This window comes from Heptranchias perlo, chromosome 39 (genome assembly GCF_035084215.1).
Source record: "Heptranchias perlo isolate sHepPer1 chromosome 39, sHepPer1.hap1, whole genome shotgun sequence".
Taxonomy (NCBI): Eukaryota; Metazoa; Chordata; class Chondrichthyes; order Hexanchiformes; family Hexanchidae; genus Heptranchias; species Heptranchias perlo.
The window spans coordinates 9,542,580-9,614,668 of record NC_090363.1 but is presented as its reverse complement, the minus strand read 5'-3'; the positions used below and the strand labels follow the sequence as shown (position 1 = coordinate 9,614,668).

Here is a 72,089-nt window from a genome sequence, read left to right as displayed (position 1 = left end):
ATTAACACCATCACTGATATTAGGAGCACCATCACCACCAGTATTACCAGCACCACCAGTATTACCAGCACCATCATCACCAGTATTACCAGCACTACCACCACCAGTATTACCAGCACTATCACCACTGGTATTACCAGCACTATCATCACCGGTATTACCAGCACTATCACCACTGGTATTACCAGCACTATCGCCACCAGTATTACCAGCACTATCACCACCAGTATTACCAGGACCATCACCACCAATATTACCAGCACCTTCACCACCAGTATTACCAGGACCATCACCACCAGTATTACCAGCACCATCACTACCAGTATTACTACCAACTCCAGTATTACGATCATCATCACCACCAGTATTACCAGCACTACCACCACTAGTATTAACAGCATAACCACCATCAGTATTATTAGTATTACCATCATCACCAGTATTACCATCAACACAACCACCAGTATTACCACCACCGCCAGTATTAACATCATCACCAGTATTGCCAGCACCATCACCACCACAATTACCAGTGGCATCACCAGTAGTACCAGCACCATCGCCACCAGTATTACCACCACCACCAGTATTACCACCACCACCAGTATTACCATCACCACCAGTATTACCACCACCACCAGTATTACCAACAGAGTGCTGAGGGAGTTGGAATTTCTGTAGGGTGGAGCCTAAGAGAATTGAAACCCTTAGATGATCAAGGATGGGGAGGAGACAGGACTATTGGTGGATAATGTTAGAGAGGCGGTGGTTGCTGACAGAGTGGATCAAACAGGTCACGGAAGTTGTAGACGATTTTCAGTAACCTGTGAGCTCATTCTTCTGAGACAAGTGTTTTCGCCTTCTAACCACTGCTTCGTATTAACCTTAGCCTTAATCTCTCTCTCACACACACACACACACACACGCAAACACCCAGAGAAGCAAAGTGCAATTTTCTACCAAACTCCAGGGGGAGCTGGAACTGTAAATTCCTGAGCATAAAAACTATGCGACTTATGTTTCATTCAGTAAGAAGTTCCCTGTTGGTCCAGAGAATATCCACTTGTTCCCGCTGGTGCTCGATTTTCCCAGGTGAGGTTTGGCCAGCTCTTGTGCTGGGATTCCAGAAATTTGTAGATATGGGGTTTGTTCTGCTTAATTTGCGCTGTCGCCGGGACCGTCACTGTCTCAGGAGCAGCCGCCTCTTCAGGTGCTCCTGGGATCCCAAGAGATGGTGAGAGCAGCTCAGCATTCTACATCATCCCTCAAACCGTGCCCGGGATACCCGCAGGGGAAAGTCTCGTACCCCCCGGCCGGCTGTGAACCCGCCCCTGCGCCAACCTTGGGACTCCCGTCTCTTCTACACTAAAGTTTAAAGGCAGCTTTGACCAGCGTTGCCCTTCCATGCACGGGGCAGCTCCGGCGTCTGGAGTGTCTGGTCCCTCGGTAATTATCGGGATCGGAGAGATCTCTGGAATAATTATCAACAAATAGCGAAACACTGCCGGCGCCGTGCGATAGGTCTGGAGGTATTGACGACTTTATGAATTGATCGCGGTATGTCTGTGGTCTGACTATTACTGGCGAATTACTGGTATTACACAGAGAGGGGGTGAGATTGTACCTTAAAACATAAAAAGGGCATTTATTTGCTTGTGTGTGTTGCAATGTAATTCGCTTTGTTGGAGTGTTATTCATGCAGTTTTTTTGATGAACTGGCTGAGGAATTCCCACGGCCTCTAGTCTGATATTTAACTTTAATAACTTTACACATTAACTACTTTCTTTATGGCAAGAGGTGCTGGCGATTTGGGACGGGAGCGTCAGCATTTCTGGGAGGGGGGGAGGGAAGACCTAGGGTGAGGACCCTCCATCATAAGGCCACGCTGGCAGGAGACCCTGCACCCAGTCTTGGCTTATTGCGTCTTCTGCTCAGGCTGTTGGATTCTGTTCTGCTTTGCCAACATCTGTCTCCATTTCAGGCCAGCCTCACCCCTCACCACCTCAACTGTTGTAACCTTCTCCATGTCTCCTAAATGCCTTTAATTCCATCCATTAGACTTTCTCCCATCATTTCCTGTTATTATCATGTCTGATATCTAACCATCTCCTTTCATGCATTTAGATATAATTTTACCAATACTTCCTCTCCTCTGTGTTTGTGTATGTTTGTGAGTGTGTGTATATGTCAGTGTGTGTGAGCGTATTTGTGTGTTTATGTGAGCATATTTGCAAATGTGTGCATATGTGAGTGTGTATGAATGTGTGTGTATTTGTGTGTTTGTATATGTGTGTATATGAGTGTGTGTATATGTTAGCATATTTGTGCGTTTGCATATGTGCATATGTAAATGTGTATCAATGTGTGTGTGTTTGTATATGTGTGTATTTATGTTTATGCCTATTTGTAAGAACATAAGAATGCAAGAAATAGAGGCAGGAGTAGGCCATACGGCCCCTCGAGCCTGCTCCACCATTCAATCAGATCATGGCTGATCTTCAACCTCAACTCCACTTTCCCGCCCGATCCCCATATCCCTTGATTCCCTTAGAGTCCAAAAATCTATCGATCTCAGCCTTGAATATACTAAACGACTGAGCATCCACAGCCCTCTGGGGTAGAGAATTCCAAAGATTCACAACCCTCTGAGTGAAGAAATTCCTCCTCATCTCAGTCTTAAATGGCCGACCCCTTATGCAGAGACTATGCCCTCTAGTTTTAGACTTTCCAGCCAGAAGAAACAGCTTCTCAGCATCTACCCTATCAAGCCCTCTTAGAATCTTATATGTTTCAATGAGATCACCTCTCATTCTTCTAAACTCCCTGAGAGTACAGGCCCATTCTACTCAATCTCTCCTCATAGGACGACCCTCTCATCCCAAGAATTAATCTAGTGAACCTTCGTTGCACTGCCTCTAGAGCAAGTATATCCTTCCTTAGATAAGGAGACCATAATTGCACACAGTACTCCAGGTGTAGGTTCACCAGAGCCCTGTACAATTGCAGCAAGACTTCCTTACTCTTGTACTCCAACCCCTTGCATTAAAGGCCAACTTACCATTTGCCTTCCTAATTGCTTGCTGTACCTGCATGTGTTTGTATGTATGTATCCGACCGTGTTTGTGTGTGTATGTTCGTATGTATGTGTGTTTGTCAGTGAGTTTGTGTGTGTGTGTATGTCTGTGTGTTTGTGTGTGTGTGTATATATGTGTGTTTGTTTTTGTTTTTTGACTAAAACTAAAATCTGGTTCAGGCTTATTTCTACCTTGGGTCCACTGTGAGCTCAGATTGTTATTTAAAGTTTATCCCTTCTATCCATTTATTCTCATTTCCTTCTCCATATCTGTCCGACATCTTTCAGACATATCCCCGGAAGGACTGATGCAACGAGCTACCAAACTCTAGGCGGGGAGACGTTTTTTAATGAAACTCTCTCGGCCCAATTCAGGACCGCCTTTCATTGTGGAAAGAATTGAAACGACACAGCGGAAACTAACTCTGATCTGAGACATGTGACTCGTTTCATTCAGTAAGAAGTTCCCTGTTGGTCCAGAGAATATCCACTTGTTCCCGCTGGTGCTCGCTTTTCCCAGGTGAGGTTTGGTCAGTTCCTGTGCTGGGATTCCAGAAATTTGTAGATATGGGGTTTGTTCTGCTTAATTGGCGCTGTCGCCGGGACCGTCACTGTCTCAGGAGCAGCCGCCTCTTCAGGTGCTCCTGGGATCCCAAGAGATGGTGAGAGCAGCTCAGCATTCTACATCATCCCTCAAACCGTGCCCGGGATACCCGCAGGGGAAAGTCTCGTACCCCCCGGCCCGCTGTGAACCCGCCCCTGTGCCAGCCTTGGGACTCCCGTCTCTTCTACACTAAAGTTTAAAGGCAGCTTTGACTAGCGTTGCCCTTCCATGCACGGGGCAGCTCCGGCGTCTGGAGTGTCTGGTCCCTCGGTAATTATCGGGATCGGAGAGATCTCTGGAATAATTATCAACAAATAGCGAAACACTGCCGGCGCCGTGCGATAGGTCTGGAGGTATTGACGGGTTTACAAATTGATCGCGGTATGTCTGTGGTCTGACAATGACTGGTGAATTACTGTGATGTGGAGACGCCGGTGATGGACGGGGGTGGACAAATGTAAGGTGTCTTACAACACCAGGTTATAGTCCAACAGTTTTATTTAAAATCACAAGCTTTCGGAGGCTTCCTCCTTGGTCATGTGAGTGTGGGGTTCCATGAAAGTTACCCCATATATAGTCAGAGAACAATGCCTGGTGATTACAGATAATCTTTCCAACTTCCCGTTATCAAGGCAATCAAAGGAGTTGAATAGTGTTCAGACAGAGAGACATTACATACAAGACTACTGAATACACAAACGGTCAGAACCCAAAGACAGAGAGAGAGAGAAACATCCGAAAGGAAGAGAAAGAGAGAGAATGACCAGTTGTATTAAAAACAGATAACTTTTTTTCGCTGGTGGGATTACTGGTATTACACAGAGAGGGTGAGATTGTTTCATCCGAATTAGATATTTGTACCTTAAAACATAGAAAGTGCTTTTAAACAATAACATTTATTTGTTTGTGTGTGTTGCAATGTAATTCGCTTTGTTGGAGTGTTATTCATGCAGTTTTTTGATGAACGGGCTGAGGAATACCCACGGTCTCTACTCTGATATTTAACTTTAATAACTTTACACATTAACTACTTTCTTTATGGCAAGAGGTGCTGGCGATTTGGGACGGGAGCATCAGCATATCTGGGAGGGGGGAGGGAAGACCTAGGGTGAGGACCCTCCATCATAAGGCCACGCTGGCAGGAGACCCTGCACCCAGTCTTGGCTTATTGATTCTTCTGCTCAGGCTGTTGGATTCTGTTCTGCTTTGCCAACATCTGTCTCCATTTCAGGCCAGCCTCACCCTTCACCATCTCAACTGTTCTCACCTTCTCCATGTCTCCTAAATGCCTTTAATTTCTTCCATTAGACTTTCTCCCATCATTTCCTGTTATTATCATGTCTGATATTTAACCATCTCCTTTCATGCATTTACATATAATTTTACCCATACTTCCTCTCTCCTCTGAGTTTGTGTATGTTTGTGAGTGTGTGTATATGTGAAGGTGTGAGTGTGTGTGTGAGCGTATTTGTGTGTTTATGTGAGCATATTTGCATATGTGTGCATATGTGAGTGTGTATGAATGTGTGTGTATTTGTGTGTTTGTATATGTGTGTATTTATGTGTATGCCTATTTGTAAGAACATAAGAATGCAAGATATAGAGGCAGGGGTAGGCCATACGGCCCCTCGAGCCTGCTCCACCATTCAATCAGATCATGGCTGATCTTCAACCTCAACTCCACTTTCCCGCCCGATCCCCATATCCCTTGATTCCCTTAGAGTCCAAAAATCTATCGATCTCAGCCTTGAATATACTAAACGACTGAGCATCCACAGCCCTCTGGGGTAGAGAATTCCAAAGATTCACAACCCTCTGAGTGAAGAAATTCCTCCTCATCTCAGTCCTAAATGGCCGACCCCTTATCCTGAGACTATGCCCCCTAGTTTTAGACTTTCCAGCCAGGGGAAACAGCCTCTCAGCATCTACCCTATCAAGCCCTCTTAGAATCTTATATGTTTCAATGAGATCACCTCTCGTTCTTCTAAACTCCCTGAGAGTACAGGCCCATTCTACTCAATCTCTCCTCATAGGACGACCTTCTCATCCCAGGAATTAATCTAGTGAACCTTCGTTGCACTGCCTCTAGAGCAAGTATATCCTTCCTTAGATAAGGAGACCAAAATTGCACACAGTACTCCAGGTGTAGGTTCACCAGAGCCCTGTACAATTGCAGCAAGACTTCCTTACTCTTGTACTCCAACCCCTTGCATTAAAGGCCAACTTACCATTTGCCTTCCTAATTGCTTGCTGTACCTGCATGTGTTTGTATGTATGTATCTGACCGTGTTTGTGTGTGTATGTTCGTATGTATGTGTGTTTGTCAGTGAGTTTGTGTGTGTGTGTGTCTGTGTTTGTGTGTGTGCATATATGTGTGTTTGTTTTTGTTTTTTTGACTAAAACTAAAATCTGGTTCAGGCTTATTTCTACCTTGGGTCCACTGTGAGCTCAGATTGTTATTTAAAGTTTATCCCTTCTATCCATTTATTCTCATTTCCTTCTCCATATCTGTCCGACATCTTTCAGACATATCCCCGGAAGGACTGATGCAACGAGCTACCAAACTCTAGGCGGGGAGACGTTTTTTAATGAAACTCTCTCGGCCCAATTCAGGACCGCCTTTCATTGTGGAAAGAATTGAAACGACACAGCGGAAACTAACTCTGATCTGAGACATGTGACTCGTTTCATTCAGTAAGAAGTTCCCTGTTGGTGCAGAGAATATCCACTTGTTCCCGCTGGTGCTCGCTTTTCCCAGGTGAGGTTTGGCCAGCTCTTGTGCTGGGATTCCAGAAATTTGTAGATATGGGGTTTGTTCTGCTTAATTGGCGCTGTCGCCGGGACCGTCACTGTCTCAGGAGCAGCCGCCTCTTCAGGTGCTCCTGGAATCACAAGAGATGGTGAGAGCAGCTCAGCATTCTACATCATCCCTCAAACCGTGCCCGGGATACCCGCAGGGGAAAGTCTCGTACTCCCCGGCCCGCTGTGAACCCGCCCCTGTGCCAGCCTTGGGACTCCCGTCTCTTCTACACTAAAGTTTAAAGGCAGCTTTGACCAGCGTTGCCCTTCCATGCACGGGGCAGCTCCGGCGTCTGGAGTGTCTGGTCCCTCGGTAATTATCGGGATCGGAGAGATCTCTGGAATAATTATCAACAAATAGCGAAACACTGCCGGCGCCGTGCGATAGGTCTGGAGGTATTGACGGGTTTACAAATTGATCGCGGTATGTCTGTGGTCTGACAATGACTGGTGAATTACTGTGATGTGGAGACGCCGGTGATGGACGGGGGTGGACAAATGTAAGGAATCTTACAACACCAGGTTATAGTCCAACAGTTTTATTTAAAATCACAAGCTTTCGGAGGCTTCCTCCTTGGTCATGTGAGTGTGGGGTTCCATGAAAGTTACCCCATATATAGTCAGAGAACAATGCCTGGTGATTACAGATAATCTTTCCAACTTCCCGTTATCAAGGCAATCAAAGGAGTTGAATAGTGTTCAGACAGAGAGACATTACATACAAGACTATTGAATACACAAACGGTCAGAACCCAAAGACAGAGAGAGAGAGAGAAACATCCGAAAGGAAGAGAAAGAGAGAGAATGACCAGTTGTATTAAAAACAGATAACTCTTTTTCGCTGGTGGGATTATTGGTATTACACAGAGAGGGTGAGATTGTTTCATCCGAATTAGATATTTGTACCTTAAAACATAGAAAGTGCTTTTAAACAATAACATTTATTTGTTTGTGTGTGTTGCAATGTAATTCGCTTTGTTGGAGTGTTATTCATGCAGTTTTTTGATGAACGGGCTGAGGAATTCCCACGGTCTCTAGTCTGATATTTAACTTTAATAACTTTACACATTAACTACTTTCTTTATGGCAAGAGGTGCTGGCGATTTGGGACGGGAGCGTCAGCATTTCTGGGAGCGGGGGAGGGAAGACCTAGGGTGAGGACCCTCCATCATAAGGCCACGCTGGCAGGAGACCCTGCACCCAGTCTTGGCTTATTGCATCTTCTGCTCAGGCTGTTGGATTCTGTTCTGCTTTGCCAACATCTGTCTCCATTTCAGGCCAGCCTCACCCCTCACCACCTCAACTGTTCTCACCTTCTCCATGTCTCCTAAATGCCTTTAATTTCTTCCATTAGACTTTCTCCCATCATTTCCTGTTATTATCATGTCTGATATTTAACCATCTCCTTTCATGCATTTACATATAATTTTACCCATACTTCCTCTCTCCTCTGAGTTTGTGTATGTTTGTGAGTGTGTGTATATGTGAAGGTGTGAGTGTGTGTGTGAGCGTATTTGTGTGTTTATGTGAGCATATTTGCATATGTGTGCATATGTGAGTGTGTATGAATGTGTGTGTATTTGTGTGTTTGTATATGTGCATATGTAAATGTGTATCAATGTGTGTGTGTTTGTATATGTGTGTATTTATGTGTATGCCTATTTGTAAGAACATAAGAATGCAAGAAATAGAGCCAGGAGTAGACCATACGGCCCCTCGAGCCTGCTCCACCATTCAATCAGATCATGGCTGATCTTCAACCTCAACTCCACTTTCCCGCCCGATCCCCATATCCCTTGATTCCCTTAGAGTCCAAAAATCTATCGATCTCAGCCTTGAATATACTCAGCGACTGAGCATCCACAGCCCTCTGGGGTAGAGAATTCCAAAGATTCACAACCCTCTGAGTGAAGAAATTCCTCCTCATCTCAGTCTTAAATGGCCGACCCCTTATGCAGAGACTATGCCCCCTAGTTTTAGACTTTCCAGCCAGAAGAAACAGCTTCTCAGCATCTACCCTATCAAGCCCTCTTAGAATCTTATATGTTTCAATGAGATCACCTCTCATTCTTCTAAACTCCCTGAGAGTAGAGGCCCATTCTACTCAATCTCTCCTCATAGGACGACCCTCTCATCCCAAGAATTAATCTAGTGAACCTTCGTTGCACTGCCTCTAGAGCAAGTATATCCTTCCTTAGATAAGGAGACCAAAATTGCACACAGTACTCCAGGTGTAGGTTCACCAGAGCCCTGTACAATTGCAGCAAGACTTCCTTACTCTTGTACTCCAACCCCTTGCATTAAAGGCCAACTTACCATTTGCCTTCCTAATTGCTTGCTGTACCTGCATGTGTTTGTATGTATGTATCTGACTGTGTTTGTGTGTGTATGTTCGTATGTATGTTTGTTTGTCAGTGAGTTTGTGTGTGTATGTCTGTGTGTTTGTGTGTGTGTATTTTTGTGTGTTTGTTTTTGTTTTTTGACTAAAACTAAAATCTGGTTCAGGCTTATTTCTACCTTGGGTCCACTGTGAGCTCAGATTGTTATTTAAAGTTTATCCCTTCTATCCATTTATTCTCATTTCCTTCTCCATATCTGTCCGACATCTTTCAGACATATCCCCGGAAGGACTGATGCAATGAGCTACCAAACTCTAGGCGGGGAGACGTTTTTTTATGAAACTCTCTCGGCCCAATTCAGGACCGCCTTTCATTGTGGAAAGAATTGAAACGACACAGCGGAAACTAACTCTGATCTGAGACATGTGACTCGTTTCATTCAGTAAGAAGTTCCCTGTTGGTCCAGAGAATATCCACTTGTTCCCGCTGGTGCTCGCTTTTCCCAGGTGAGGTTTGGCCACTTCCTGTGCTGGGATTCCAGAAATTTGTAGATATGGGGTTTGTTCTGCTTAATTGGCGCTGTCGCCGGGACCGTCACTGTCTCAGGAGCAGCCGCCTCTTCAGGTGCTCCTGGGATCACAAGAGATGGTGAGAGCAGCTCAGCATTCTACATCATCCCTCAAACCGTCCCTGGGATACCCTCAGGGGAAAGTCTCGTACTCCCCGGCCCGCTGTGAACCCGCCCCTGTGCCAGCCTTGGGACTCCCGTCTCTTCTACACTAAAGTTTAAATGTAAGGAATCTTACAACACCAGGTTATAGTCCAACAAATTTATTTTAAAATCACAAGCTTTCGGAGATTATCTCCTTCGTTCATTCATCTGACGAAGGAGATAATCTCCGAAAGCTTGTGATTTTAAAATAAATTTGTTGGACTATAACCTGGTGTTGTAAGATTCCTTACATTTGTCCACCCCAGTCCATCACCGGCATCTCCACATCATGGCTACTAAAGTTTAAAGGCAGCTTTGACCAGCGTTGCCCTTCCATGCACGGGGCAGCTCCGGCGTCTGGAGTGTCTGGTCCCTCGGTAATTATCGGGATCGGAGAGATCTCTGGAATAATTATCAACAAATAGCGAAACACTGCCGACGCCGCCTGGAGGTATGAAAGAGCCTGTGAATTGATGACGGTATGTTTGTGGGCTATCACTGGGGAATTACCGGTATCACATAGATAGGGGGTGACATTGTTTCATCAGATTAAAATATTTGGATCTTAAAACAAAGCAACTGCTTTTGAATTCTGATATTTATTTGTTTCTGACCGCTCCAGTGTCCTTTGCTTTATTAAGGCGAGGTTCCAGAAAAATGTTTTTTGCTGAAGTTGCTACATAATATAAAGATTTTAATGACTCATGACCGGATGCTGATAACATCTTTGCAGAAAATAAACTTGCGAGAGATATTAAGGTTAACACAAAAAGTTTTTACAATTATATTAGAACAAAAAGCGTAGTTAAGGGTAATATGGGCCCTTCAAAAACAGATGCTGTTAATATTGCAAATGATAAGAAGGAAATGGCAGATTTATTGAATAATTACTTTGCGTCTGTCTTCACAATACAGGAAGAGGATAATATACCTGACATTCCAGGGGAACTGATAATGAATCAATTATTGAAACTCACTAAAGTTAACGTAAACAAGAAAACAGTATCAGAAAAAATAATGGCGCTAAAGACTGACAAATCCTCAGGATCTGATGGATTTCACCCTAAGATTTTAAAGGAAGTAGGTGAGGAAATTGCAGATGCTTTAGCCATAATCTTCCAAAGCTCTCTCGATTTAGGAATTGCTCTTTTAGATTAGAAGATTGCAAATGTAACTGCATTATTTTAAAAAATTGAGAGGAAGTTATAGACCTGTCAGTCTAACATCCAATGTGGGGAAGTTACTGGAATCTATAATTAAGGACAGTGTGACTGAGCACTTAGAGAAATTTGAGCTGATTAGGGAGAGCGAACATGGATTTGTAAAGGATAGGTCATGCCTAATGAACCTAATTGAATTTTTTGAGGAAGTAACTCAAGTAGTGGACAGGGGAATGTCTACGGATGTAGTTTATATGGACTTCCAGAAGGCATTCGATAAGGTTCCACATAAGAGACTGTTAGCTAAAATTAAAGCTCATGGAATTGAAGGCAAATTATTGACTTGGTTTGGAGATTGGTTGGGTGGTGGAAGACAGAGAATAGAACAGAGAAATGGTTATGTACTGAAATTGGAAGGAAGTGACTAGTGGTGTCCCACGAGGCTCTATGCTGGGGCCTCAACGATTCAGTATATTTATTAATGACATAGATAACACAATAGAGGGCCAATGAAACGAAGATTGGTGGCATAGTAAGTAGTGTAAATGGGAGCATAAAATTACAAAAAAATATGTTGATAGATTAGTGAATGGGCAAAACTATGGCAGATAGATTTCAACGCAGGTAAGTGTGAGGTCATCCATTTTGGACCAAAAAAAGGATAGGTCCAAGCATTTTTTAAATGGTGAAAAGCTAGAAACAGTGGAGGTCCAAAGAGACTTAGGGGGTCCATGTACATAGATCACTAAAATATAGTGATCAGGTTTAAAAAATAATCAGAAAGGCTAATGGAATATTAGCATTTATATCTCAAGGGCTAGAATATAAAGGGGAGGAAGTTTTGCTACAGCTATACAAAGCCCTGGTTAGACCACATCTGGAGTACTGTGTACAGTTCTGAGCACTGCACTTTAGAAAGGATATATTGGCCTTGGAAGGAGTGCAGCGCAGATTCACCAGAATGTTGCCAGGGCTCCAAGGGTTAAATTATGAGGAGAGATTACATAAACTAAGCTTGTATTCCTTGGAATATAGAAGGTTAAGGGGTGACTTGATTGAGGTTTTTGGGATTTTGAAAGGAATTGATGGGGTATAGAGAGAGAAACTTTTTCCCCTGGTAGAGGAGTCTGGAACAAGGGGACATAACCTTACAATCAGAACCAGGCCATTCAGGAGAGATGCTTGGAAACACTTCTTCACAAAAAGGGTGGTAGAACTCCCTCCAACAAAAAAGCATTAGATGCTTGCTCAATTAAGGGATATGGAGCCAAGGCGGGTGGATGGAGTTAGGACACAAATGGCGGAACGGGCTCGAGGGGCTGAATGGCCTACGCCTATTCTTATGTTCCTATTGTAACACAGAGTAAAACAGCCAAGGGAAATACAGCAAAGGAATTATCAGATTCAGAATCTCACTAAACCATGAAGTCGAAGAATGTCAATTTCACAGAAATATTTTGCAAAAGTCCCTCGTCCACTTTGATGCTAGTTACAGGCAGATACATTGCCAGTCACTTCTGCTTTTTTATGTTATTAATTATAAACAATTTTACAACACCAAGTTATAGTCCAACAAATTTATTTTAAATTTCACAAGCTTTCGGAGGCTTCCTCCTTCCTCAGGTGAATGTTGTGGAAATGAAATCTTCGAATCCTACGCATTTATAAATCACAGAACAATGCGTGGTGATTACTGCCCGTTGCCAAGGCAATCACAGTGAGCAGACAGAGAGGTGTCACCTACAAGGCCACCGAATATACAAAAAAAAAGAGAGAGATAGGCAGAGACATAGAGACATCTGGAAGGAAGACAGCAAATGACCCGTTATATTAAAAACAGATAACATTTGTTCGCTGGTGGGGTTACGTGTAGCGTGACATGAACCCAAGATCCCGGTTGAGGCCGTCCTCATGGGTGCGGAACTTGGCTATCAATTTCTGCTCGATGATTTTGCGTTGTCGTGTGTCTCGAAGGCTGCCTTGGAGTATGCTTACCGGAAGGTCGGTGGCTGAATGTCCTTGACTGCTGAAGTGTTCCCCGACTGGGAGAGAACCCTCCTGTCTGGCGATTGTTGCGCGGTGTCCGTTCATCCGTTGTCACAGCGTCTGCATGGTCTCGCCAATGTACCATGCTCTGGGGCATCCTTTCCTGCAACGTATGAGGTAGACAACGTTGGCCGAGTCACAGGAGTATGAACCGTGCACCTGGTGGGTGTTGTCCTCTTGTGTGATGGTGGTATCTGTGTCGATGATCTGGCATGTCTTGCAGAGGTTACCGTGGCAGGGTTGTGTGGTGTCGTGGACGCTGTTCTCCTGAAGGCTGGGTAATTTGCTGCGAACGATGGTTTGTTTGAGGTTGGGTGGCTGTTTAAAGGTGAGTAGTGGAGGTGTGGGGATGGCCATAGCGAGGTGTTCATCGTCATTGATGACATGTTGAAGGCTGCGGAGAACATGGCGTAGTTTCTCCGCTCCGGGGAAGTACTGGACGACAAAGGGTACTCTGTTGGTTGTGTCCCGTGTTAGTCTTCTGAGGAGGTCTACGCGATTTTTCGCTGTGGCCCGTCGGAACTGTCGATCGATGAGTCGAGCGTCATATCCCGTTCTTACTAGGGCGTCTTTCAGCGTCTGTAGGTGTCCATCGCGTTCCTCCTCGTCTGAGCAGACCCTGTGTATTCGCAGGGCCTGTCCATAGGGGATGGCCTCTTTGACGTGGTTAGGGTGGAAGCTGGAAAAGTGGAGCATCGTGAGGTTGTCCGTGGGCTTGCGGTAGAGTGAGGTGCTGAGGTGCCCATCTTTGATGGAGATTCGTGTGTCCAAGAAAGAAACTGATTCTGAGGAGTAGTCCATGGTGAGCTTGATGGTTGGATGGAACTTGTTGATGTTATCTTGTAGTCTCTTTAGTGATTCCTCACCGTGGGTCCATAGAAAGAAAATGTCGTCGATGTATCTGGTGTATAGTGTTGGTTGGAGGTCCTGTGCAGTGAAGAAGTCCTGCTCGAACTTGTGCATGAAAATGTTGGCATATTGGGGTGCGAATTTGGTCCCCATGGCTGTTCCGTGTGTTTGGGTAAAGAACTGGTTATCGAAGGTGAAGACATTGTGATCCAGGATGAAGCGGATGAGTTGTAGGATGGCGTCTGGAGATTGGCTGTTGTTGGTGTTGAGTATTGATGCTGTTGCAGCGATGCCGTCATCGTGGGGGATACTGGTGTAGAGTGCCGAGACGTCCATCGTGGTGAGAAGTGTTCCTGGTTCAACAGGTCCGTGGGTACTGAGTTTTTGTAGAAAGTCTGTAGTGTCGCGACAGAAGCTGGGGGTTCCCTGTACAATGGGTTTCAGGATGCCCTCGATGTATCCAGAGAGGTTCTCACACAGGGTTCCGTTGCCTGATACAATAGGACCTCCGGGTGTGTTGGCTTTGTGTATCTTTGGGAGGCAGTAGAAGCCTCCCACGCGGGGAGTACGTGGGATGAGAGTGCGTAGGATGCTTTGAAGATTCTTTTATGTTATTAGTTCTACTAGTTCGTAATCCAATGGTTTAAGTGATCCCAATTCAACTAGCAATCACTACAACCTCATTAAAAACAAATAAGAGGACAGGAGTATTTGTGTTTTAATTATTTTCATAAGCTTAGCTTTAATGCCTATACAAGAGTGTCATATTCTTCGCGGTAGGGCGCGCTAATAATATGCAGGAGAGATACTATTTATGTCACGTTTTTTCTATATTGTTGTTTCACCATAAAATCGTGAATGGGATACGGCCGCAGCTTAAATTGAATAATAAATATTTACAGGAGTATTAATCTGGGTAACAAGGAGTGTGTTACTAAAAGATGAACATAATCAAACAGCAGGGGGAGTTAAAAGTGGTCTGAGACTGAAGGTGCTGCCGCAGCGTGACTGTGTTCTCGGGGGGCGGAAGGTGTGAATGCAGAAGCCCAGGAACGGGGACGGACCCACTCGAGGATTCTGTCTACTACAGTGCAGGAGAATCCTCGGCTGAGGACAAAGCTGGTGGGAGAAGAGGTGAGACCATAGGGGAAAGAAGGAAAGATTTTGCATGCAGCTTCTTTCAAGACCAAGTGCGCTGTTGACAACCAATTGCTTTTGCAGGGTCATTAACACATTGCCGTGTGTGGGATCTTGCTGTGCGTAAATTGGCTGCCGCGTTTCCTACATTACAGCAGTGACTACACTTCAAAAAAGTACATCATTGTCTCGATATAGTTTTGGGAAAGGCCCAATATAAATGCAAGTTCGTTAGGTTAACCCTCAAAATTCCAGTGATACAATCAGAACCACCAGGTGCTGACAGAGGAGACACAGCACGGGAATAACCTCAACCGCTTTGTGGCGTCTCCTGGCATCGGCCACACCCCGAGCAGCTCAGTAAGGGTCACCGCCACAACATACCGTGTGTCCACAAGTAAATCATCCAGTGGACCGTGAATGGAAAGTGTGTCTGTGCATTGTAAAGAATCAGTAATTGTAACAAGACAATCAATGAAGGTATTAGGAATGAACAGGAAGAGCCGAGTCTGTTTACATGTATTTAGAGCTGAACGGGCCCTGGGGATGTTGGATGGAACTGAATCTAACAAACAGATTCAACTGTGGAATTTGCAAGACTGAGATTGATGGATTTTTATTGGGTATCATGGGATATGGAGCAAAGGCGGGTAAATGGAGTTGAGGTACAGATCAGCCAGGATCTAATTGTATGGAGGAACAGGCTGGAGGGGCTGAATGGCCTAACGTTCTATGTTTTATGTGATCTCAGACACCCACAACAACTGTAATTACAGCGGGGCAGGCAATGAGTTGCTAAGTGGAGTTAATAAACTGTGCGAGTCAGACCGGTTCCTCTGATTACTTTCCCTTCCTTGTGGGAGGCGCCGAGTGGTCCAACTCTATAAAAGTTGTAGCCGCGATTGTTCATCTCGTCCCACAGCGGCTCAGCTCAGCTTCACTGGTGAGTAATTTTGTCTTCACAAACACTGAATATTAACGCCAGATCTGTGAGCTGGAGGTTCCGTCAAAGACTGAACCAACCTTTAGCTCCGTGTAACCGCGGTAACCGGCGGGACTAACGGAGTTTAATGATATTACAGTCAAAATACTTGACTGTAATGTTGTGTAACCCTCGACCGGTGTTTCATTACAGTCAGGCGATGGTCCGATTACACAGAACTGCGAGACTCATTTCACTTAGTTTCAAACCGTTAAATAAATGTGCCACATGACTGAATGTATTTTACTGTTTTATTTACAGAGAGTCGAGAGACAAATTTTTGGACGTCAATTGTACGATCTCATTTAAAAAAAGGTAAATCAAATAATTTTTGTGTAAGGGATTCCCTGTCCGTTCTGTACGAGAGGGAGCAGGGCGGGGCCACCGGGATTCTGATTCTGGTCAGGTTATGGGACCGGGAATCTTCTGATTGGAAAAGTGACCAAACTCTGAGAGGATTGGTCAAGTTGGTCCAAACAAGCTTCTCCCGCTGGGAAAGGTTCTAAGGACAGAATTTAATAATTAGGAATAAATAAGGAATTTGTCAATTGTTTCTCACAAAGCACATCTTGTCTGTATCCAGCTATCATTTTACTGAGATGTCCTCCATAACCTGAGCCAGAGAGAGAAAGAGAGAGAAAGTCATAGAATCGTTACAGCGCAGAAAGAGGCCATTCGGCCCATCGAGCCCCTGCCCGCTCTTTGTAAGAGCAATCCAGTTAGTCCCATCCCCCCGCTCTTTCCCCATAGCCCTGCAATTTTTTTCCCTCCAAATATTTATCCAATCCCTTTTTGAAAGCCAAGATTGGATCTGCTTTCACCACCCCTTCAGGCAGTGCATTCCAGATCGTAACGACTTGCTGCGTAAAAAAGTTTTTCCTCATGTCGCCCCAAGTTAGAGAGAGAACGTCTGAGAAAGAGAGAGACGAAGAGGGAGGGAGAAAGTCAGAGAGAGGGGGAATGGGAATGTCACAGAGAGAGGGGGAATGGGAATGTCACAGAGAGAGGGGGAATGGGAATGTCACAGAGAGAGGGGGAATGGGAATGTCACAGAGAGAGGGGGAATGGGAATGTCACAGAGAGAGGGGGAATGGGAATGTCACAGAGAGAGGGGGAATGGGAATGTCACAGAGAGAGGGGGAATGGGAATGTCACAGAGAGAGGGGGAATGGGAATGTCACAGAGAGAGGGGGAATGGGAATGTCACAGAGAGAGGGGGAATGGGAATGTCACAGAGAGAGGGGGAATGGGAATGTCACAGAGAGAGGGGGAATGGGAATGTCACAGAGAGAGGGGGAATGGGAATGTCACAGAGAGAGGGGGAATGGGAATGTCACAGAGAGAGGGGGAATGGGAATGTCACAGAGAGAGGGGGAATGGGAATGTCACAGAGAGAGGGGGAATGGGAATGTCACAGAGAGAGGGGGAATGGGAATGTCACAGAGAGAGGGGGAATGGGAATGTCACAGAGAGAGGGGGAATGGGAATGTCACAGAGAGAGGGGGAATGGGAATGTCACAGAGAGAGGGGGAATGGGAATGTCACAGAGAGAGGGGGAATGGGAATGTCACAGAGAGAGGGGGAATGGGAATGTCACAGAGAGAGGGGGAATGGGAATGTCACAGAGAGAGGGGGAATGGGAATGTCACAGAGAGAGGGGGAATGGGAATGTCACAGAGAGAGGGGGAATGGGAATGTCACAGAGAGAGGGGGAATGGGAATGTCACAGAGAGAGGGGGAATGGGAATGTCACAGAGAGAGGGGGAATGGGAATGTCACAGAGAGAGGGGGAATGGGAATGTCACAGAGAGAGGGGGAATGGGAATGTCACAGAGAGAGGGGGAATGGGAATGTCACAGAGAGAGGGGGAATGGGAATGTCACAGAGAGAGGGGGAATGGGAATGTCACAGAGAGAGGGGGAATGGGAATGTCACAGAGAGAGGGGGAATGGGAATGTCACAGAGAGAGGGGGAATGGGAATGTCACAGAGAGAGGGGGAATGTCAGAGAGAGAGGGGGAATGTCAGAGAGAGAGGGGGAATGTCAGAGAGAGAGGGGGAATGTCAGAGAGAGAGGGGGAATGGGAATGTCAGAGAGAGAGGGGGAATGGGAATGTCAGAGAGAGAGGGGGAATGGGAATGTCAGAGAGAGAGGGGGAATGGGAATGTCAGAGAGAGAGGGGGAATGGGAATGTCAGAGAGAGAGAGGGGGAATGGGAATGTCAGAGAGAGAGAGGGGGAATGGGAATGTCAGAGAGAGAGAGGGGGAATGGGAATGTCAGAGAGAGAGAGGGGGAATGGGAATGTCAGAGAGAGAGAGGGGGAATGGGAATGTCAGAGAGAGAGAGGGGGAATGGGAATGTCAGAGAGAGAGGGGGAATGGGAATGTCAGAGAGAGAGGGGGAATGGGAATGTCAGAGAGAGAGGGGGAATGGGAATGTCAGAGAGAGAGGGGGAATGGGAATGTCAGAGAGAGGGAGAGAGGGGGGGAATGGGAACGTCACAGAGAGAGAGAGAGGGGGAATGGGAACGTCACAGAGAGAGAGAGAGGGAATGAGAACGTCACAGAGAGAGAGAGAGAGGGAATGAGAGAGGCATCCAGGAAGAGCCAGCATGTCAGAGAGGGAGAGAGTCGAATTTCATGAAGAGAAAGTGCCAGAGCCCCACAGGACACATCCTAGGATGGTGAAGAAGAGGGAAAATATTTCACAGTCCCTAGAAATGATGGGAGTAATTTGAACCTAACCCGCTCAACATGAAACTGACTGGATCAGCTCAGCCACTCACTTTACATCTCCATTGACTTTAAACAGATTGGGCAGGGGGTAAAACGGGTGGCTGATTGGATCCCGTCAGTTTCCCGACAGGCGGGGGTTATGTTAAAATTACCCCCATATATTTCAGCACTCCACTGAGTGAAAGTGTGTGCCAGAGGACTGGAAAGTTAACAAAAATGTCGGACCCATTTTTAAAAAGTGGAACAAAGACAGGTTATGATTCTGTGGTCGGGTAATCTTTAGAGTCTTTAATTAAGAATGAAATGGCCGCATGTCTCGATGAAGAGACAATAGTTAGAGATAATCAGCACAGATTTCAAGAGGGATGATTGTGCTTGGCAAACCTCATAGAATTCTTTGAGGAGGTAACAGACACGGTAGATGGGGGAAATGCAGTGGATGTTGTGTACATGGACTTTAAGTACACGTTTGACAAGAAGGAAAGACTTGCATTTATATAGCACTTTTCATGACCCCAAGACATCCTAAAGTGCTTTACAGCCAATTGAGTACTTTTGAAGCGAAGTCACTGTTGTAATGTAGGAAACGCGGCAGCCGATTTGTGCACAGCAAGATCCCACAAACAGCAATGTGATAATGATCAGATAATTTTTTTTACGTGATTTTGGTTGAGGGATAAATATCGATCAGGAGACCGGGAAGAACTTCCCTGCTCTTCTTCAATATAGTGCCATTGGATCTTTTACGTCTACCTGAGAGGGCAGACGGGGCCTCGGTTTAACGTCTCATTCAAAAGACAGAACCTGCGACAGTGCAGCACTCCCTCAGGACTGCACTGGGAGTGCCAGCCTGGTTAATGTGTTCAAGTCTCTTGAGTGGGACTTGAACTCACAACCTTCTGACTCAGAGGCGAGAGAGCTACCCACTGAGCCACAGCTGACGTAGGAGGGACTTTGCGCTCCGGATTTGGCCTGCAAGTCTGCAGGTTTCCCGGCACGGCCTACGGACTAGGTCTGTCAGCTTTCCCCAGTTCCCTTCTTGCCAAGTCGGACAAATCTGCAGTTCAACCCCCCCCCCCCCCCCAATACATTGGCCCTAGCTCCGCCAATGGTCTCTGACAAAAAAAACATTAATACAGCGACTGCGCTGTAAGAAGTACAAAAACCCACATTGTCTCTCCATGTGGAAATGTCCTTGTGAAGCTGGATTGTGAAACTTTCATTAACTGTTAAGACACCAAGTGATGTACACAAGTTTTCTCCACAGCAAAGTGACTGATAGTGTTGACCGTTCTCTGTGTGTTTGTACATTGATAAATGGACAAAGCTGTCTTGCGGCCACTCACTCAGGGTCCGTACTGACCGTTTGGAGCACAAAATCCAGGCTGACACGCCCAGTGTAGTACTGAGGGAGTGCTACATTGTTGGAGGTGTCGTCGTTCAGATAAGTCGTTAAACCTAGGCTCTGGCTGCCCTCTCAGGTGTACGTAAAAGACCCCATGGAGGTGATTTTAACCCCCAAGAGCAGGTGGGTTGGGGGCGGGTGGGAGTTAAAAATAGTTGTTTTTTGGGTTGCGACCGCAACCCGGCTTTATTTCCCACCGGGAATGCTTCCCAGCGGGAATGCAAAGTCCGAAAATTTTGCAGTTGTGACCCAAAAAAACCAACTATTTTCAACTCCCACCCGCCCCCAACGCGCCCGTTCTTGGGGGTTAAAATTACCCCCCATGGTACTATATTGAAGAAGAGCAGGGGAGTTCTCCCCGGTGTCCTGGCCAATATTTATCCCTCAACCAACATCAGTAAAGAACATTATCTGGTCATTATCTCGTTGCTGATTGTGGTACCTTGCTGTGGGCAAATTGGCTGCGCATTTCCTGCATTACAACAGTGACGACACTTCAAAAGAACTTCATTGACTATGGGATGGCCTGGATTCATGAACGGCATTAAATGCAAGTCTTTGTTTTTACATCTCTCCGCAGTCTCTAACGTCTAATTTTACACACAGTGAACGGAACCTATCTGCAACTTATCCTTGACTGACAGTCCCCCGGACAGAATGTGCAACTTTGTCACGGTGTACCTTGCACTGAGTGCCTTCATACAACTTATTACAGGTAAGTAGTGGTTCCTGTGGTAAAAGAGTACGTTTTCAGTTGTAAGTGTTATTTAGAGCTCTGCAGCTTTGTTCTCCCAAACTTTTCCCTCTGTACTGAGGTGGTGCTTACAGAAATATTGAATTAAAATAATATTTTAAAAATTCATTCTCGGAATATGGGCATCGTTGGAAAGGCCGCCATTTATTGCCCATCCCTAATTGCCCTTGAGAAGGTGGTGGTGAGCCGCCTTCTTGAACCGCTGCAGTCCGTGTGGTGAAGGTTCTCCCACAGTGCTGTTAGGGAGAGAGTTCTAGGATTTTAACCCAGCGACAATGAAGGAACGGCGATATATTTCCAAGTCGGGGATGGTGTGTGTGAATCGGAGGGGAATTTGGAGGTGATGGTGCTCCCATGCACCTGCTGCCCTTGTCCTTCCAGGTGGTGGAGGTCGCGAGTTTGGGAGGGGCTGCCAACGAATCCTTGGTGAGTTGCTGCAGTGCATCTTGTAGATGGTACACACTGCAGCCACTGTGCACCGGTGGTGAAGGGAGTGAATGTTTAGGGTGGTGGATGGGGTGCCAATCAAGCGGGCTGCTTTGTCCTGGATGGTGTCGTGCTTCTCGAGTGTTGTTGCAGCTGCACTCATCCAGGCAAGTGGAGAGTATTCCATCACACTCCTGACTTGTTTCTTGTAAAATGATACATCACTTTTTACGCTGCTAACTCCGTAATGAGATATCTCACCGTATTTGGCTCAAACGGTCTGTGGAATAAGTGAGGTTAAATTTCTACCGGTGTTGTTTCTGTATTTGCTGACCTCAGTCAATGTGGGGATGTGTTGTACATCTCTGCCAGTACCTGTCCGTGAATCACTCCTGGTCTTACACACCATTGGACCAGCTGTAAAAGTGAGCACACGAGCCCCCCCTGGCTGCTTACATTGGTGTCGAAGGTACTGATCGGGCTGGGACCCTCAGTCAGACCCAGCGCTTCAGCTGCTGTATCTGGGACACCGGCTAAACAACACAGGGCAAGTGTGAAGCCCCTTGTACTTTCCAGCGAGGCTCCAGAATGGCACCACCAGAAGCCACAGAGCTGTTTGACTGGGGTATGAAGAGTGAGAAAAGATTAACTTTGGGGACAGTTGTATCGCAATTCCTTAAAGTTGCATCGTTACAAAGTGATGATCAACAGTGCGGCTTTAAGCATGTTATAGTACAAAAGCAAGGAAGTTATGGTAAACCTTTATATATCACTGGTTAGCTCAGCTGCAGTACTGCATCTAATTCTGGGCACCACACTTTAGGAAGGATGTCAAGGCTTTGGAGAGGGTGCAGAGGAGATTTACCAGAATGATACCAGGAATGAGGGACTTCAGTTATGTGGAGAGACTGGAGAAGCTGGGATTGTTCTCCTTAGAGCAGACAAGGTTAAGGGGAGATTTAATAGAGGTGCTCAAAATTATGAGGCGTTTTAAGAGAGTAGAAAGGAAGAAGCTGTTTCCACTGGCAGTAGGCCTGGTAATCAGAGAACACAGATATAAGACAATTGATAAAAAATATTATGATCTGGAATGCACTGCCTGAAAGGGCGGTGGAAGCAGATTCAATAAAAACCTTTAAAAGGGAATTGGAGAAATACTTGAAAAGGAAAAAATTGCAGGGCTGTGGGGAAAGATCGGATGAGTGGGACTAATTGGATAGCTTTTTCAAAGAGCCGGCATAGGCACAATGGGCCGAATGGCCTCCTTCTGTGCTGTGTGATTCTGTGATTTATCACCTTGCCAACTTCAGGTTTACACTTTTATCATCTCCAAGTGTCAATCCAGGTGAGGTCAGGGGTTAAAACAAATTACCACAATGACAGTAGACGCAGAGTGCTAGGTAAGTAACCCAGCCACATTCGGAAAATGATGACGGCTTTAGGCCGACGAGTGCCGAGGGAGGAGAAAGGGAGTGGGACCTTGGATGGAGGAAACGCTGTCAGAAGGTGGACAAGCTAATCTCTGAATCAGTCAACGGTGTCCACAACCTGCGACGCGTGACACAGCCGCAGTACAGAGCAAGGCATTGAAAGAGCAAAATCTCCGACTGTAGTCCGTCAATGATGATGAGTGTTAAATACTGTTGAGTTAAAGGTTATCAACACATGACAGAAACTGACATCAATAAAGAGAGAGACGTAGGGGGAGAAAGAGGGAGGGAGGGAGGGAGGGAGGGAATGAGGGAGGGAGGGAATGAGGGAGGGAGGGAGGGAGGGAGGGAATGAGGGAGGGAGGGAGGGAGAGAGGGAGGGAGGGAGGGAGGGAGGGAGGGAGGGAAAGAGGGAGGGAGGGAGGGAGGGAAAGAGGGAGGGAGGGAAAGAGGGAGGGAAAGCCACACCCAAAAAGAGAGACTGAAACCCTCCCAGGTAAGGTATCATAAAGAAAGAAAGAATTTACATTAATACAACTCCTTTCACGACCTTGTCTATCGGATGAGACGTTAAACCGTCTGCCCTCTCAGGTGGATGTGAAAGATTCCACAGCACTATTTCTAAGACGAGCAGGGGAATTCTCCCCAGTGTCCTGGCCAATATTTATCCCAAACCAACATCTCTGAAAACAGAATATCTAATCATTATTACATTACTGTTTGTGGGATCTTGCTGTGCACATATTGGCCGCTGCGTTTCTTACATTACAACAATGACTGCATTTCAAAAGTATGTAATTGGCTGTAAATCTCAGCTTTTCCCCTTAAAGCTGAGATCACTCTGCACCAACACTAAACTTGCAGTGTGAACGAACTCTGAGAGCGCCTCAGGTTTAAACATGGAATAAGGTTTGCGGGTTGAATTTCCGCAGGCCCCACGCTATTTCTTGGGCCTCGCGCGCAGCGGGCGGCTTAGCGGAAAACCACGGGTGGACTGCCTGTGATTTTCCGTCCACTGACAGTAATTGATGGGAAATCATGGGATCTGCACCCAGGATTTTCCAATCACCTGCCCACTGTATGTGAGGCCTCACCCCGGTGACTCAGGGCCTGGGAAAAGTGCACCTTGTGAAAGGTTATGGATGGGAAATAAATGTTGGCCTTGCTGGCGACGCCCACATGCCATGAACGAATAAAAACAAACTCAGCCCATTTCGCAGTCGGAAGGTGCACACGTGGGTGTTACACTCCCGTCGTTGCCATAGCAACCAATCCAGCTCCAATATTGGCAGCAAACTGGTGATGATTCAAAAGAGGAAGTCTTGCTCTCAGCACATGTAACAACACTAAACACTCACTGTACACTGCTGGTATAATCACTGCCTTTATTATATCTTGTAGGGCAAGGGGATACAGTCGAAATGGAAGTTTACGCCCAGCTCGGGACCTCTGTGCAGTTCTATGGAGTGAGTGAGGATCAAAGGGGCACGGCAGAGGTTTTTCTATGGGAAATGATCAGTGGAAATGCAGAGAATGGCACCAAAATGGGAGTGCTGAAGTTTCACGCAGGGGCTAGAGAACATTCCTTAACAAACAAGTACATCGGGCGCCTCGACTTCGCATTGAATGGATCATTTATCCTTCATAATTTAACTCCGAAAGACGAGGGGCTTTACATACTTACCATCAATCTATCAAAAGTTCAATCTGTTCGGCTACGGATAATAGGTACGTTTGCCTCACCGGGTTTAAGCGTCAATGGTTTGTATTACAGCAAAATAAATGACCCCCATCCTGCTGGTTTTAGTGGTTGAATGGGCCTCAGCTGTGGAAGTTCCCAATCGGCAGTCCCGGTTTGTGCCAGGAGGGATGAAGAGGGGAATCCTGGCGGTGGAGTGTCAATTGGCTGTCACGACCCAAATTGAACTGACTGCAAAACAAAGTGGGGTGAGGGTCCGTCTTTCACTCCAGCGTCAGGTTCGGCCCTGACTTCGGACTCAGACTGTATTTATAATATAGCTGCAGTACCAGTGCAAAGCAGTTCACCCTTGACGCTAGAGTTGCAGTGTAAATGGACCTTAAAGACACTGAATTTATATGTGCTGTACCATAAATGAGAGCACTTTGTGCCAACTCTCATACGCAATATTGTTCTCCCAATAAAGGGCAAATTAGTGAATCAGTCAGGGTGATAACAGTAATTATACATTAATGCGTCAGTCTGATATCAGTAATTATACATTAATGCGTCAGTCTGATATCAGTGACAATATATCAATGCGTTAGTACAAAATCAATCTGTTATGTCAATAAACAGTTTAACCCTTTAAAATACAATGGCTTAACCCCTTTGTTAAATTAGCGGATGAAAGAATTTCATGCAAACAGATAGTGCTGAAGACTTATGCTCCAGAACTAGCCACGTCTCGAGCCAAACTGTTCCAGTACAGCTACAACACTGGCATCTACCCAACAAAGTGGAAAATTGCCCAGGCATGTCCTGTCCACAAAAAGCAGGACAAATCCAATCCGGACAATTACCGCCCCATCAGTCCACTCTCAATCATCAGCAAAGTGATGGAAGGTGTCGTCGACAGTGCTATCAAGCGGCACTTACTCACCAATTACCTGCTCACCGATGCTCAGTTTGGGTTCCGCCAGGACCACTCGGCTACAGACCTCATTACAGCCTTGGTCCAAACATGGACAAAAGAGCTGAATTCCAGAGGTGAGGTGAGAGTGACTGCCCTTGACATTAAGGCAGTATTTGACCGAGTGTGGCACCAAGGAGCCCGAGTAAAATTGAAGTCAATGGGAATCAGGGGGAAAACTCTCCAGTGGCTGGACTCATACCTAGCACAAAGGAAGATGGTAGTGGTTGTTTGGAGGCCAATCATTTCAGCCCCAGGACATTGCTGCAGGAGTTCCTCAGGGCAGTGTCCTAGGCCCAACCATCTTCAGCTGCTTCATCAATGACCTTCCCTCCATCATAAGGTCAGAAATGGGGATGTTCGCTGATGATTGCACAGTGTTCAGTTCCATTCGCAACCCCTCAGATAATGAAGCAGTCCGAGCCCGCATGCAGCGAGACCTGGACAACATCCAGGTTTGGGCTGATAAGTGGCAAGTAACATTCGCGCCAGATAAGTGCCAGGCAATGACCATCTCCAACAAGAGAGAGTCTAACCACCTCCATTGACATTCAGTGGCATTACCATCGCCAAATCCCCCACCATCAAAATCCTGGGGGTCACCAATGACCTGAAACTTAACTGGACCAGCCATATAAATACTGTGGCTACAAGAGCAGGCCAGAGGCTGGGTACTCTGCGGCGAGTGACTCACCTCCTGACTCCCCAAAGCCTTTTCACCACGTACAAGGCACAAGTCAGGAGTGTGATGGAATACTCTCCACTTGCCTGGATGAGTGCAGCTCCAACACCTAGAAGGACAAGGGCAGCAGGCACATGGGAACAACACCACCTGCACACTCCCCTTCAAGTCACACACCATCCCGACTTGGAAATATATCGCCGTTCCTTCATCGTCACTGGGTCAAAATCCTGGAATTGCCTTCCTAACAGCACTGTGGGAGAACCTTCACCACACGGACTGCAGCGGTTCAAGAAGGCGGCTCACCACCACCTTCTCAAGGACAATTCGGGATGGGCAATAAAGGCTGGCCTTGCCAGCGACGCCCACATCCCACGAACGAATAAAAAAAAAATCGGAAAACCTGAACACCTAATCTAGTGACACTCCAGTGCAATACTGAGGGAGTGCTGCATTGTCGAAGGTCCCACCTCTCGGGTGAGTCATTAAACTGAGGCCGCGTTTGCCCGCTCCAGTGGTTCAGATCCCGTCACACTTTTCAGAGAAGAGTGGGAAATGCTCCTGTTGTCAATATCCTTCCAACACCCTTAAAACCCCATTAACTGGTCATTCTTCCCATTCCCGTTTGTGAAGTAGCTACAGTCAAATTCAAGGCCACATAACAACTGTAATTTCAAAATAAACTCCTTGGGTGTGAAACACTTTGGGATGTCCTGCGGATGGAATAAGTATAAATGCAAGTCCTTTCTTCACATGTTTGCTGCTACATCGCACGGTGAGATTTCATTGTAAATGACGATTGTAATCTCACAGTTTATTGATCGGTATCTTTCCCCCTTCAGATGCGTTGTCAAAAGCTTCCATATTATTCAACTCCAGCTCCCTCCATTCCACCATTCAGCTCACCTGTGATGTCTTTGGAAATCCTCATGTGTATCAATGGCAGAAAGGTGGAGGGGAAATCTCGCAGAATCACCGGCTAATAAATGGGAACAGAAGCCTCATTATCCCAGATGCTACAAAGGACGACTGTGGAACGTTTACCTGCGTTGCAATCAATCCCATCAGCTCCATCCAGGCAAATTACACCTTAACTTTTCCTGGTAAGGTTGATTTATGGATGACACCTTGAGGGTAAATTTGGCGACGCCTTTTGCCATTGGTAGCCCCTCGAGTGCAGCCTGTGCAAATCAGCACTGCAGCAGAGAAGGCTAAGAGGAGGCTTAATGGGGTTTTAAAAATAAATTATAAAGGGTTTTGATGGAGTGAAGAAGGAAAGACTGTTTCCTCTGGCTGGGGAGTCAGTGAGAAGGGATCACCAATTGTCGCTCAGAGCGTGGGGAAGAGTGGTTGGGAGAAATTCCTTTACACAGAGGGTTATTGGGGCACGGAATGCTTTGTCACAAGGAGAGGTTGTAGCAGAGACCATCGCATCTTTTAAGGGCGATCCAATTGATTTACTATGTCGCAATTTCTAAATATTTACACGTTGCAGTCCATTGACGTTCCAAGTCACGCTCCGAGAGCTCCCACCTACAGATCCTTTTCCTTTCTCTAGTGTCCTCTCCTCTCCTGAGAACACTGACCCATGTGAGCTACAGTTCCATGGGACTTGATCTAATGGCTTCTAAACGTGGGAGCCTCGACAGTGAGTGTCAGCAGGGTATTTGGAGTTGGATGGCATTGTAGTCACCGCTAACTGACATCAATACGCGGGCAGTGCTCCAGCGGTGCTCGCTTGATAGTGATCGGGAGTGAGAAACCTGACTGCTTTTCCACTCCCTCGCCCAGGGCCACTGAGACCAATTATCACATCTTGACCACCGCTGTGGCTGAGATCGGCCGACTGTACGCAGGCTCTCCACCTCTGGTCAAATAGCCTGCCAGAATCTACTGCCCAGGGTCGTACATTAAAAACGGCAACTTGGACAAACTGCCCGGTGCCCTGTCCCCTTCAAACTGTTCCCAACAGGGAGTCAGTCCCTACAGAGGAAGAGAATGGGCAGGGAAAAGAGTTATCAATACTTGGGGGTGCGAAAAGGAATTTATACCATGTTCTCACCCCCGAGGTATTTGCGTGATGGAACATGCGTCACATTAAACCATTAAAGAAAGAGACATCAAGGGAGATTTACCGCTTTGGTGCACTTGGTGCATCCTGAGAGGACATAACGGATTAAAATTAATGGTGAAAATGGTCTTCGACGGGAGCACAAATCGGGCGATGGCATATGAACCTCCCGTTTTACACTCCAGCTGACTTTCTTTTCCATCGACTGAAATGGAATCATGGGAATGCCTGCAACAAATCTGGGCTTGATATCACTGCTCACGTCAACTCCTTCCTTAGATGTCAGACGTGGCTCAGTGGTGGGACTCTTGCCTCAGACCCAAAAGGCTCAAGTCCCACTCAAGACTTGAGGAGGTAATCCGGGCAGACACTTCAGTGCATTACTGAGGGAGTGCTGCCCTGTCGGAGGTGCCGACTTTCGGATGAGATGTTAAACTGAGGCCCCATCCGCCCTCTCAGGTGGACGTAAAAGATCCCATGGCCACTATTTCGAAGAAGAGCAGGGGAGTTCTCCCCGGTGTCCTGACCAATATTTATCCCTCAACCAACAACATTAAAACAGATGATCTGGTCATTATCGCAGTGATGTTTGTGGGAGCTTGCTGTGCGCAAATTGGCTGCTGCGTTTGTTATATTGCAATGACTACACTTCAAAAGTAGTGGCTGTAAAGTACTTTGGGACATCCTGAGGTCATGAGAGGCACTATATAAATGGAAGTTCTTTCTTTAGGTAAATTCACCGAGGCCTTCTCATGGTAACATGAATTGACTGAATTTTTATATTTCTGTGGGCGACACTGACAAAGGCCGCATATGTTGGCCATTCTTAGCTATCAGTGGCTTGCTAGGCCACTTCAGGGGGCATGAAGATTCAACCACATAGTCTGGGCCTAGAGCCACATGTAGGACAGACCGGGTGGGGTTGAGACATTCCCTTCCCTGAAGGGCGTTAGTGAAACAGTTGAGCTCTTACGACAATCAGCAGCTTTGATGGTCATTTTTTCTGGTGCCCTGTTATATATTCTGTTGTTTGAAATGTCTTTTTTTAATTGCAGGCATTCCACAGGAGGAGATTGTAATCCTTGATGCATCGATCGTAGGACTGATTTTTTCTGCAATTTCTTTCATCGGTTTAATCCTTCTGTGCTGCTTAGCGAAAGAATCCAACCAAGGTCTCTGTCATAAGTCTAATTTACACTTAAATATTAATTCAGAAATATAGGCACCTCTTTTAGTTAATGTTGACTAATTTCAAACTTTTAACAAAAACATGTGCTTTATGTAAAGTGTTCGGAAAGAAACAAGAACTAACCAACATCACCCCCTCTCTTCGTCCTGTAGGGTGACGTCCAGCTACATTTCTGCATCATTGTGAAGTGGACTCCACCTCACAGTGACACAGAAGAGCTGGTATGATTCTGGAGTCACCTCTGACCTGACTTCAAAGGGACTTTCGGGAGACACGCCCTTCAGAGGGGCCGCTCCCACTTCACTTGTGTTTGACACTGCATGCAGTCTAACTCCAGTGTACTCCCAAAGTGGGTTTATAAAGTGGTTGGGGGTTGGGGGACGGGCCTCCCTTGGACCACTTGGAGGGGGGGCCTTCCATGGACCAGGTGGAGGGGGGGCTTCCCTTGGCCCTGGTTGGGGAGGAAGGGGCTTCCCTTGGACCAGGTAGGGGGGGGGAACCTCCCTTGGACCAGGTTCGGGGACCTCCCTTGGACCAGATAGAGGGAGGCATCCCTTGGACCAGGGTTGGGGGGAGGGCACCTCCCTTGGACCGGGTGGAGGGGGGCTTCCCTTGGACCAGGTAGAGGGGGGAGTGCCTCCCTTGGACCGGGTGGAGGGGGGGGGCCTCCCTTTGACTGGGTGGAGGGGGGGCCTCCCTTAGACCTGGTGCAGGGGGGTTTCCCTTGGATCTGATGTGTGGTTTCCCTTATACCTGGTGGTAGAGGGCTCCCTTGGACCTACTGTGGGGGTTTTCCTTGGACCTGGTGGTAGGGGCTTCCTTGGACCTTGTTCAAGGGTTACCATTGGACCTCCTGGGCACCCTCTACCCTTATCCAAGATGTATGTTTTATGTTCTGAGCATTTGGACAGTTCTGCCTGCACCCTCAGAGCATTGAAAGGTTTCCCTCCAGGAGCAGACCTGTGCCCAATGCCCGTAAGCACCCGGGCACAGAGTTCTGCCCTTGTCCTCGCCATCAGAACAGACTTCACAGCCAAGCAGTATAACTTGGATACTGCAGCTGAGAATCAGTACTATAGCTACTGGCCTCACATTGGTTGCAACAAAGTCCTCGAGATCATTAGAGTGATATAGCAGGGCTGTTTTTACAGTGCACAATGCCAGAGGGGAGCCTCACCCACTGGTCATGTACATGGAGAATTGTTGGCAGTGTGCCCGCCATTTCCCGATATGCCTGACCTGCGGGTGAGGTGCCCCGCTGATAGCGCATGTTATAAAATCGGCCCGAGAAGTGCTTCTGACCCAGAAGATGCGTTGTTTGGGGCTCTCACTGGAGTCACTCCTGGTGCGAGTGAGCTCATGGACCTCTTTCACCCTACCGCTCTAAAGTGTGTTCCATTGCTGATCGGTTGGGTTGTCCCATGACTGCGATGCCCAGTATCGCCTGCAGCCTGTCCAACCCAGAGACCATCACTGTTACCTGGAACCCTCTGTCCATTACTGTAAGTGTAATGCACCTTCTCATATGTAGATCTGTTGTAAATGTGGGCAACGGTGGATTGCAAACAACTTTAATGTTCTTGTTAATTTCTCTAGCACCTCTGAGGCAACCCAAACTTTTGTTTCTGGGCCTGTTGAGCAGCAACACTCTGTCTCTTGTTGCCATCTTCATTGCTCTCACTTCCTGGATTGTAGTTAAAGGTACGTGTGCAAATAATATTCTTTATTTACGTGAAAATGATCAGTTCAGACGAGGCGAGCCAGCACTCAGCAGGTTAATTGGAAAAGAATGAGTAGCTCAGTCAATGGATAGTGAGTTGCTTTATATAGACACCAATACCTGTAGTCCCGGCCCCCACAACCCACAGCAAGGTGAAAGTAAGCCTGTTGAATTTTGTTAGACTGGTACTGATGATATCTTAATGTCAGCACATACATGCCTAGGTAGTTCATTGTCGCTGGGTTAGTATCCTGGAATTCCCTACCCCGCACCACCGTGAGAGCACCATCAGAACAAGGATGGCAGTGGTTCAAGTACAAGGCCCACCACCACCTTCTCAGGGCGAAATGGGGAATAAATGCAGCCTTGCCAGTGTCGCCCACATCCCAAGAACAAATATCTAAAATATGTAAGCCAGTGTTCTGCACTGGTATTAGTGCATTGCATTAGTTTAATCTCCCATTAAATACTGTGTAGATTAACAACCACTATTGTATCGTTGGTACAGGTGCTACTTCTGTGCCTGTGGCTGCTTTATGCACTGTGTCTGTCCTGCTGATTTTGGCTGTGACTGAAACCATCGCTATTTGGAACTTGGGCTGTCCATGTGTTTGGACATTCCTAAAAAAGACAGGTAAAGAGCAGTTCCCTTAACGTCTGAAATTTCCAATCTTAAAAGTGAAACTACAACTTCTAAATCATCGCATCATCTGCCTTTGACAGGTTTTCGAGCTTTAATTGACTTATCTGGCATGATGAGTTCCTTTATTGTGATGGTCATCTCAATCGTTATCCTGTTGGAAGAAATTCAGCAAAACAGTGAGTTTACTGAAGGCACTTCATTACTCTTCATAACACTCCAATGACCTGCATTCACTTCTAAGTAATCAGAATGTTCTCAGTGAGTTGCTGCTGTGAATAACTGAGCCATATAGGATAGGAAGGCCCAGGCTTCAGGCCTGGCCTGTGTTGAATGAGCAAATCTCAAAAGGGGCAGTGGCAGGTGGGCTACAATTGACGTTACCTAGGGTAAGATTAGCTGGATTCTCACTCCTGGGGGGTGATTTTAACCCCAAAGAACTGGTGGGTTGGGGGCGGGCGGACTTTGCATTCCCAGTGGGAAGCCTGTACTTTTACACGCCCGAGTTAAACCCGGAAATAAAGCCGGGTTGCGGTCGCGACCCAAAAAACAACAATTTTCAACTCCCACCCGCCCCCAACCCACCTGTTCTTGGGGGTTAAAATCACCCCCCTGATGGCCATCCAATTGCACTCTGAGGGGACAATTTTAATCCAACCCGCCCCTCGGGAAACTGACAAGATTGGGAGCAATGCTGGTTTACACCCCACCCAATTTTACTCTTCAGTGAAGCCAAAATTGTGCCGGGTGTGAATCTGGAATTCCAGTTTCTCGCCCAGCCAGTTGGGTTAAAATCACCCTCTCTGTGTGGGGTCGTTGTGTGAGAACAGGTTAATCGGGGTCAGTACTTCAAGCTAAGCCAGGATAAGAGATGAAGGAGCTTGATTAAAACTGGTCGCCAAGGCTCCTTCGACAGCACCTTCCAAACCCGCGACCTCTACCACCTAGAAGGACAAGAGCAGCAGGCACATGGGAACAACACCATCTGCACGTTCCCCTCTAAGTCACACACCATCCCGACTTAGAAATATATCGCCGTTCCTTCATCGTCGCTGGGTCAAAATCCTGGAACTCCCTTCCTAACAGCACTGTGGGAGAACCTTCACCACACGGACTGCAGCGGTTCAAGAAGGCAGCTCACCACCACCTTCTCAAGGGCAATTAGGGATGGGCAATAAATGCTGGTCTCGCCAGCGACGCCCACATCCCATGAACGAATAAAAAAAAAAGAGAGTTTCGGATAAATGTCAGGAAGCGTTCTTCCCACAAAGCGTGATTGGTCCCTGGAATGGTCTTTAAGGTAGGACAGTGGGAGCAGACACCTCACACTCAGTCAGGAGTCAGTTAGAAGGAGTGTTACGGGATTGTAGTTCTTTTGTCTGGGTGAATGAGCAAAAATGGGCCAAATGCCCTCCCTTGTCAGTATTGATCTTGTGATCATAAATATTCCAGCACAGAAACAGTTCATTTGGCTCATCAAGCCTGCATTGGTAGTTTTTTCCACATGGTCCAGCTAGTTTAATCCCACTCTCCTGCTTGCTCCCTTCAGTATTCCCTTTTTTTGAAGCAACTGTCTAATTTCCTTCTAAAATAATTTAAAGATTCATCTTCCACAATGGTTTCTGTCAGAGAATTTCACATTCTCCTCATCTTCTGCCTAAAAGAATTTTTGTTTAACTTCCCTGTCACACTTTTTATGATTACTTTATACTTGTGTTTTCTCAAAGCCATGTCACTGATCTGGAAAGCCATCTTTCACTATTCATAATACTTCAAAGTTTTGAAGACCTCAATCAGGTCACCCCTTAACCTTCACAACTCTGGTGAATTGTCTCTTCATAAAGGTAACTCCTCATCCCTGGTAACATACTAAGTGAATCTGTGCTGCAGATTTTCAATTGCTTTGATATCCTACCTTCCACGGTGATCTCTTGAATGGCGCACCAGTGAACATTGTCTATTTTTTTTCTGTGTAAACTTAAAGAAGGATTCTCTTATCGAGCTGCCATTATAAACCTACTTTGTGTAGGAATTTCCTTCAACTTTAGACACAGAGGAAAACATTTCCCAATGTGTGTTAAATAGGAGTCGTTTGTGAATTAAAGAATGAACTTGCATTTATATAGCGTCTTTCATGACCTCAGGACATCCCAAAGTGCTTTACAGCCAATGAAGTACTTTTGAAATGTTGTCACCGTTGTAATGTAGGACACACAGCAGCCAATTTGTGCACAGCAAGATCCCACAAACAGCAATGTGATAATGACCAGATAATCTGTTTTGTAAGTGTTAGTTAGAATCATAGAAAGCTTACAGCATGGAAGGAGGCCATTCGGCCCATCGAGTCCTTGCCCTCTATGAAAGGGCAATCCAGCTAGTCCCATTCCCCCACCCTATTGCCGTAGCCCTGCAAATTTTTTCCTTTCAAGTACTTATCCAGTTCCCTTTTGAAGGCCGTGATTGAATCTGCCTCCACCATCCCCCTCGGGCAGTGCATTCCAGATCCTAACCACTCGCTGTGTGAAAAAGTTTTTCCTCATGTCACCTTTGGTTCTTTCGCCAATCACCTTAAATCTATGTCCTCTGGTTCTTGACCCTTCAGCCAATGGAAACAGTTTTTCTTTATCTACTCTGGTCTAGACCCTTCGTGATTTTGAATACCTCTATCAAATCTCCTCTCAACCTTCTCTGTTCCAAGGAGAACAACCCCAGCTTCTCCAGTCTATCCATGTAAAAAAAAGTCCCTCATCCCTGGAATCATTCCAGTAAATCTCTTCTGCACCCTCTCTAAGGCCTTCATATCTTTCCTAAAGTGCAGTGCCCAGAACTGGACAAAATACTCCAGATGTGACCAAACCAGTGTTTTATAAAGGTTCATCATGACTTCCTTGCTTTTGTACTCTATGCCTCTATTTATAAAGACCAGGATGCTTTTATAACCGCTTTCTCAACCTGCCCTTCCACCTTCAATGATTTGTGCACATATACCCCCAGATCTCCCTGTTCCTGTACGCCTTTTAGAATTGTGCACTTTAGTTTATATTGCCTCTCATTCATCCTACCGAAATGTATCACTTCGAATTTTTCTGTGTTAAATTTCATCGGCCACATGTCCGCCCATGCCACTAGCCTGTCTATGTCCTCTTGAAGTCTATCACTATCCTCCTCACTGTTCACAACACTTCCAAGTTTTGTGTCATCTGCAAATTTGGAAATTGTGCCCTGTACACCCAAGTCCAAGCCATTAATATATATCAAGAAAAGCAGTGGTCCTAATACCGACCTCTGGGGAACACCACTGTACACCTCCCTCCAGTCCAAAAAACAGCTGTTCACCACTACTCTGTTTCCTGTTACTAAGCCAATTCTGCATCCATGCTGCTACTGCCCCTTCCATTCCATGGGCTTCAATCTTGATGACAAGCCTATTATGTGGCACTTTATCAAACACCTTTTGGAAGTCCACATACACCACTTCAACTGCATTGCCCTCATCCATCCTCTTTGTTACTTCATCAATAAACTCTATCAAGTTAGCTAGACGGGATTTGCCTTTAACAAATCTGTGCTGGCTTTCCCTAATCAATCCACACTTGTTCAAGTGACTGCTAATTCTGTCCTGGATTATCCTTTCGAAAAGTTTCCCCACCACTGAGGTTAAACTGACTGGCCTGTAGTTATTGGGTTTATCCTTACACCCTTTTTTGAACAAGGGAGTAACATTTGCAATTCTCCAGTACTCTGGCACCACCCCTCTATCTAAGGATGATTGGAAGCAATTTCCAGCCTTACTTCCCTCAACAACCTAGGATGCATACCATCCGGACCAAGTGACTTATCTACTTTAAGTACAGCTAGCCTTTCTAGTGCCTCCTCTTTATCAACTATTAGCCCATCCAATATCTCAACTACATCTTCCTTTACTGAGACTCTGGCAGCATCTTCTTTCTTGGTAAAGACAGATGCAAGGTACTCATTTAGTACCTCAGCCATCCCCTCTGCATCCAAGCATAGATCTCCTTTTTGGTCCCTAATCAGCCCCATCCCTCCTCTTACTACCCATTTATTGTTAACATGCCTATAGAAGACTTTTGGATTCCCTTTTATATTGGCCACCAAACTATTCTCATATTCTCTCTTTGCCCCTCTTATTTCCTTTTTCACTTCCCCTCTCAACTTTCTGTATTCAGCAAGGTTCTCACTTGTGTTATCAACATTAGATCTGTCATATGCTCCTTTTTTTTCTGCTTCATCTTACTCTCTATCTCTTTTGTCATCCAGGGAGCTCTGGTTTTAGTTGCCCTACCTTTCTCCCTCATGAGAATGTACCTAGACTGTACCCGAACCATCTCCTCCTTAAAGGCCGCCCATTGTTCAATTACAGTTTTGCCTGCCAATCTTTGATTCCAATTTACCCGGGCCAGATCTGTTCTCATCCCATTGAAATTGGCTGTCCTCCAATTGAGTATTTTTACTTTAGAGTGGTCCGTGTCCTTTTCCATAACTATTCTAAACCTTATGATACTATGATCGCTGTTCCCTAAATGTTCCCCCACTGACACTTGACCCACCTCATTCCCCAGAACAAAATCCAGCATCGCCTCCTTCCTCGTTGGGCTGGAAACGTACAGGTCAAGAAAGTTCTCCTGAACACACTTCAAAAATTCCTCCCCCTTTTCCCTTTATGTTATTACTATCCCAGTCTATATTAGGATAGTTGAAGTCCCCTGTTATCACTACTCTATGGCTTTTGCACCTCTCTGTAATTTCCCTGCAAATTTGCTCCTTTATATCCTCCCCATTAGTTGGTGGCCTATAGAATACACCCAGTAGTGTAATGGCACCTCTATTGTTTCTTAACTCTAACCAAATAGATTCTGTCCATGACCCCTCCAGGACATCATCTCTCTCTGGCACTGCAATATTCTCCTTAATCAATACTGCCACCCCCCCTTCTTTCTTTCCTGAACACCTTGTATCCAGGAATATTTAGTACCCAATCCTGCCCTTTTTTGAGCCAGGTCTCTGTTACCATTGAGGGATAAACATTGGCCAGGATATCAGGAGAACTCCCCTGCTCTTCTTTCAAATAGTGCTGTGGGATCTTTTAGATCCACATGAGAGGGCAGACAGGGCCTTGGTTTAACGTCTCATCCAAAAGACAGCACTTCTTTCAGTTCTACACTGAAGTGTCAGCCTAGATTTTGTGCTTAAGTATCTGGAGTGGGGTTTGAACCCACAACCTTCTGACGCAGAGGCGAGCATGCTACCATATGAGCCACAGCTGACAATGAATGTAACAGGAAGGATTTACTGAAGGAGGAAAGACATTAAAAGAACTGCCTCTGATCATAGACAATGAGGATGATTTTCCTCCTCAGTGCTGGGAGTAAGAGCTTGGCCGACAGATGTACTTACCGTGAATTGAGGCATTAGCTGCTCACAGTTTTCCTTCTTTTAAAATGAATGGGCTGTCGATCGTGAGCAGCTAGTGCCTGAATCTGTGGTGAATGTACCTCCCACACCAAGCTCTTACACCCTGTGCTGAAGAGGAGACTCTGCCCTGAGGTGTTTAAGTTGGAAGCACTCTTGCCTCTGAGTCAGAAGATTGTGGGTTCAAGCCTCACTCTAGAGCACAAGATCCAGGCTGACACTCCACTGCAGTACTGATGGAATGCTGCACTGTCAGAGGGTAAACTGAGGCCCTGTCTGCCCTCTCAGGTGGATGTAAAAGATAGCATGGCACTATTTTGAAGAAGAGCAGGGGGAGTTCTCCTTGGTGTCTTGGCCAACATTTATCCCTCAACCTACATCACTAAAACAGATTACCTGGTCATTGCTGTTTGTGGGAGCTTGCTGTGCGCAAATTGGCTGCTGCGTTTCCTGCATTAGAGCAGTGACAACGCTTCGAAAAAATACTTTGTTAGCTGTAAAGCACTTTGATACGTCCTTGAGGTCATGAAAGGTGCTATATAAATGCAAGTTGTTCTTTCTTTTATATTATGTCCAATTCTGGCCTCTTGTGCATCCCCGATTTCCATCGCTCCACCATTGGCAGCCGTGCCTTCAATGCCTAGCCCCTAAGGTCCGGAATTCCCTCCCTAAACCTTTCTGCCTCTCTATCTCTCTCTCCTCCTTTAAGATGCTCCTTAAAACCTGGTCACCTGGCCTAATATCACCTTATGTGGCTCGGTGTTAAATTTTATTTGATAGCGTTCCTGTGAAGCGCCTTCAGATGTTTTGCTACATCAAAGGCACTACATAAATGCAAGTTGTTGTATTTACTCAACAGATTCACTGTTGTACTTTTTCAGGTCAAGGTTGTCACATCACCATCTTAACCTGGAACATATTGATCGCGTTATTCATCGTCTGTGTTATGATCTTTGCCATCTCCTTTGCAATATGGCGCTGTAAGTATCAAATGCTTCCAAGCGTTCAGCAGTTCGATCACTTTCTAATGAATTCAGTTATAGTGAAAGCTTTAACCAGTGACACCACTTTCCCTTTTAAAAAAGGAACAGTTACAAAGAAATCTCATGAATATGTTACCCTTTCTGTCCCTCCATATACGCACAATGTCATTGTTTGTAAAATAAGGGCTGAAAACGTAGGTGGTTTGTACTGGCTTGGGAATGTTATTGAGTACAATGATATGAGTGAGCAGATCCTTGTGGGGGCCCTTATAGAAGTGAATGAGATACCTAATGGGTTCCCAAAGCTCTCCACCAATGGGGCTTTCCTCGTAGATTAAATGATAGAAATTCATTGCTCTGATTAGTCAACAAATCCATTATCATTGTAACCTGCGACTACCAGGATGGTCGAAGGCAAATAAATGGATCTTGGTCCTTTTTCATCTAGCAATTCCTATCATCCGAGAGAAAGTGAACCTGGAACAATCCTTTGAGATGCAGGTTCTGGGTTGTGGAGGGAAAATTTAGGAGAGACGTCAGGAAGTATTTCATTCCACGCAGGCTAATCAACAGCTGGAACCGTTACCAGGAAGGGGTGGGTGTTTTGAGGCCAGGACACTGGATTCTTGTAAGAAACTACTGGATGCTGGAATGGGAAGATGGTAGGGATGTAGGATTCTGGGAGGATCAGGTCAAATGGGCTGAGGATATTTTCCATCTGTAACCCCTCTTGTGACAACACACACACACACACACACACACACACACACAGTGTAAGTTTGCACGTTTGCAAACCCAGGGGGAGGGAGGAACCTCACCCACTGGGAGCAGGTATCAGAAATTGGGAAATGAGCTCATGCGTGTTTGTCCACCCATTAATTTTAAATGTTTGGTCGATGTGCATCTCCACTGGGAGCATGGATTCAAAAGATGACCCTGTCAATCGAAATGAGAGGGCAGATTTTCTACCAGTTGGAGCCTCAAGCTCTGGGAGCAGATATGAAATGAGAGGGAACGTTTTCTGTTTTGGCTCTCAATCCATGCTGGGAGTCTGTATCCGGGCCCTGCGCTCTCTGATCCAGGAATTTCTATACAGCTAAAATCACAGGCCAGGTGTGTACAATTTCCTGATATGCACCGAATGAAAAATCTCCCCGAGGTTATTTGTAGGACCAGACTGGTAAAGTGACTTTCTCCATTGATGGTTCAACCCTTTCCCACTGTCGGCACCTATACCTTCTCCAAGCTGGTTAACCAGAGATACCAGTGAGGAGGATGCAAAGAGGCTGCAAAGGGATATAGACAGGTTAAGTGAGTGGGCGAGAAGGTGGCGGATGGAGCATAATGTGGGGAAATGTGAAATTATCTACTTTGGTAGGAAGAATAGAAAAGCAGAATATTTTTTAAAAGGTGAGAGATTAAGAAATGTTGGTAGTCGGAGGGATTTGGGTGTCCTTGTACACAAATCACAGAAAGTTAACATGCAGGTACAGCAAGCAATTAGGAAGGCAAACGGTATGTTGGATTTTATTGCAAGGGGGTTGGAGTATAAGAGTAAGGAGGTCTTGCTGCAATTATATAGGGTTTTGGTGAGACCACACCTGGAGTACTGTGTACAGTTTTGGTCTCCTTATCTAAGGAAGGATATACTTGCCTTTGACGGGGTGTAACAAAGGTTCACTAGATTGATTCCTGGGATGAGAGGGTTGCCCTATGAGGAGAGATTGAGTAGAATGGGCCTCTACTCTCGGAGTTTAGAAGAATGAGAGGTGATCTCATTGAAAGATATAAAATTCTTAAAGGCTTGACAGGGTAGACGCTGAGAGGTTGTTTCCCCTGGCTGGAGAGTCTAGAACTAAGGGCTTAGTCTTAAGATAAGAGGTTGGCCATTTAGGACTGAGATGAGGAAAAATTTCTTCACTCAGAGGGTTGTGAATCTTTGGAATTCTCTACCCCAGAGGGCTGTGGATGCTCAGTCATTGAGTATATTCAAGACTGGGATCGATAGATATTTGGACACTAAGGGAATGAAGGGATATGGGGGTTAGGGCGGGAAAGTGGAGTTGAGGTGGAAGATCAGCCATGATCTTATTAAGTGGCAGAGCAGGTCGAGGGGCCGTGTGGCCTACTCCTGCTCTTACTTCTTATGTTCTTCTACATCAGCACTTACTGTTCAAATACAACTGTGGGAAAAACACACAGAAATGTACCAAAAATACTAAACAAATCAGAGACCATTGTAATTTCTTAAAGGGGCTGATGGTGAGACAGACTCACCCTGTAACAATATTCCATATCAAGTGTCCGGACTTTATAAAGGATCATTTTATTCATTATAGGCAAAGATGAAGATACAAACAGTGACGCAAATAATCAACAAGCAGAGCAGGTATTTTATTATTATTAATATTAATATGCATTTCTACAGGTTTTTTTGGACAGGCTGGTTTAAAATGGGTTTATAATGTCACTGACACAGAGAGACCAGAGGGAATCGTCTCACTGTGTTTATAATGTCACTGACACACAGAGACCAGAGGGAATCTTCCCACTGTGTTTATAATGTCACTGATACACACAGAGACCAGAGGGAATCTTCCCACTGTGTTTATAATGTCACTGATACACAGAGAGAGACCAGAGGGAATCATGGCCTCTGGGGTAATTTCTGTGAGTGTACATGATTTGTTTGTTGGATTTAATTTAGTGTGCGATATCTGTTATTGTTCACTTCTGTGTCGAGACATGTCAGCCATTTAATTTATGGACATTTACAATCATTAGGATGTTTTCTCCCAGTTTGTAGCTGGTTCATCAGATTGTTGTCTGCTTTTGTCTTCCCTTTTTGGATCATTGTCTTTGTCCATAAGACCATAAGAGATAGGAGCAGGAGCAGGCCATTCGGCCCCTCGAGCCTGCTCCACCATTTAATGAGATCATGGCTGATCTGATTTTTACCTCAACTCCCCTTTCCTGCGCTTTCCCCATATCCTTTGACTCCCACGCTGATCAAAAATGTGTCTAACTCAGCCTTGAATGTATTCAATGACTCAGCCTCCACAGATTTTTGGGTAAAGAATTCCAAAGATTCACGACCCTCTGGGAGAAGAAATTCCTCCTCATTTCCATCTTAAACAGGCAACCCCTTATTCTGAGACTATGCCCCCTAGTTTTAGATTCCCCCAAGAGGGGTAACATCCTCTCAGCATCTACCCTATCGAGTCCCCTCAGAATCTTGTATGTTTCAATAAGATCTCCTCTCATTCTTCTAAACTCCAATGAGTATAGACCCAACCTGTTCAATCTTTCCTCATAAGACAACCCTTCCATACCCGGAATCAACCTAGTGAACCTTCTCTGAACTGCCTCCAATGCAAGTATGTCCTTCCTTAAATAAGGGCACCAGAACTGTACGCAGTACTCCAGGTGTGGTCTCACCAGCACCCTGTACGGTTGTAGCATGACTTCCCTGCTTTTATACTCCATCCCCCTAGAAATATAGGCCAATATTCCATTTGCCTTCTGGATTACCTGCTGCACCTGTATGTTGACTTTTTGTGTTTCATGTACGAGGACACCCAGATCCCTCTGTACCGCAGCATTTTGTAGTATTTCTCCATTCAAATAATATTTTGCTTTTTTATTTTTCCTCCCAAAGTGAATGACTTCACATTTTCCCACATTATATTCCATCTGCCAAATTTTTGCCCATTCACTTAACCTGTCAATATCCCTTTGCAGACACTTTGTATCCTCATCGCAACTTGCTTTTCCACCTATCTTTGTATCATCAGCAAATTTGTCCACAAGACACTCTGTTCCTTCATCCAAGTCATTGATATATATTGTAAATAGTTGAGGCCCCAGCACTGAGCCCTGCGGCACCCCACTAGTTACAGATTGCCATTTTGAAAATGACCCTTTTATCCCGATTCTTTGTTTTCTGTTAGTTGGCCAATCCTCTATCCATGCCAGTATATTACCCCCAACGCCATGAGCTCTTATCTTGTGCAGTAATCTTTTATGTGGCACCTTATCGAATACCTTTTGGAAATCCAAATATACTGCATCCATTGGTTCCCCTTTATCCACCCTTACCGTTACTTCCTCAAAGAACTCTAATAAATTTGTCAGACATGATTTCCCCTTCATACAATCAAGGAGAGTCAACATGATTTTATTATGAGTCTCCAAATGTCCTGCTACTACTTCCTTAATAATGGATTCTGGCATTTTCCCAATGACAGATGTTAGGCTAACTGGTCTATAGTTACCTGCTTTCTTACTCACTCCCTTCTTGAATAGGGGTGTTACGTTTGTGGTTTTCCAATCCGCTGGGACCTTTCCAGAATCTAGTGAATTCTGGAAGGTTACAACCAATGTATCCACTATCTCTGTAGCCACTTCCTTTAAGACCCTCAGATGCAAGCCATCATGTCCAGGGGACTTGTCAGCCTTTGGACCCATTAGTTTACCTAATACTTTTTCTCGGGTGATGATGACTGTTTTTAGTTCCTCCTTCCCCTTTGCCCCTTGATTTTCTACTATTATTGGTATGTTTAATTAGTGTCTTCTACTGTGAAGACAGATACAAAATATCTGTTCAATTCCTCTGCCATTTCCTTGTTCTCCATTATTATTTCCCCAGTCTCATCCTCTAAGGGACCAATGTTTACTTTAGCTGCCGCCTTCCTTTTTATATACTTGAAGAAGCTTTTACTGTCAGTTTTTATATTTATTGCTAGTTTACTCTCATAATTTATTTTCTCCTTCTTTATTATTCTTTTAGTCATCCTTTGCTGGTTTTTAAAGTTTTCCCAATCTTCGGGCTTACCAGTAATCTTTGTCCATTTCGCTATCTGTCTGTCTCTCTGTCTGTCCAGTGTTTGTATGTGAATGTTTGGTCATTGCATATAACAAATATACTTTATTTATTTTAGAATAACGGAGAATTGCAACAATTGAATGGTATCATCAGATCAGATCAGCCCTCTTAAAATGGCCACGACAGCGGTTATTCTCCAACTTGTCACTGCCAGTGAAAAGTCTTGGCCTTCAAAGGGGTAAATTGGAATTGTCTTCACTATTTCTGCAGCTACAGACTGCCTGGATTCATTCATTGTACTGGAATCATTGCTGCTTCTGCAAGTAAAGACTGCCTGGAGTCTGTCATTTCAAACTCCACATTGTTCGAGATATTCTGCCTGATTTCAGACTGGATTGCTTTCAGGCCACTGCTGAACATGAACGTCGATATCACAAGCCTCCAGTGTGAGAAACAACCTCAAGACTATGAGCTTCTGGGCAACTGGGACCTTAGTGAACGACGCGACCAACAGTCTACCTCCTTGACCAATAACATTTAAGGATTTAGAAAGAAACAGAGGAATGACAGAGAAGGAAATATGGTGAATTAGAGTTAAATCAGGTACAGAAAGAGAAATAAAAAGAGGGAACGGAAGAGTGAATTAGGAGAGGGAGAAAAAAAAGAGATAGAAAGGAAAAATAAGAAAATAAATTTTAAATATCTCTAAACACTTATACAGTGCCTTTAACGTAGCAAAATGTCCCAAGGCGCTTCACAAGAGCATTATCAAATAAAATTTGACACTGAGCCACATAAGGAGATATTAGGACAGGTGACCAAAACCTTTGTCAGAGTACCCTTCGTCGTCCAGTACTTCCCCGGAGCGGAGAAACTACACCATGTTCTCCGCAGCCTTCAACATGTCATCAATGACGACGAACACCTCGCTATGGCCATCCCCACACCTCCACTACTCGCCTTTAAACAGCCACCCAACCTCAAACAGACCATCGTTCGCAGCAAATTACCCAGCTTTCAGGAGAACAGCGTCCACGACACCACACAACCCTGCCACGGTAACCTCTGCAAGACATGCCAGATCATCGACACAGATACCACCATCACACGAGAGGACACCACCCACCAGGTGCATGGTTCATACTCCTGTGACTCGGCCAACGTTGTCTACGTCATACGGTGCAGGAAAGGATGCCCCAAAGCATGGTACATTGGCGAGACCATGCAGACGCTGCGACAACAGATGAACGGACACCACGCAACAATCGCCAGACAGGAGGGTTCCCTTCCAGTCGGGGAACACTTCAGCAGTCAAGGACATTCAGCCACCGACCTTCGGGTAAGCATACTCCAAGGCAGCCTTCGAGACACACGACAACGCAAAATCGTCGAGCAGAAATTGATAGCCAAGTTCCGCACCCATGAGGACGGCCTCAACCGGGATCTTGGGTTCATGTCACGCTACACGTAACCCCACCAGCGAACAAAAGTTAACTGTTTTTAATATAACGGATCAATTGCTGTCTTTCCCTTCCGGATGTTTCTATGTTACTGCCTCTCTCTCTCTCTCTCTTTTTTTAGTTCTGGCCGTTTGTATATTCGGTGGCCCTGTAGGTAACACCTATCTGTCTGAACACTTTGGTTGCCTTGGCAACGGGCAGTTGAAAAGACTATCTGTAATCACCAGGTATTGTTCTGTGATTTATAAATGCGAGAGGTTCGAGGATTTCTTGACATTCACGGTATACCGTTTTGGATACTGTTGGCGGAGATGGCTCACCAGGGGAAGGTGGCAGTGGCCAGGTTCATGGCACCGTGGCTGGCTCTGCTGCACAGGAGGGCAGGAAAAAGAGTGGCAGAGCTATAGTGATAGGGGACTCGATTGTAAGGGGAATAGACAGGCGTTTCTGCGGACGCAACCGAGACTCCAGGATGGTATGTTGCCTCCCTGGTGCAAGGGTCAAGGATGTCTCGGAGCGGCTGCAGGACATTCTGGAGGGGGAGGGTGAACAGCCAGTTGTCGTGGTGCATATAGGCACCAACGATATAGGTAAAAAACAGGATGAGGTCCTACAAGCTGAATTTAGGGAGTTAGGAGTTAAACTAAAGAGTAGGACCTCAAAGGTAGTAATCTCAGGATTGCTACCAGTGCCACGGGCTAGTCAGAGTAGGAATGACAGGATAGCTAAGATGAATACGTGGCTTGAGAGATGGTGCAAGAGGGAGGGATTCAAATTCCTGGGCCATTGGAACCGGTTCTGGGGGAGGTGGGACCAGTACAAATTGGACGGTCTGCATCTGGGCAGGACTGGAACCAATGTCCTAGGGGGAGTGTTTGCTAGTGCTGTTGGGGAGGGTTTAAACTAATGTGGCAGGGGGATGGGAACCGATGCAGGAAGTCAGTGGGAAATAAAGTGGTGACAGAAACAAAAGGCAGTAAGGGAGAGTGTACAGAACATGACCGGACAGATGGTCTGAGAAAGCAGGGCAAAGACCAAGGGAAGACTAGATTAAACTGCATTTATTTCAATGCAAGAAGTCTGATGGGCAAGGCAGATGAACTCAGGGCATGGATGGGTACATGGGACTGGGATGTTATAGCTATTACTGAAACATGGCTAAGGGAGGGGCAGGACTGGCAGCTCAATGTTCCAGGGTACAGATGCTATAGGAAAGATAGAGCAGGAGGTAAGAGAGGAGGGGGAGTTGCGTTCTTGATTAGGGAGAACATCACGGCAGTAGTGAGAGGGGATATATCCGAGGGTTCGCCCACTGAGTCCATATGGGTAGAACTGAAAAATAAGAAGGGAGAGATCACTTTGATAGGATTGTACTACAGACCCCCAAATAGTCAACGGGAAATTGAGGAGCAAATATGTAAGGAGATTACAGACAGCTGCAAGAAAAATAGGGTGGTAATAGTAGGGGACTTTAACTTTCCCAACATTGACTGGGACAGCCATAGCATTAGGGGCTTGGATGGAGAGAAATTTGTTGAGTGTATTCAGGAGGAATTTCTCATTCAGTATGTGGATGGCCCGACTAGAGAGGGGGCAAAACTTGACCTCCTCTTGGGAAATAAGGAAGGGCAGGTGACAGAAGTGTTAGTGAGGGATCACTTTGGGACCAGTGATCATAATTCCATTAGTTTTAAGATAGCTATGGAGAAGGATAGGTCTGGCCCAAAAGTTAAAATTCTAAATTGGGGAAAGGCCAATTTTGATGGTATTAGACAGGAACTTTCAGAAGTTGATTGGGAGAGTCTGTTGGCAGGCAAAGGGACGTCTGGTAAGTGGGAGGCTTTCAAAAGTGTGTTAACCAGGGTTCAGTGTAAGCACATTCCTTATAAAGTGAAGGGCAAGGCTGGTAGAAGTAGGGAACCTTGGATGACTCGGGAGATTGAGGCACTAGTCAAAAATAAGAAGGAGGCATATGACATGCATAGGCAGCTGGGATCAAGTGGATCCCTTGAAGAGTATAGAGATTGCCGGAGTAGAGTTAAGAGAGAAATCAGGAGGGCAAAAAGGGGATATGAGATTGCTTTGGCAGATCAGGCAAAGGTGAATCCAAAGAGCTTCTACAAATACATAAAGGGCAAAAGGGTAACAAGGGAGAGAGTAGGGCCTCTTAAGGATCAACAAGGTCATCTATGTGCGGAACCACAAGAGATGGGTGAGATCCTGAATGAATATTTCACATCGGTATTTACGGTTGAGAAAGGCATGGATGTTAGGGAACTTGGGGAAATAAATAGTGATGTCTTGAGGAGTGTACATATTACAGAGAGGGAGGTGCTGGAAGTCTTAACGCGCATCAAGGTAGATAAATCTCCGGGACCTGATGAAATGTATCCCAGGACGTTATGGGAGGTTAGGGAGGAAATTGCGGGTCCCCTAGCAGAGATATTTGAATCATCCACCGCTACAGGTGAGGTGCCTGAAGATTGGAGGGTAGCAAATGTTGTGCCTTTGTTTAAGAAGGGCGGCAGGGAAAAGCCTGGGAACTACAGACCAGTGAGCCTGACATCTGTAGTGGGTAAGTTGTTAGAGGGTATTCTGAGGGACAGAATCTACAGGCATTTGGAGAGGCAGGGACTAATTAGGAACAGTCAGCATGGTTTTGTGAGAGGAAAATCATGTCTCACGAATTTGATTGAGTTTTTTGAAGGGGTAACCAAGAAGATAGATGAGGGCTGTGCAGTAGACGTGGTCTACATGGACTTCAGCAAAGCATTTGACAAGGTACCGCATGGTAGGTTGTTACATAAGGTTAAATCTCATGGGATCCAAGGTGAGGTAGCCAATTGGATACAAAATTGGCTTGACGACAGAAGACAGAGGGTGGTTGTCGAGGGTTGTTTTTCAAACTGGATGCCTGTGTCCAGCGGTGTGCCTCAGGGATCGGTGCTGGGTCCGCTGTTATTTGTTATTTATATTAATGATTTGGATGAGAATTTAGGAGGCATGGTTAGTAAGTTTGCAGATGACACCAAGATTGGTGGCATTGTGGACAGTGAAGAAGGTTATCTAGGATTGCAACGGGATCTTGATAAATTGGGCCAGTGGGCCGATGAATGGCAGATGGAGTTTAATTTAGATAAATGTGAGGTGATGCATTTTGGTAGATCGAATCGGGCCAGGACCTACTCCGTTAATGGTAGGGCGTTGGGGAGAGTTATAGAACAAAGAGATCTAGGAGTACAGATTCATAGCTCCTTGAAAGTGGAGTCACAGGTGGATAGGGTGGTGAAGAAGGCATTCAGCATGCTTGGTTTCATTGGTCAGAACATTGAATGCAGGAGTTGGGATGTCTTGTTGAAGTTGTACAGGGCATTGGTGAGGCCACACTTGGAGTACTGTGTACAGTTCTGGTCACCCTATTATAGAAAGGATATTATTAAACTAGAAAGAGTGCAGAAAAGATTTACTAGGATGCTACCGGGACTTGATGGTTTGACTTACAGGGAGAGGTTAGACAGACTGGGACTTTATTCCCTGGAGAGTAGGAGGTTAAGGGGTGATCTTATAGAAGTCTATAAAATAATGAGGGGCATAGATAAGGTCGATAGTCAAAATCTTTTCCCAAAGGTAGGGGAGTCTATAACGAGGGGGCACAGATTTAAGGTGAGAGGGGAGAGATACAAAAGGATCCAGAGGGGCAATTTTTTCACTCAAAGGGTGGTGAGTGTCTGGAACGAGCTGCCAGAGGCAGTAGTAGAGGCGGGTACAATTTTGTCTTTTAAAAAGCATTTGGACAGTTACATGGGGAAGATGGGTATCGAGGGATATGGGCCAAGTGCAGGCAATTGGGACTAGCTTAGTGGTATAAACTGGGCGACATGGACATGTTGGGCCGAAGGGCCTGTTTCCATGTTGTAACTTCTATGATTCTATGATTCTATGATTCTATAATTTTAAAATAAAATTGTTGGACTATAACTTGGTGTTGTAAAATTGTTTCCAGTATGTATAGGGGTGAGATACATTATCTGACAATGTTGGACTCAGCATTGTACATCCATGTGAAAAATCCTGGTATTCCCTACCTCACGATCTTGGGAGCACCATCACCACCAGGACTGCAGCGGTTCAAGGGAAAAGGCCCATCACCACTGTCTTGGGGCAAATGGGGATTGGCAATAAATGTGGCCAAGAACAAAATAAAGAATAAAATTGAAACCTTGTTGTCTATTCCCCTCTTGTTATTTGTGACCATTTGCTCTATGTATGTTTGTAACATAGAAGCACCTGAACTAGGCATCTTGGTCAACAGGTGAGTGGAGAAGGATTGGTCTCAGAGCCCCTGGGGCAGGGTGAGGGATAAATTGACTCGGACGTTTGGCCGGCAGTCCCTGCTAGAAGCAGGAAGGTGTACAAGCTGGATGGGGGCAGAATCATGATAGACAGTGTTTTTTATAAACCACTATAACCCCTCTCTTCATGATCAGCGCACTGTGTGACTATTCAGTTCAACTAATCCTTCCCCTTTTGCTTCCTTGTCCCCGTAGCAATTATTTCACACTGATCCATATTGAATTGTATCTGCCAATGTCCTCGCGGGGGTGTTTGCTAGTGCTGTTGGGGAAGGTTTAAACTAGAGTGGCAGGGGGATGGGAACCTGAGCGGGGAGTTAGAAGGGACTAAAGTTGAAAGCAGCAAGAGAGGGGAAAACCCAGGGGAAATTTACAATACAAATAGTACAAACAGTTGTTCAAGAACAATTGAAAGGGAAAAGTGTAGAGCAGCAGAAAGAAAGTGTAATTTAGGCACTACAGATAAAGTGAAAACTAGAAGGTGTAAGGCGATTAACCCAGCATCAAAGCTGAAGGTCAGGCTAGGGTGTGTGGCCCAACTAAGAGTTCTATATACAAATGCATGGAGTATAAGGAATAAATTAAATGAACTACAGGTTCAAATTCAAATTGGAGAGTATGACATGATAGCTATTACTGAGACATGGCCTGCAGGATGGTCAGGATTGGGAACTAAATATACCGGGTTATAAGGTCTACAGGAGAGACAGGGAAAATGGAAGAGGGGGAGGAATAGCCTTAGTGATTAGAGATGAAATCACTTCAATGATAAAGGAGGATATAACGAAAGGTAAGGAGCCAACAGAGACCTTATGGGTTGAATTGAGAAATAGGAAAGGATCTAAGACTATAGTGGGAGTTGTGTATAGGATCCCTGGCAGCAGCTCTTAAGTGCTAGATTGTATAAATGCAGAGATTAGACAAGCGTGTGACAAAGGCATAGTGGTCTTAATGGGGGACTTTATCCTTCACATAGATTGGGAAAAGCAGACTAGCAACTGTCAGAAAGGTAGTGAATTTCTTGAGTGTGTCCGGGATAATTTTCTACAGCAGTATGTCCTAGAGGCAACAAGGGGGCAAGCCGTACTAGATTTAGTAATGAGTAATGAACCAGATTTAGTTATCAGCTTAACTGTGCGCGAACATCTATCCAATAGCGATCATAACATGATCGAGTTCAATGTAGTGTTTGAAAGGGAAAAAAGTGTATCAGCTGCTAAGATTCTAGACTTGGGTAAGGCCGACTTCAATGGGATGAGACAGAGACTGTCCACAGTAAACTGGGCAAATCTGTTAATGGGTAAAACGACTGATGATCAGTGGGAAATGTTTAAAGAAACATTTAACGTGATACAGAATCGGTTTATACACCTGAGGGACAAGAACTCTACTTGCCAAAAAAAAAAGCCATGGAAACTAAAGAGGTAAAGGTCAGTATAAGACATAAGGAAAGGGCATACAAAAAGGCAAAAAATGGCACAGATCCTGGCGAATGGGAAAGATACAAAGATCAACAAAGGGTCACAAAACAGATAGTAAGAGCTACAAAAAGAGAGCATGAAAAAAAACTTGCAAGGGATATCAAAACCAATACGAAGAACTTTTATAGTTATATTAGGAAAAAGAGGGTGGTCAGGAGCAGTGTTGGCCCATTAAAAACTGAAAGTGGGGATATTGTCATTGACAACGGGGAAATGGCGGACATGTTGAATAATTACTTTGCGTCAGTATTTACAGCAGAAAAAGAGGTTAGCATGCCGGAAATCCCAAGAAAACTAATATTGAATCGGGGATAGGGACTCAATAAAATTAACATAAGTAAAGCAACAGTAATGAAAAAAATAATAGCACTAAAGAGTGACAAATCCCCAGGACCAGATGGTTTCCATCCCAGGGTTTTAAAGGAAGTAGGTGAGCACATTGCAGATGCCCTAACTATAATCTTTCAAAGTTCTCTAGATTCAGGAACTGTCCCTCTAGATTGGAAAATTGCACATGTCACTCCACTTTTTAAGAAAGGAGAGAGAGGGAAACCAGGGAATTATAGACCAGTTAGCCTAACATGTGATGTGGGGAAAATGCTAGAGTCTATAATTAAGGATAGGGTGACTGAACACCTCGAGAATTTTCAGCTAATCAGAGAGAGCCAGCATGGATTTGTGAAAGGTAGGTCGTGCCTGACAAACCTGATTGAATTTTTTGAAGAGGTGACTAAAGTAGTCAGGGGAATGTCAATGGATATTATTTATATGGACTTCCAGAAGGCATTTGATAAAGTCCCACATAAGAGACTGTTAGTTAAGATAGAAGCCCATGGAATTGAGGGAAAAGTACGGACTTGGTTAGGAAATTGGCTGAACGAAAGGCGACATAGAGTAGGGATAATGGGTAGGTGCTCACATTGGCAGGATGTGACTAGTGGAGTCCCGCAGGGATCTGTCTTGGGGCCTCAATTATTCACAATATTTATTAACAACTTAGATGAAGGCACAGAAAGTCTCATATCTAAGTTTGCCGATGACACAAAGGTTGGTGGCATTGTAAGCAGTGTAAATGAAAACATAAAATTACAAAGCGATATTGATAGATTAGGTGAATGGGCAAAACTGTGGCAAATGGAATTCAATGTAGACAAATGTGAAGTCATCCACTTTGGATCAAAAAAGGATAGAACAGGGTATTTTCTAAATGGTAAGAAGTTAAGAACAGTGGATGTCCAAAGGGACTTAGGCTCCAGGTACATAGATCATTGAAGTGTCATGAACAGGTGCAGAAAATAATCAAGGCGGCTAATGGAATGCTGGCCTTTATATCTAGAGGACTGGAGTACAAGGGGGCAGAAGTTATGCTGCAGCTATACAAAACTCTGGTTAGACCGCACCTGGAGTACTGTGAGCAGTTCTGGGCACCGCACCTTTGGAAGGACATATTGGCCTTGGAGGGAGTGCAGCGTAGGTTTATTAGAATGATACCTGGACTTCAAGGGTTAAGTTATGAGGAGAGATTACACAAATTGGGGTTATATTCTCTAAAGTTTGGAGGTTAAGGGGTGATCTGATCGAAGTTTATAAGATATTAAGGGAAACAGGTTGGGTGGATAGAGAGAAACTATTTCCACTGGTTGGGGATTCTAGGAGTAGGGGGCACAGTCTAAAAATTAGAGCCAGACCTTTCAGGAGTGAGATTAGAAAACATTTCTACACACAAAGGGTGGTAGAAGTTTGGAACTCTCTTCCACAAACGGCAATTAATGCTAGCTCAATTGCTAAATTTAAATCTGAGATAGATAGCTTTTTGGCAACCAAAGGTGTTAAGGGATATGGGCCAAAGGCAGGTATATGGAGTTAGATCACAGATCAGCCATGACCTTATCAAATGGCGAAGCAGGCACAAGGGGCTGAATGGCCTACTCCTGTTCCTATGTTCCTATGCCACCTATTGGCTCAGTTACCTGCAAGGTTAAAATCCCTCTGACCTCTGCTTCCATTTGATCCTCATTAGTAACTCGGCCTTCTATGTTGGCATCATCCATAAGCCTGAAGATTTAGCTGAAGAAACTTGGAACCACCTTATAAATAAAATATATAATAGGAAGGGTCCGAAGGGTGATACCCTACTTGTAAACAATCTCCTGCCTGAAAAGATCCCATTGATAGCTGCCTTCATTCCTATTTTTCAGCCAAGTTTCTATCCAACTTTGTACTTTGTCCCCTATTCCGTCATTCCTCAGTCGTTAATCACCAATGTGAGACCTTGTCAAAAGCTTTCTTGAAGTCCAAGTCCATGATATTCCCTGCCCACTGTGTCGGTAATGACTTTGAAAATCTCCAGTAAGTCCAATAAACATGACCTCCCTTTCTTGAATCTATGCTGATTCTCCTTTAACAAGTTATGCTTTTCTCCGGATTGAATTCCATTTGCCACTTTTCAGCCCACCTGACCGGTCCATTGATATCTTCCTGCAGTCTACAGCTTTCCTCCTCACTATCAACCATATGGCCAATTTTTGTATCATCTTCAAACTTCTTAATCATGCCCCCTACATTTAAGTCCAAATCATTAATATATATCACAAAAAGCAAGAAACCTAGTACTGAGCCTTGCAGAACCCCACTGGAAACAGCCTTCCAGTCACAAAATACCCGTCGACCATTACTCTTTGCTTCCTGCCACTGAGCCAATATTGGATCCAACTTGCCACTCTCCCTTGGATCCCATGGGCTTGTACTTTTTTGACCAGTCTGCCATGTGCGACCTTGTCAAAAGCCTTGCTAAAATTCATGTAGGCTACATCAAACGCACTACCCTCATCGACCTTCCTTGTTACCTCCTCAGAAAATTCTATCAAGTTAGTCAGACATGGCCTCCCCTTACCAAATCCATGCTGACTGTCCTTGATTACTCCGTGCCTTTCTAAGTGACGGTTTATCCTGTCCCTCAGAATTGATTCCAATAATTTGCCCACCACCGAGGTTAGACTGACGGGACATGTCCACAGATCCGTGAAGGTAGCAGGACAGGTAGATATGGTGGTTAAGAAGGCATATGGAATACTTTCCTTTATTAGCCGAGGCATAGAATGTAAGAGCAGGGAGGTTATGCTGGAACTGTATAAAACATTGTTTTAATGACTCTCTGTACAGATGATGTTTAACGTATTGGTCTGAACTCTCCATACAGGCACACGTAACAGTCGCAATGCAGGTTAATAAGGCCATAAAAAAGGCAAACCAAGCACTGGGGTTCATTTCCAGAGGGATAGAATTGAAAAGCAAATAAGTTATGTTAAACTTGTAAAGAACCTTGGTTAGACCACATTTGGAGTACTGTGCACAGTCCTGGTCCCCATATTTTAAAAGGATATAGAGGCAATGGAGAAGGTGCAAAAAAGACTCACAAGGATGATACCAGAAGTGAGAAGATATACTTATCAGGAAAAGCCTAAACAGGCTGGGGCACTTTTCTCTAGAAAAGAGAAGGCTGAGGGGTGACATGATAGAGGTCTTTAAGATAATGGAAGGGCTTGATAGGGTAGGCATAGAGAAAATGTTTCCATTTGTGGGGGAGTCCAAAACTAGAGGTCATAAATGTAAAATAGCCACTAATAAATCCAATAGGGAACTCAGGAGAAATTTCTTTACTCAAAGGGTGGTAAGAATGTGGAACATGCTACCACAAGGAGTAGTTGAGGCAAATAGCATAGATGCATTTGACAGGAAGCTAGATAAGCACAAGAGGGAGAAAGGAATAGAAGGATATGTTGATAGGGTTAGATGAAGTAGGGAGGGAGGAGACTCGGGTGGAGCATAAACGCCAGCATAGACCAGTTGGGCCGAATGGCCTGTTTCTGTGCTGTAGTTTTGATGTAACTCGATGTAACATTGTTTCAATGACTCTCCGTACAAGTGATGTTTAACATATTGGTCTGAACTTTCCAGGTTTGTTTATTGATCTTTATATAAAAAAATAACTGTCACTTTCTAGTTCTGAGGAATTTTGCCAAATTTAGTGAACTGAGAAAGAAAAAGTTAAAGCTTCATTAACTTCAGCCCCCATCTCATTTAAGATTCATGGGTTCAGGTTGTCTGGGTATTTTATCTATTTTGAGACCTATTTTATGGCCGACAAACTCCTTGACCTGCCTAACTTACCTTGCTTGGTACGGTAGTGTAGAGGTTACATTACTGGATTGTAATCCAGAGCCCTACACTAATAATCCAGAGAATGTGTGTTTAGTGCCAATTTGAGTATAGTTTTGCGGTGTTCCCTGGTGGCCTCGTGGTTAGGATTTGATGATTCACTATGTTTGATTCCTGGTTAGGGAATATGACTCTCTTGCTGGGTAAAGGCAGTTATGTAGTAACTAGTGAATAACTCTCCTTTTTTCTATTCCTCAGCTTCCCACTATTTTTAAGATATGCATTTGAAAACCCCTCTATTGTTACTTGAGGAGCGGATTTGTCATCTCCCAAATCCATGCCCCATCTTTCCCGCAATGCCATGTTTGAATCCCTCCTATCAGGTTTCCGCCCATGCCACAATACTAAAATGGCCTTTCTCAAATTCATAAATGAGATCCTATGTGACTGTGACGATGGTAAACTATCCCTCCTCATCCTTCTCCACCTGTCTGCAGCCTTTGACACACTTGACCACACCATCCTCCTCCAATGTCTCTCCTCCATCGTCCAGCTGGGTGGGACTGCACTTGCCTGGTTCCATTCTTATCTATCCAGTTGTAGCCAGAGAATCATCTGCAATGGCTTCTCTTCCCTCTCCCGCACCGTTGCCTCTGGAGTCCCCCATGGATCTATCCTTGGCCGCCTCCTAATTTCTCATCTGCATGCTGCCCTTGGCGACATTGTTCGAAAACACGACGTCAGGTTCCACACGTACACTGATGACACCCAGTTCTACCTCACCACCACCTGTCTCGACCCCTCCACTGTCTCTCTTTTGTCACACTGCTTGTCCGACATCCAGTACTGGATGATCAAAAATTTCCTCCAACTAAATATTAGGAAGACCGAAGCCATTGTCTTCGGTCCCTGCCACTAACTCTGTTTCCTAGCCATTGACTCCATCCCTCTCCCCGGCCACTATCTGAGGCTGAACCAGACCGTTCTCAACCTTAACATCCAAGTTGACCCTGAGATGAACTTCCAACCACAAATCTGTTCCATCACCAAGACCGCCTACTTCCATCCCTGTAACATCGCTCGTCTCCGCCTCAGCCTCAGCTCATCTGCTGCTGAAACCCTCGTCCATGACTATTACCTCTAAACTTGTCAATTCCAAAGCTCTCCTGGCCAGCCTCCTATTTTCCACCCTCCATAAGCTTGAGCTCATCCAAAACTCTGCTGCCCGTATCCTAACTCGCACCAAGTCCCGTTCACCCATTACCCCTGTGCTCGCTGACCGACATTGGCTCTAGGTCCGGGAACACCATGATTTTAAAATTCTCATCCTTGTTTTCAAATCCCTCCAAGGCCTCGCCCCTCCCTATCTCTGTAACCTCCTCCAGCTCTACAATCCTCCGAAATCTCTGCACTCCTCCAATTCTTACCTCTTGTCCCGATTTTCATTGCTCCACCATTGGCGGCCTTGCCTTCAGCTGTCTAGGCCCTAAGCTCCGGAATTCCCTCCCTAAACCTCTGCACCTCTCTACCTGTCTCTCCTCTTTTAAGACACTCCTCAAAACCTACCTCTTTGACCATGCTTTTGGTCACCTGTCCTAATATGTCCTCATAAGGTTCGATGTCAAATTTTATCTGGTAACACTCCTGTGAAGCACCTTGGGATGTTTTTCTACCTTAAAGGCGCTATATAAATGCATGTTGTTGTTGAGATATTTTCTGCAATCTAATATTGAGAACTTCTCTTGGCTGCCTTTTAATCTGCTTTTGCTACTAGACTCTTTGTACATTTTGAAAACCTTTTGCTTATCTTTAATACAACCCCTTACATTCCTACTGAACCACACTTGTCTTTGTTGCCCTTTTATGTGTTTTGATTTCACTTGCAGGAATTTCGACTGTTGCCTCACCAACATTTCCTTACATGTTTTTCTAATTCTACTTATTCTACGGGTACGGTAGCACAGTGGTTATGTTACTGGACTAGCTAATCCAAAGGCCTGGACTAATAATCTGGAGTCATGAGTTCAAATCTCCACCACGGCAGCTGGGGAATTTAAATTCAATTAATTAAATAAAATCTGGAATTAAAAAACTAATATCAGTAATGGTGGCCATAAAACTACCAGATTGTCATAAAAAACCATCTGGTTCACTAATGTCCTTCAGGGAAGGAAACCTTGCTGTCCTTACCCTGTCTGGCCTACATGTGACTCCAGACCCACAGCACATGTGGTTGACTCTTAATGGCCTGGCAAGCCACTCAGTTGTACAATCTTGCTAAAAAGTCATAATAAGAATAAAACCGGATGGACCACAAGGCACCGGACACGACAAAGGCAAATCCAAGCCCAGTCGACCCTGCAAAGTCCTCCTCACGAACATCTGGGGACTTGTGCCAAAAATTGGGAGAGCTGTCCCACAGACTAGTCAAGATACAGCCATACTCACAGAATCATACCTTTCAGCCAACGTCCCAGACTCTTCCATCACCATCCTTGGGTATGCCCTGTCCCACCGGCTAGGACCAGACCGACCAGAGGGGGGTGGTACAGTGATATACAGTCAGGAGGGAGTGGCCCTATGAGTCCTCAACATTGACTCCGGACTCCATGAAATCTCATGGCATCAGGTCAAACATGGGCAAGGAAACCTCCTGCTGATTACCATCCTCCCTCAGCTGATGAATCAGTCCTCCTCCATGTTGAACACCACTTGGAGGAAGCACTGAGGGGTAGCAAGGGCACAGATTGTACTCTGGGTGGGGGACTTCAATGTCCATCACCAAGGGTGGCTCGGTAGCACCACTACTGGCTGAGTCTTGAAGGACACAGCTGCCAGACTGGGCCTGCGGCAGGGGGTGAGTGAACCGACGCGAGGGAGAAACCGATTTGAGACTCGTCCCTCACCCATCTACCTGTTGCAAATGCATCTGTCCATGACAGTATTGGTAGGAGTGACCATCGTGGAGACAAAGTTCCATCTGCGCACTGAGGACACCATCCAACGTGTTGTGTGGCACTATCACCCTGCTAAATGGGATAGATTCAGAACAAATCTAGCAGCTCAAAACTGGGCATCCATGGAGGCGCTGTAGGCCATCAGCAGCAGCAGAATTGTATTCCAGCACAATCTATAACCTCATGGCCCAGCATATTCCTCACTCTACCATTACCAACAAGCCAGGGGATCAACCCTGGTTCAATGAGGAGTGTAGAAGAGCATGCCAGGAGCTGCACCAGGCGTACCTAAAAATGAGGTGCCAACCTGGTGAAGCTACAACTCAGGACTACATGCATGCTAAACAGCGGAAGCAACATGCTATAGACAGAGCTATGCGATTCCACAACCAACGGATCAGATCAAAGCTCTGCAGTCCTGCCACATCCAGTCGTGAATGGTGGTGGACAATGAAACAACTAACGGGAGGAGGAGGCTCTGTAAACATCCCCATCCTCAATGATGGCGGAGTCCAACACATGAGTGCAAAAGACAAGGCTGAAGCGTTTGCAACCATCTTCAGCCAGAAGTGCCGAGTGGATGATCCATCTCAGCCTCCTCCCGATATCCCCACCATCACAGAAGCCAGTCTTCAGCCAATTCGATTCACTCCACGTGATATCAAGAAACGGCTGAGTGCACTGGATACAGCAAAGGCTATGGGCCCTGACAACATCCCAGCTGTAGTGCTGAAGACTTGTGCTCCAGAACTAGCTGCACCTTTAGCTAAGCTGTTCCAGTATAGCTACAAAATTAGCATCTACCCGACAATGTGGAAAATTGCCCAGGTATGTCCTGTCCACAAAAAGCAGGACAAATCCAATCTGGCCAATTACCGCCCCATCAGTCTACTCCCAATCATCAGCAAAGTGATGGAAGGTGTCGTCGAAAGTGCTATCAAGCGGCACTTACTTACCAATAACCGGCTCACCGATGCTCAGTTTGGGTTCCGCCAGGACCACTCGGCTCCAGACCTCATTACAGCCATGGTCCAAACATGGACAAAAGAGCTGAATTCCAGAGGTGAGGTGAGAGTGACTGCCCTTGATATCAAGGCAGCATTTGACCGAGTGTGGCACCAAGGAGCCCTAATAAAATTGAAGTCAATGGGAATCAGGGGGAAAACTGTCCAGTGGCTGGAGTCATACCTAGCACAATGGAAGATGGTAGTGGTTGTTGGAGGCCAATCATCTCAGCCCCAGGACATTGCTGCAGGAGTTCCTCAAGGCAGTGTCCTAGGCTCAACCATCTTCAGCTGCTTCATCAATGACCTTCCCTCCATCATAAGGTCAGAAATGGAGATATTCGCTGATGATTGCACAGTGTTCAGTTCCATTCGCAACCCTTCAGATAATGAAGCTGTCCATGCCCGCATGCAGCAAGACCTGGACAACATCCAGGCTTGGGCTGATAAGTGGCAAGTAACATTCGTGCCAGACAAGTGCCAGACAATGACCATCTCCAACAAGAGAGAGTCTAACCACCTCCCCTTGACATTCAATGGCATTACCATTGCCAAATCCCCCACCATCAACATCCTGGGGGTCACCATTGACCAGAAACTTAACTGGACCAGCCATACAAATACTGTGGCTACAAGAACAGGTAAGAGGCTGGGTATTCTGCGGCGAGTGTCTCACCTCCTGACTCCCCAAAGCCTTTCCACCATCTACAAGGCACAAGTCAGGAGTGTGATGGAATACTCTCCACTTGCCTGGATGAGTGCAGCTCCAACAACACTCAAGAAGCACGACACCATCCAGGACAAAGCAGCCCACTTGATTGGCACCCCATCCACCACCCTAAACATTCACTCCCTTCACCACCGGCGCACTGTGGCTGCAGTGTGTACCATCCACAGGATGCACTGCAGCAACTCACCAAGGCTTCTTCGACAGCACCTCCCAAACCCGTGGCCTCTACCACCTAGAAGGACAAGAGCAGCAGGTACATGGGAACAACACCACCTGCACATTCCCCTCCAAGTCACACACCATCCCGGCTTGGAAATATATCGCCGTTCCTTCATTGTCGCTGGGTCAAAATCCTGGAACTCCCTTCCTAACAGGACTGTGGGAGAACCTTCACCACACAGACTGCAGCGGTTCAAGAAGGCGGCTCACCACCACCTTCTCAAGGGCAATTAGGGATGTGCAATAAATGCTGGCCTCGCCAGCGACGCCCACATCCCATGAACGAATAAAAAAAATGAATAAAAAAAGGATTTTTTTTTTGTATAGTTTGGAAAGAAATGGCTGAAACCAACATTTTGATGGTAGGGACACTATAACTAGGGACACTGTAGGAGAGATGAGGAGAATTTCTTTTGACGCAGCGAGTTGTAATGATTAGGAATGCAGTGCCTGAATGGGCGGTGGAAGCAGATTCAATAGTAACTTTCAAAAGGGAATTTGGTGTGTACGTGAAAGGAAATAAATTACAGAGCTATGGGGAAAGAGCAGGGGATAATTGGATCGCTCTTTCAAAGAGCCGGCACGGGCACGATGGGCTGAACGGCCTCCTTTTGTCCTGTATAATTCTAATCTATAATTGCCTCAGTGCCCCTGTGATAGGTAGGAGAAAATTAGCTGTGGTTCCTGCTCCTAACTGCTATCCCATCCCCCCTGCTGGGGGTATGGCTATGTCGATAGTGGTTGAATGCACAATTAGTTTGGCCACATTGTCCGCCACACTCAGAAAATTAGATGGAATGAAGAACATAGAAAAAGACCCATGTATAATGTGAAATGATATTGTATTGTTTTATACAGCAGTGGCATTGATTCCCGGAATGTGGATATTTCACCAGATGAGATTAGCATATTTAGAGGTAGAGGTTGCCACAGCAACCAATCCCAATAACAGTCCAAACAATGCCCAAGTATAACTTACATTTAAAAAAAACTTAATCTGGGGCATTGGCTGAGATTGAGCCTCCATAATTTCAAAGATCAAGGTAATTCTATGTAATCTGTCTCTATTAATCTGCTCAATGTCTCCATATGCCAGAGCAAAGAAAATAGCCAAGCACTGTAGATATTCAGAGGCAGATTGTGCATTAAATCTCCAGAGATGTACACAGACACAATCCAAGTCATTTCTGAACATCTTCAGAAAAATGGTCCTCAATAATACCAAGAAATGACCTTCACTCACCAACTGCTCACATCTAAACAGCTGGCCAAATTATTCCATTGTATATATATTCAATCTTTTCTTGTTTGCCAATTCTTACAATGCCCAAAATTTGGTTCAAAATATGACGATATAACTTTTTAATCATATATAAGTTTATAGTGGTGGCATTGGTGAAGGTTTGAAGATGAGAAGGCAAATAATCTGACCGGAATTTAGCTGTTTCTTAGTTTAGTGACTAACCCATCACACTCCAATTTTCTATTGACACCCTGAATAAATACATAATTAGGTAAACATAAATACATAGTTAGGTAAATCTATCGATTGTGTTATTTTTAAAGACGTTAGTCCATACATTTCATTTGATTCGACATCACGAAAAGAAAAAGTTAATTTCCCCCACTGTTATTCCCCATTGTGTAGTGTACATTTTGTCCAGTTTAATGTATATAGTAATATCAACATGACAATCCCTCCGACAGCCTGTGAGGGCGTTAGAGTTACCAACCTTCTCCGCTCCAGTGGTTTGCGGTTTGTGAACAGCATTTGGTTTTCTGGCTTGAGTTTTGAAATAGAAGCTGAGTGTCAGAAACTGGAAGGCGACGGCGAAACTCCCTTCAAAAGGCCTGTCGGAACAGCTGTGCCATTTCTCACTGCCCTCCTGAAAATGGGAATTGCTTTTGAGGTTCAGCTCTCCCCCAGTAGTGACCCTCTGACACCTCTTCCCCACCAGTGACCCTCTCCCCCACCAGTGACCCTCTGACACCCCCCCCGCAACAATGACCCTCTCCCCCACCAGTGACCCTCTCCCCCAGTAGTGACCCTCTGACACCTCCCCCAGCAGTAACCTTCTGACACCTCTTCCCCAACAGTGACCCTCTTCCCCAACAGTGACCCTCTCCCCCACCAGTGACCCTCTCCCCCAGTAGTGACCCTCTGACACCTCCCCCCCACCAGCGGCGCTCTCCCCCAGGAGTGACCCTCTGACACCTACCCCCCACCAGTTACCCTCTCCCCCAACAGTGACCCTCAGCCCTGCAGTGATCCTCTGACACCTCTCCCCCAGCAGTGACCCTCTCCCCCAGCAGTGACCCTCTCCCCCACCAGTGACCCTCTCCCCCAGTAGTGACCCTCTGACACCTACCCCCCCACCAGTGACCCTCTCCCCCACCAGTGACCCTCTCCCCCAGTAGTGACCCTGACACTTCCTCCCCACCAGTGACCCTCTTCCCCAGCAGTGACCCTCTGACACCTCACCCCCACCAGTGACCCTCTCCCCCAGCAGTGACCCTCTCCCCCAGCAGTGACCCTCTCTCCCAGCAGTGACTCTCTCCCCCAGCAGTGACTCTCTCCCCCAGCAGTGACCCTCTCTCCCAGCAGTGACTCTCTCCCCCAGCAGTGACGCTCTCCCCCAGCAGTGATCCTCTGACACCTCTCCCCCAGCAGTGACTCTCTCCCCCAGCAGTGACCCTCTCTCCACCACCAGTGAGCCTCTCCCCCAGTAGTGACCCTGACACTTCCTCCCCACCAGTGACCCTCTTCCCCAGCAGTGACCCTCTGACACCTCACCCCCACCAGTGACCCTCTCCCCCAGCAGTGACCCTCTCCCCCAGCAGTGACCCTCTCCCCCAGCAGTGACCCTCTCCCCCAGCAGTGACCCTCTCTCCCAGCAGTGACTCTCTCCCCCAGCAGTGACTCTCTCCCCCAGCAGTGACCCTCTCTCCCAGCAGTGACTCTCTCCCCCAGCAGTGACTCTCTCCCCCAGCCGTGACCCTCTCTCCCAGCAGTGACTCTCTCCCCCAGCAGTGATTCTCTCCCCCAGCAGTGACCCTCTCTCCCAGCAGTGACTCTCTCCCCCAGCAGTGACGCTCTCCCCCAGCAGTGATCCTCTGACACCTCTCCCCCAGCAGTGACTCTCTCCCCCAGTAGTGACCCTCTCTCCACCACCAGTGAGCCTCTCCCCCAGTAGTGACCCTGACACTTCCTCCCCACCAGTGACCCTCTTCCCCAGCAGTGACCCTCTGACACCTCACCCCCACCAGTGACCCTCTCCCCCAGCAGTGACCCTCTCCCCCAGCAGTGACCCTCTCCCCCAGCAGTGACTCTCTCCCCCAGCAGTGACTCTCTCCCCCAGCAGTGACCCTCTCTCCCAGCAGTGACCCTCTCCCCCAGCAGTGACCCTCTCTCCCAGCAGTGACTCTCTCCCCCACCAGCGGCGCTCTCCCCCAGGAGTGACCCTCTGACACCTCTCCCCCAGCAGTGACCCTCTCCCCCAGGAGTGACTCTCTCCCCCAGCAGTGACCCTCGTCCCCACCAGTGACCCTCTCCCCCAGCAGTGACTCTCTCCCCCAGCAGTGACTCTCTCCCCCAGCAGTGACCCTCTCTCCCAGCAGTGACTCTCTCCCCCAGTAGTGACGCTCTCCCCCAGCAGTGATCCTCTCTCCACCACCAGTGACCCTCTCCCCCAGTAGTGACCCTGACACTTCCTCCCCACCAGTGACCCTCTTCCCCAGCAGTGACCCTCTGACACCTCACCCCCACCAGTGACCCTCTCCCCCAGCAGTGACCCTCTCCCCCAGCAGTGACCCTCTCGCCCAGCAGTGACCCTCTCCCCCAGCAGTGACCCTCTCTCCCAGCAGTGACTCTCTCCCCCAGCAGTGACTCTCTCCCCCAGCAGTGACCCTCTCTCCCAGCAGTGACTCTCTCCCCCAGCAGTGACTCTCTCCCCCAGCCGTGACCCTCTCTCCCAGCAGTGACTCTCTCCCCCACCAGCGGCGCTCTCCCCCAGGAGTGACCCTCTGACACCTCTCCCCCAGCAGTGACCCTCTCCCCCAGGAGTGACTCTCTCCCCCAGCAGTGACCCTCGTCCCCACCAATGACCCTCTCCCCCACCAGTGACCCCCTGACACCAACCCCCACCAGTGACACTCTCCCCCAGCAGTAACCCTCTCCCCCAGTAGTGACCCTCTGACACCTCCCCCCCACCAGTGACCCTCTCCCCCAGTAGTGACCCTGACACCTCCCCCCCCACCAGTGACCCTCTCCCCCAGTAGTGACCCTCTGACAACTCTCCCCCAGCAGTGACCCTCTTCCCCAGCAGTGACCCTCTGACACCTCACCCCCACCAGTGACCCTCTCCCCCAGCAGTGACCCTCTCCCCCAGGAGTGACCCTCTCTCCCAGCAGTGACTCTCTGCCCCAGCAGTGACCCTCTCCCCCAGCAGTGACCCTCTCCCCCAGTAGTGACCCTCTGACACCTCTCCCCCAGCAGTGACCCTCTTCCCCAGCAGTGACGCTCTGACAACTCTCCCCCACCAGTGACCCTCTCCCCCAGCAGTGACCCTCTGACACCTCTCCCCCAGCAGTGACCCTCTCCCCCGGCAGTGACCCTCTCCCCCAGCAGTGACCCTCTTCCCCACCAGTGACCCTCTCCCCCACCAGTGACCCTCTGACACCAACCGCCACCAGTGACCCTCTCCCCCACCAGTGACCCTCTCCCCCAGCAGTGACCCTCTGACACCTCTCCCCCAGCGGTGACCCTATCCCCCAGCAGTGACCCTCTCTCCCAGCAGTGACTCTCTCCCCCAGCAGTGACCCTCTCGCCCAGCAGTGACCCTCTGACACCTCTCCCCCAGCAGTGACTCTCTCCCCCACCAGTGAGTCTGACACCTCTCCCCCAGCATTGACTCTCTCCCCCAGCAGTGACTCTGACACCTCTCCCCCACCAGTGACCCTCTCCCCCACCAGTGACCCTCTGACACCAACCCCCACCAGTGACCGTCTCCCCCACCAGTGACCCTCAGCTCTGCAGTGACCCTCTGACACCTCTCCCCCAGCAGTGACCCTCTCGCCCAGCAGTGACCCTCTGACACCTCTCCCCCAGCATTGACTCTCTCCCCCAGCAGTGACTCTGACACCTCTCCCCCACCAGTGACCCTCTCCCCCACCAGTGACCCTCTGACACCAACCCCCACCAGTGACCCTCTCCCCCACCAGTGACCCTCAGCTCTGCAGTGATCCTCTGACACCTCTCCCCCAGCGGTGACCCTATCCCCCAGCAGTGACCCTCTCCCCCAGCAGTGACCCTCTCCCCCAGCAGTGACCCTCTCTCCCAGCAGTGACTCTCTCCCCCAGCAGTGACCCTCTCCCCCACCAGTGACCCTCTCCCCCACCAGAGACCCTCAGCCCTGCAGTGATCCTCTGACACCTCTCCCCCAGCAGTGACCCTCTCCCCCAGCAGTGACCCTCTCCCCCAGCAGTGACCCTCTCTCCCAGCAGTGACTCTCTCCCCCAGCAGTGACCCTCTCCCCCACCAGTGACCCTCTCCCCCACCAGTGACCCTCTGACACCAACCCCCACCAGTGACCCTCTCCCCCACCAGTGACCCTCAGCCCTGCAGTGGCCCTCTGACACCTCTCCCCCACCAGTGACCCTCTCCCCCACCAGAGACCCTCAGCCCTGCAGTGATCCTCTGATACCTCTCCCCTTGCAGTGACCCTCTCCCCCAGCAGTGACGCTCTCCCCCAGCAGTGACTCTGACACCTCTCCCCCAGCAGTGACCCTCTCCCCCACCAGTGACTCTCTCCCCCAGCAGTGACTCTGACACCTCACCCCCACCAGTGACCCTCTCCCCCAGCAGTGACCCTCTGACACCTCTCCCCCAGCAGTGACCCTCTCCCCCAGCAGTGACCCTCTCCCCCAGCAGTGACCCTCTCCCCCAGCAGTGACTCTGACACCTCTCCCCCACCAGTGACCCTCTCCCCCACCAGTGACCCTCTGACACCAACCCCCACCAGTGACCCTCTCCCCCACCAGTGACGCTCAGCCCTGCAGTGATCCTCTGACACCTCTCCCCCAGCAGTGACCCTCTCCCCCAGCAGTGAGTCTGACACCTCTCCGCCAGCAGTGACCCTCTCCCCCAGCAGTGAGTCTGACACCTCTCCGCCAGCAGTGACCCTCTCTCCCAGCAGTGACTCTCTCCCCCACCAGTGACCCTCTCCCCCACCAGTGACCCTCTCCCCCACCAGTGACCCTCTGACACCAACCCCCACCAGTGACCCTCTCCCCCACCAGTGACCCTCAGCCCTGCAGTGATCCTCTGACACCTCACCCCCACCAGTGACCCTCTCCCCCACCAGTGACCCTCTGACACCTCTCCCCCAGCAGTGACCCTCTCCCCCAGCAGTGACCCTCTCCCCCAGCAGTGACCCTCTCCCCCAGCAGTGACTCTGACACCTCTCCCCCACCAGTGACCCTCTCCCCCACCAGTGACCCTCTGACACCAACCCCCACCAGTGACCCTCTCCCCCACCAGTGACGCTCAGCCCTGCAGTGATCCTCTGACACCTCTCCCCCAGCAGTGACCCTCTCCCCCAGCAGTGAGTCTGACACCTCTCCGCCAGCAGTGACCCTCTCCCCCAGCAGTGACCCTCTCCCCCAGCAGTGACCCTCTCCCCCAGCAGTGACCCTCTCCCCCAGCAGTGACTCTGACACCTCTCCCCCACCAGTGACCCTCTCCCCCACCAGTGACCCTCTGACACCAACCCCCACCAGTGACCCTCTCCCCCACCAGTGACGCTCTGCCCTGCAGTGATCCTCTGACACCTCTCCCCCAGCAGTGACCCTCTCCCCCAGCAGTGAGTCTGACACCTCTCCCCCAGCAGTGACCCTCTCCCCCAGCAGTGACCCTCTCTCCCAGCAGTGACTCTCTCCCCCACCAGTGACCCTCTCCCCCACCAGTGACCCTCTCCCCCACCAGTGACCCTCTGACACCAACCCCCACCAGTGACCCTCTCCCCCACCAGTGACCCTCAGCCCTGCAGTGATCCTCTGACACCTCTCCCCCAGCAGTGACCCTCTCCCCCACCAGTGACTCTCTCCCCCAGCAGTGACTCTGACACCTCACCCCCACCAGTGACCCTCTCCCCCAGCAGTGACCCTCTGACACCTCTCCCCCAGCAGTGACCCTCTCCCCCAGCAGTGACCCTCTCCCCCAGCAGTGACCCTCTCCCCCAGCAGTGACCCTCTCTCCCAGCAGTGACTCTCTCCCCCAGCAGTGACTCTCTCCCCCAGCAGTGACCCTCTCTCCCAGCAGTGACTCTCTCCCCCACCAGCGGCGCTCTCCCCCAGGAGTGACCCTCTGACACCTCTCCCCCAGCAGTGACCCTCTCCCCCAGGAGTGACTCTCTCCCCCAGCAGTGACCCTCGTCCCCACCAGTGACCCTCTCCCCCACCAGTGACCCCCTGACACCAACCCCCACCAGTGACACTCTCCCCCAGCAGTAACCCTCTCCCCCAGTAGTGACCCTCTGACACCTCCCCCCCACCAGTGACCCTCTCCCCCAGTAGTGACCCTGACACCTCCCCCCCCACCAGTGACCCTCTCCCCCAGTAGTGACCCTCTGACAACTCTTCCCCAGCAGTGACCCTCTTCCCCAGCAGTGACCCTCTGACACCTCACCCCCACCAGTGACCCTCTCCCCCAGCAGTGACCCTCTCCCCCAGCAGTGACCCTCTCTCCCAGCAGTGACTCTCTGCCCCAGCAGTGACCCTCTCCCCCAGCAGTGACCCTCTCCCCCAGTAGTGACCCTCTGACACCTCTCCCCCAGCAGTGACCCTCTTCCCCAGCAGTGACGCTCTGACACCTCACCCCCACCAGTGACCCTCTCCCCCAGCAGTGACCCTCTGACACCTCTCCCCCAGCAGTGACCCTCTCCCCCGGCAGTGACCCTCTCCCCCAGCAGTGACCCTCTTCCCCACCAGTGACTCTCTCCCCCACCAGTGACCCTCTGACACCAACCGCCACCAGTGACCCTCTCCCCCACCAGTGACCCTCTCCCCCAGCAGTGACCCTCTGACACCTCTCCCCCAGCGGTGACCCTATCCCCCAGCAGTGACCCTCTCTCCCAGCAGTGACTCTCTCCCCCAGCAGTGACCCTCTCGCCCAGCAGTGACCCTCTGACACCTCTCCCCCAGCAGTGACTCTCTCCCCCAGCAGTGAGTCTGACACCTCTCCCCCAGCATTGACTCTCTCCCCCAGCAGTGACTCTGACACCTCTCCCCCACCAGTGACCCTCTCCCCCACCAGTGACCCTCTGACACCAACCCCCACCAGTGACCCTCTCCCCCACCAGTGACCCTCAGCTCTGCAGTGATCCTCTGACACCTCTCCCCCAGCAGTGACCCTCTCCCCCAGCAGTGACCCTCTCCCCCAGCAGTGACCCTCTCTCCCAGCAGTGACTCTCTCCCCCAGCAGTGACCCTCTCCCCCACCAGTGACCCTCTCCCCCACCAGTGACCCTCTGACACCAACCCCCACCAGTGACCTTCTCCCCCACCAGTGACCCTCAGCCCTGCAGTGGCCCTCTGACACCTCTCCCCCACCAGTGACCCTCTCCCCCACCAGAGACCCTCAGCCCTGCAGTGATCCTCTGATACCTCTCCCCTTGCAGTGACCCTCTCCCCCAGCAGTGACGCTCTCCCCCAGCAGTGACTCTGACACCTCTCCCCCAGCAGTGACCCTCTCCCCCACCAGTGACTCTCTCCCCCAGCAATGACTCTGACACCTCACCACCACCAGTGACCCTCTCCCCCAGCAGTGACACTCTGACACCTCTCCCCCAGCAGTGACCCTCTCCCCCAGCAGTGACCCTCTCCCCCAGCAGTGACCCTCTCCCCCAGCAGTGACTCTGACACCTCTCCCCCACCAGTGACCCTCTCCCCCACCAGTGACCCTCTGACACCAACCCCCACCAGTGACCCTCTCCCCCACCAGTGACGCTCTGCCCTGCAGTGATCCTCTGACACCTCTCCCCCAGCAGTGACCCTCTCCCCCAGCAGTGAGTCTGACACCTCTACGCCAGCAGTGACCCTCTCCCCCACCAGTGACCCTCTCTCCCAGCAGTGACTCTCTCCCCCACCAGTGACCCTCTCCCCCACCAGTGACCCTCTCCCCCACCAGTGACCCTCTGACACCAACCCCCACCAGTGACCCTCTCCCCCACCAGTGACCCTCAGCCCTGCAGTGATCCTCTGACACCTCTCCCCCAGCAGTGACCCTCTCCCCCACCAGTGACTCTCTCCCCCAGCAGTGACTCTGACACCTCACCCCCACCAGTGACCCTCTCCCCCACCAGTGACCCTCTGACGCCTCTCCCCCAGCAGTGACCCTCTCCCCCAGCAGTGACCCTCTCCCCCAGCAGTGACCCTCTCCCCCAGCAGTGACTCTGACACCTCTCCCCCACCAGTGACCCTCTCCCCCACCAGTGACCCTCTGACACCAACCCCCACCAGTGACCCTCTCCCCCACCAGTGACTCTCTCCCCCAGCAGTGACTCTGACACCTCACCCCCACCAGTGACCCTCTCCCCCAGCAGTGACCCTCTGACACCTCTCCCCCAGCAGTGACCCTCTCCCCCAGCAGTGCCCCTCTCCCCCAGCAGTGACCCTCTCCCCCAGCAGTGACTCTGACACCTCTCCCCCACCAGTGACCCTCTCCCCCACCAGTGACCCTCTGACACCAACCCCCACCAGTGACCCTCTCCCCCACCAGTGACGCTCAGCCCTGCAGTGATCCTCTGACACCTCTCCCCCAGCAGTGACCCTCTCCCCCAGCAGTGAGTCTGACACCTCTCCGCCAGCAGTGACCCTCTCCCCCAGCAGTGACCCTCTCTCCCAGCAGTGACTCTCTCCCCCACCAGTGACCCTCTCCCCCACCAGTGACCCTCTCCCCCACCAGTGACCCTCTGACACCAACCCCCACCAGTGACCCTCTCCCCCACCAGTGACCCTCAGCCCTGCAGTGATCCTCTGACACCTCTCCCCCAGCAGTGACCCTCTCCCCCAGCAGTGAGTCTGACACCTCTCCCCCAGCAGTGACCCTGACACCTCTCCCCCACCAGTGACCCTCTCCCCCACCAGTGACCCTCAGCCCTGCAGTGATCCTCTGACACCTCTCCCCCAGCAGTGACCCTCTCTCCACCACCAGTGAGCCTCTCCCCCAGTAGTGACCCTGACACTTCCTCCCCACCAGTGACCCTCTTCCCCAGCAGTGACCCTCTGACACCTCACCCCCACCAGTGACCCTCTCCCCCAGCAGTGACCCTCTGACACCTCTCCCCGAGCAGTGACCCTTTCCCCCAGCAGTGACCCTCTCCCCCAACAGTGACCCTCTCCCCCACCAGTGACCCTCTCCCCCACCAGTGACCCTCTGACACCAACCCCCACCAGTGACCCTCTCCCCCACCAGTGACCCTCTCCCCCACCAGTGACCCTCTGACACCAACCCCCACCAGTGACCCTCTCCCCCACCAGTGACTCTCTCCCCCAGCAGTGACCCTCTCCCCCAGCAGTGATCCTCTGACACCTCTCCCCCAGCAGTGACCCTCTTCCCCAGCAGTGACCCTCTGACACCTCACCCCCACCAGTGACCCTCTCCCCCAGCAGTGACTCTCTCCCCCAGCAGTGACCCTCTCCCCCAGCAGTGACCCTCTGACACCTCTCCCCCACCAGTGACCCTCTCCCCCACCAGGGACCCTCTGACACCAACCCCCACCAGTGACACTCTCCCCCACCAGTGACCCTCAGCCCTGCAGTGATCCTCTGACACCTCTCCCCCAGCAGTGACCCTCTCCCCCAGCAGTGAGTCTGACACCTCTCCGCCACCAGTGACCCTCTCCCCCAGCAGTGACTCTGACACCTCTCCCCCAGCAGTGACCCTCTCCCCCAGCAGTGACCCTCTCCCCCAGCAGTGACCCTCTGATACCTCTCCCCCACCAGTGACTCTCTCCCCCAGCAGTGACTCTGACACCTCTCCCCCAGCAGTGACCCTCTGACACCTCTCCCCCACCAGTGACCCTCTCCCCCAGCAGTGGCCCTCTCCCCCAGCAGTGACTCTGACACCTCTCCCCCAGCAGTGACTCTGACACCTCACACCCCTTCAGATTTTGTGGTGCGAATGATCACAAAATTTACCCCCCCAAAAAAAAAGCTGACGAGCAGTTTAAGGAAAATATGATGTTTATTTGCTATGGTGCAATTTTTGCGTCATTAGAAAAAAATGGTAAATATTATAATACAGGCAAATAATTGAAAGATATATTCCCTGCCACAGCGCATGAAAGATATAAACCAGGGGTGTTGTGCACAGAGCCCGCGTGTGCTGTGCTTAAGGTTGTCGTGTGTCTTGAAATGGGACACGAATCTGCTGCTAACAGGATGGGAGATCTGTGCCTTTTAAACGTCGTGGGGGTGATTTTAAACCCTAAGGGGTGGGTTGGGGGCGGGTGGGAGCTGAAAATAGTTGTTTTTTTGGGTCGCAACTGCAAAGTTTTCTGACGTTGCATTCCCAGTGCGAAGCCTGGACTTTTCCGTGCCAAAGTTAAATGCGGAAATAAAGCCGGGCTGCGGTGGCGACCCAAAAAAATAACTATTTTCAACTCCCGCCCGCCCCCAACCCACCCGTTCCTGGGGGTTAAAATCACCCAAGTGCCAGGGTGTGAGATCAGGCCCACCATTTAAATTGAATTTGACTCCCCTGATGTGATGTGGAGATGCCGGTGATGGACTGGGGTGGACAAATATAAGGAATCTTACAACACCAGGTTATAGTCCAACAGTTTTATTTGAAAATCACAAGCTTTCGGAGATTATCTCCTTCGTCAGGTGAGTGAGTGAAAGGTTCTCAAATCGCATATCTTATATTTGATTGGTGTGATCGTGTCCCAGCCTAAGGTGTCGTTGGTGTTCAGACAGGTTAGCCACGGAAAACAGTACATCCCAGTATACTGAATACACAAGGGTCAGATTACAAAGCCAGAGAGAAAGAGACCCGAAAGGCAGAGAGAGAGAGAATGTCCAGTTGTATTAAAAACAGATAACTTTTTTTTTCCTGCTGGTGGGGTTACGTGTAGCATGACATGAACCCAAGATCCCGGTTGAGGCCGTCCTCATGGGTGCGGAACTTGGCTATCAATTTCTGCTCGACGATTTTGCTTTGTCGTGTGTCTTGAATCGTCGAGCAGAAATTGATAGCTAAGTTCCGCACCCATGAGGACGGCCTCAACCGGGATCTTGGGTTCATGTCACGCTACACGTAACCCCACCAGCAGGAAAAAAAAGTAATCTGTTTTTAATACAACTGGACATTCTCTCTCTCTCTCTCTGCCTTTCGGGTCTCTTTCTCTCTCTGGCTTTGTAATCTGACCCTTGTGTATTCAGTATACTGGGATGTACTGTTCTTCCTGGCTAACTTGTCTGAATACCAACGACACCTTTGATTGGTGTGATCGTGTCCCAGCCTAATATAAGATATGCGATTTGAGAACCTTTCACTCACTCACCTGACGAAGGAGATAATCTCCGAAAGCTTGTGATTTTAAAATAAAATTGTTGGACTATAACCTGGTGTTGTAAGATTCCTTACATTTGACAAGATTAAAGGTCGTGAAGAGGATGCGGAAAGAGGTGGAATTAAACAGAAGGAAAATAAATGCAGATAGAGCGATATGTTGATTCAGGAATCGCACCCCGCTGTTATATGCCAGAACGTATCCAACACACACCATCCCCTGGTTATGAATCTATTTAATCTGCACTCTTTGCTCTTTATATATGGGGTGAGCTCTCTCTCTCTCTGCACATTCAAGTATGTTTTAGCTTCTTCGCCATTTTTGTTCTGATGAAATGTCACCGACCTGAAACGTTAACTCTGTTTCTCTCTCCATAGATGCTCCCTGACCTGATGAATGTTACCAGCGTTTTCTATTTTTATTTCGGATTCCCAACACTTTTATATTTGGAGTTACATGTTACTCATCACGCATCAGTGACATTAGTGCAAATTCCAATCCAACTCCGGC

At 47.8% G+C, this 72,089-nt stretch overlaps 1 protein-coding gene and 1 long non-coding RNA gene across 2 annotated transcripts in view; one reads left to right on the top strand and one right to left on the bottom strand.

Annotated features, from left to right (window-relative positions):
• Positions 1 to 15,586: 15,586 nt before the first annotated feature.
• LOC137304993 (carcinoembryonic antigen-related cell adhesion molecule 1-like) lies at positions 15,587 to 42,846 on the top strand. The gene is made up of 12 exons (XM_067973767.1): positions 15,587 to 15,663; positions 15,964 to 16,017; positions 20,450 to 20,558; positions 23,855 to 24,181; positions 26,629 to 26,889; positions 28,913 to 29,029; positions 30,643 to 30,747; positions 31,275 to 31,400; positions 31,490 to 31,585; positions 37,721 to 37,819; positions 40,162 to 40,211; positions 42,763 to 42,846. The coding sequence occupies exons 3-12, from the start codon at positions 20,501 to 20,503 to the stop codon at positions 42,817 to 42,819; spliced, it is 1,296 nt and encodes a 431-aa protein (XP_067829868.1). The 5' UTR covers positions 15,587 to 15,663; positions 15,964 to 16,017; positions 20,450 to 20,500; the 3' UTR covers positions 42,820 to 42,846.
• A 28,762-nt stretch (positions 42,847 to 71,608) lies between these two features.
• The window catches only part of LOC137305217 (uncharacterized), a 2,442-nt gene continuing 1,961 nt past the window's right edge, over positions 71,609 to 72,089 (bottom strand). The window contains exon 4 of the long non-coding RNA XR_010958685.1: positions 71,609 to 72,089. This exon is cut by the window's right edge and continues 339 nt beyond it. This is a non-coding gene — a long non-coding RNA (uncharacterized lncRNA).

Coding starts and splice junctions, on each gene's coding strand:
- LOC137304993 (XM_067973767.1), top strand. CDS start 20,501: ATGTGCAACTTTGTCACGGTGTACCTTGCACTGAGTGCCTTCATACAA. Junction 31,586..37,720: donor GGAAGAAATTCAGCAAAACA/GTGAGTTTACTG, acceptor GTACTTTTTCAG/GTCAAGGTTGTCACATCACC. Junction 37,820..40,161: donor CTCCTTTGCAATATGGCGCT/GTAAGTATCAAA, acceptor TATTCATTATAG/GCAAAGATGAAGATACAAAC.